Source organism: Xyrauchen texanus, chromosome 8, assembly GCF_025860055.1.
Source record: "Xyrauchen texanus isolate HMW12.3.18 chromosome 8, RBS_HiC_50CHRs, whole genome shotgun sequence".
NCBI lineage: Eukaryota > Metazoa > Chordata > Actinopteri > Cypriniformes > Catostomidae > Xyrauchen > Xyrauchen texanus.
The window spans coordinates 32,801,414-32,867,886 of NC_068283.1; the positions used below are offsets into that span (position 1 = coordinate 32,801,414).

The following is a 66,473-nucleotide window of genomic DNA, read 5'->3' on the forward strand; positions in this document are numbered from 1 at the left end:
TACAATTTTATTGTAGTAAACTCCACACACATAGTTCATTCCAATAAAGGATTGTTTAGTGTAAAACATGCTGAAGATTAGCGGATAGGTAGTCAATTCATTAAGCGACAAGCCGTTTCCTCACAAAAGCGGGTTATTCAGCACACTGAAGCATTTCCTTCATAGACACCCAGAAAATAAATAATATCGGTCTCTTGGCTCCTCTCCAGTGAATGTCTATGGGACCACTGCGATGCTAAATGTAGGTTAGCTTTGTAGAAGGGCTCTGCGGGAAGTCCCACTTCTGCCCAGAAGGACACACCTACCAACTGAAGTTATTATAAAGCAGTGTAGAGCATTTTTACATAAGCCTTAAACTTCTTCTTTGGGTCCGTCTTCTGATTTTTAAAACTTATTCTTCCGAAAATGTAAGTCAGGCACTCGTTTGTTTTGCTAAACTATATTTATATAGTCATAACTTCATGTATTAATTATATGCACTTTTGGACAGCTTAATTTCTTTGTCATGGAAGGTGCCGTGGTCTTAGTGACCAAATCATAGTCCGTTTAACGAGCATATAATCGTGATCGTCATAATATCAGATAAATAAAAAAAACAAAAAAACAATAGTGCGACTTGATCACACGATGATACTATTATATCGTTGTACTAACGCTTCATTCGTCATGCGATATTTTCGTTTTTATCACCTTTGAAATACATCTTAATTTTAATGCAATTATTTTATTTCCGTATTAATATACCATCTCGAACGGACCCGCACCTTAAACTGACGTCACAGAATGCGGACGGTCTGATCGATTTTAACTTGATGACAAATCGTGCAGTAGCTTTAGACGGTGCATTTGGTGATTTTGTGTTTGCGATAAACCCCCCTTTTATGAAAGATTTATAGTAAAGTTTTAAAGAGCGCACGACTTGGCACCATCTGTTACCTGGAATCATTCATTTGCACTTCACCTACTTTTATTTTGGCTGACCTACTAATGGCCAGGCTTTACTGAGTACTGTGTAATGTTACAGTGGGATATGTAGAGATTGTAAATAATGTGAAACATGCATTGTGTGTGTGTGTGTGTGTGTGCGCGCGTGCAGATTTCACTATACAGTATTTGTGAGTGCCAAAGTTTTTTTAAATTCTCACTAAAAACCCACTACTAAGGGCATTTTAGGTGGTCCTCACTATTAAAAAAAAAGGTTCATAAATCAGCCAAATCATGTTTAGCATTAAATCTATTGATGTGCACATGTTTCTGTGAGGGTTAGGTTTAGGGTTGGGGTGAGGGTTAGTGAACAGAAAATATCATTAGTCTGCTATGAAATCAATGGAAGTCTATGAGATGTCCTCACTTATATAGTGAAACAAACCTGTGTGTGTGAAGAGTTTTGATTGACATGGATCTTTCCTGTTTTAAATTCCAAATACTCATTTAGACATGATAAAATCAAGGATTTATCTTCTAATTTGATCCACAATCTGATAAAACATATGAAATGTGCATGTCGCCTAGGTCCTAGTTATGTCCTAGCCCTATGTCATCATACATTTGCTTTAAGAGATAATGTTAACAAGCTGAGGTGTGCATGCTCATAAAACCTAACCATGCTGACTTTTGTCCTCCTAGACCTCCCTTAAAAGCTACTTTTATATTGTTGTCCATTCATTCATTAATATAAACTGATATAGGAAGCTAAAGCATTAAATAATATTCTGGGTTCAATACAATTGAAGCTTTTATGGTATAATGTTGATTACCAAAAAAACAAAAAAACATTATTTTTCCTTGTCCTTCCTTTTCTTAAAAAAAAAAAAAAAGAAGCAAACATCTGGGTTACCGTGATGCAATTACAATGTAAGTGAATGGGACCAATCCGTAAACGTTTCAATAGGCTCTGTTTCAAAAGTATAGACCCAGGACACAAACAATATGCATGTTAACATGATTTTAGTGTGATAAAATTGCTTACTAGTCTTTTCTGTGTGAAGTTATAGCTTTGCTGCCATGATGACCTTATGCCATAAACCCTAAAACCACAGTTAAAACAACAATTTAAACAACTTAATAGCTCAAATAATACACAGAAGAATGTATGTAAGTGCTTTAATAAAATTATAAGCTTCACATTTCTGCCTTTTAAACCCTCCAAAATGTGTCCCCATTCACTTCCATTTTAAGTGCCACACCGTAACCTCAATTTTTGCTTTTTTTTTTTTTTTAAAGAAAAGGAGGTACGAGTCAATTTTTTTTTATATAGTAATCAACATTATGCCACACATGCTTGAAACCTGGAATATTCCTTTAAAATGTATAACATCACAGAATAAATGGAAGCTGTCATAAACATTATCCCACAGGTATATCACTATATTTTTGCGTTTGATTCCCCCATAGCATTAGGAATCAAAGCTGATTATCTTGGCAACCAACATGTTTGATAGTGTATCTAGAGTATGTGTGAGTAAGCAAGGGTGTTCATGTAAAGACGATCCTAGAACATGCTTTATTATGCAACGTGTTTGATTTGAACTGTTTTTAGTGTGCTAGTTGCAAGTTAGTTGCTCTAACCTTTGCTTGATCACTAACTTGTACATATTTCCAAATTCAAGTATGTTAAGGAACCCCACAGGAAGGAATATGAATGCTGATGAACTGATCGGTGCATCAATAATTAGGATCCCACCCCACCACTACATCCATGTCTTGGATCAGAACACCAACATCGCACGGGTGGAGATCGGCCCCCTAACATACATACGCCAGGACAATGAGAGGTAACTTGGAAACTCTTGTTTTTTTAGTTTGCTATTTAATTAACACATCTTGATTCTTGTCTTGCGATTAGGAACTAACAAAGATCAGACTTTCATGTGTGACCATAGAAGTGTCTGTTGAGGGTGGGGTTGGGGATTGGCAGGGGTGGTAGTGGGTTTTAAATGTTAATACTGTGTATATATGTTTTGCTTTTCTTTGTTTGATGTGTGAATCAATAATTTATTTTTTAATCACAACAATGATCAAACTTGATTTTGTCAGCTCAAAGAATGTGTACTGATATTATGTGATTGTTAAATATGCTTATATCTCTTAATTGTTCACCCCTCTTTTTCTCTACCAGGGTTCTCTTTGCCCCAGTGCGCATGATCATGGTGCCACCCCAGCAGTACTGTGTTGTGCTCAACCCTGTTTCTCGTGACGATGAAGGCCGGGTTCAGTTTGATGCATCTGGTCAAGCCAAGCTACGACATGCTGACCTTGAGATCCGTCTGACTCAGGATCCGTTCCCTCTCTACCCTGGAGAAGAGATTCAAAAAGTATGTAGTATGTTGAAAGTAAAACAATTTAAGTTAAAAGTAAGTTCCTCATGCTGCCTTTTTAAAGGGATAGTTCACCCAAAAATTCTCTCATAATTTACTCACCCTCATGGCATCCCAGATGTGTATGACTTTCTTTCTTCTGCACAACACAAACGAAGATTTGTAGAAGAATATTTCAGCTCTGTAGGTCCTCACAATGCAAGTGAATGGTGGCCAAATATTTGAAGCTCCAATGTCCACATAAATGGAGCATAAAAGTAATCCATATTGGTTTAATCCATATTTTCAGAAGTGATATGATAGGTGTGGTAGAGAAACGGATCAATATTTAAGTAATTTTTTATCATAAATGATCCTCCCTGCCCAGTAGGGGCCGATATGCATGAAGAATGTGAATCACCAAAAACAGGAGAAAGTTAAAGTGAAGGAAAAAGGTCTTAAATATTGATCTGTTTCTCACCCACACCTTTCATATCGCTTCTGAAGATATAGATTTAACAACCAGAGTCATCTAGAGTACTTTTATGTTGCCCTTATGTGGATTTTGGAGCTTAAAAATGTTGGCACCCATTTACTTGCATTGTACGGACCCACAGAGCTGAAATATTCTTTTAAGAATCACAACTTGAGTTCAGCACATGAGAGAAAGTGAGTTTTGTGTGAACTAACACTTTGTGAAATATGTTTCTTTTCAATTTGTGGCTAAAGGTCTCTGACTTGTGGGGAGTGTCAACACATTGTGGTTTCTTTAAGACATCTCACAGCCTTTTGATTTTTTTCCCATCAGCTCACATAGCACTTACATAATGTTAAGCACAATTTTGCAGTGGTTGCACTTTCAATAATATTCATTATAAATATTAGAGATGGGTCACAATGGTCAGTCGACAACTTTATCTAGATTTTTTTTCATTCTTGTTTTTTTAGTTTGGGCCAAGAAACATGTCTTTGTCTGTTCCGCCGCATCTCATGTTGTTTTATGAGTGTGCCGCCACTTTATGAAGATGTAAATGTATAAATTGTTGTAACTTTAAAAAAAAAATGCATTTCAAGATCCCTGCATTTTGTTTAAATCCATCTAGCCGTTTTTTATATAAAAACGTGTCCCATCGGGGTCTGGGGAAACCATTCTAGTTGTACTTGGCTTGTTTAAGACTGATTTGTCGACTAGTCATTCAGGCAACCTGCTGACTAACCAATTTTGGAAATATGTAGGTTTGCACATCCTAATAATGATTATCAACTTCTATGTTCTTATTACACATTAAGTCTCTCTCTCTTTCTCTCACAGGACGTGACTCCGCTGCAGATTGTGTACCCCGATACAGCCCTACGTCTGCAGGCCCTGCTGGACTTTGAAATGGAAGCAGGAGAAAAGAGAGTTGCAGGAGACGAGTGGCTCTTTGAGGGTCCAGGTACCACTCCAAAACAACCACAATCCATTTCCCCTGCTTAAAGCAAATGGCAGTATAAAATTATGATAACTATGAAAGGGAAATACAAAATTTCCTATGGGCAAACTGTAAAGAGAAGAATGATCTTTGTTGTTTTTTCAGTTTCACACATAGGATGTGTGAAAGCCAAACAAATAATAAAAAGAGAAGTTGCCCCTTCACATGTTTTGCATAGTATTATTGCTATGAACTTGTTAACCAGTTATGAAAGGGGAAGTTGTTATTAGGCATAGTTCTTGGTTATTATGACATAACTAAATTATGCAAAAGGCATACTTATGGGTTACATATTCAAATTAAGATGGGAAAAATGTAGATAACAGAGACTGTTCATCTAAAAGCATAATGCATTGCATCCAGCATACTGGATCATCTGTATGTTCATTATAACATGCCATCTTATGTTAAAACACGTGTTAGACCTCTAACCTGGTGAGCTTCATATGTCTGGCAGGAACGTACATTCCCAGGAAGGAGGTGGCAGTGCTTGAAATTATAATTGCCACGGTGATCAGAGAGAATCAGGCCATTCGCCTCAGAGCTCGTAAAGAGGGTCTGGACCGAAGTGGCGTCCGCAGAGTTACTGGTGCGATAGATACAGACTCACATCTACTCATGCACATACACATTAGCAACACACACACTTACACACTGACTTACACGCAAACTTCTATATCTGTTATTGACACACAAATGTGAATAGTTGGTGCACACTCTGAAACACATGGCAGAAAATTGTGTGTATGTGTGCCTATCAGGTGAGGAGTGGCAGGTGAGTAAGGTGGGAGCTTACCTGCCTGGAGCTCATGAAGAGGTCGTGGACATTGTCAATGCTTTCATCCTCACAGACAAGGTACCCTCCCTCCCTCAATCTTCCTGCCTGTCCCTTTCTCTCTCTGTATCCTGCTCCATTTTCTCTTTAGCTCCCAGCCATATTTCCTGTACCAGATAATCTCAATTTGTTATTCCCTAAAGGGATAGCTCACCCTAAAATGAAAATTCTTCTGCTAGTTTTTCATGTTCCACGAAAGAAAGAAAACAAGTAATACCGGTTTGGAATAACAAGAGGGTAATGATGATGTGCTTACATTTTTTTGGTGAACAATCCCTTTAAGTGGACAAGCAACAAGGGATCGGTGGTTAAGTGGTTCAGTGGAAAGGTTAATATGTTAATTATGGGTGCAAGTTCTTGATGAATGGCATCATAGCTTAAGGGAACACTTTGAATGCAAGCTTAATCATGAAAGTCTTTTTGTGATTTCTTAGAAAGCCTTGCACGTGCGAGCTATTCGGCCATTCCGTGACGCCGGGGGCCAGGACCGCCACACTGGGGAAGAGTGGCTGGTGACCGTGGCAGACAGAGAAGCCCATATACCCTCTGTTTCAGAGGAGGTTGTCGGGGTGGTCGATGTGACGACTCTAAACAGCAGGCAGTACTGTGTGATTCTGGACCCTGTTGGGGCTGATGGAAAACCTCAGCTTGGACAGAAAAGAGTGGTGAAGGTGAATGAATGAATCCTTTTCTGACTTAAAATACTGGACAGTTGTAATCCATAATTTTGAGCATGAGGGTGCTGAAACCCCTTTTTTAGGCTGAATGCTACTAAAATAGATGCAGATTAACCTCCAATTTTCATTAAAACATTATTCTGTTTAGCAAATTTAGATTAATAGTTGGCCTCTTGTGTACAGTATGCTGTGTAGTAAAATACAGTGAGCACGTGTTTCATGTCAAAGCTGATACTGTTAGGTGTATTTTAGCATATACTGTATGGAATGCTGTTTTATTAAATAATCAGCATCCAGGACGGAAACTATTTCTTTTATAATTCTTCCCGAAACAACTGTATTTTTAGAGCACCTTGTACATACGTTTAGTTTCCTAACTAAAGACCCAATGCAATTTATGCATTTTTCTGAAGTAAAAAATTTACACTTAAAATTTTAATTTTGAAATTCAAATTGGACCTGCGTTGTCCATGGCAAACTCTTTACCCTAACGATTTCTCTCTCTCCTCCTCTTACAGGGCGAGCGTTCGTTTTTCCTCAGGCCTGGTGAACATTTGGAGAAAGGCATTCAGGATGTGTACGTGCTGTCTGAAGAGGAGGGGCTTGTGTTACGTGCCGTGGAGGCCTTCGTTGACACTGAGGGGGTACCTGACATGCATTATATATTTCTTCATCATTTAATTACATAAATTAAGTAATAATTAAATAGTAAATTAACCGAATGAGCAGGTGTACGGTTGTGGCATATGCAGGTTCATTGTGCTGCGCATTATGCTCTTCTCATCCATTAGGAACGAGAAGAGAGCTCCGATTCATACAAATAGTATGCAAACAAAATGCAAAGTGTGGAGGAGAGAAAGAAAGAGGTTGAGAATGACAAAAGGTTGAGTGCAGACAAATTATTTTTTAGGGTAAAGTGGAAGGGTGGAGACTAATTCAATGAACAGATTATGAAACAAAAGAAGACAAATAGAGAGTGGGTGGACTGTATTTACCTGGGTGTACACAGAGATGACCTGTTCTGCAGGATGCTGGCTTTGGCTGTTTGTACCCGTGGCTTATTATGACCCATCCCCAGAAACAAGCACTACAGAAATGTTTGCATTTATCTTTTAGATCACCCACTCATCCTTACTGTTTTGGGCTTGTATTTAGGTGCTTTTAAAGCAGTTGGACAGTTATTTGACACTTTAACTTTTGGATTAAATTAATCATGGCTGATTGTAAATAGTGAATTTCTACAATGGAATCTTTAACTAAAAAACTGAGTTTGAATGATGCTGCATCCACACCACTAGGTGTGTCTGGATGTCAAAGATGACACTAGCACCTTTAATCATTCACATCGACTTTTCACTCAATTTGCTATGTTAATAATATAATTTGTAATGTACAATATGAAAATGAAAATAAATAATTTGAAGAAAAAAAAAAGAATTGAAAAATGCAAAATAGAAGCATTTTCACATGTGATTTCAGACATTTGTACCCCACTGAATATAATGCGTGTAAACAGCAAGCTGAATGTGCAGGGAATATAGTCTTGCACAATTTAAATGAGTCTGTCTGAAGGTTTCATCTCTCCCTTCATTGACTCATTGCCTTATTCCCATTCCTGTTAAAAATACTTTATTTCCCATCCCCATTATTTTATATTTTCTTTTAATAAATATGATTTTAATACTTTGCATACCATTGGTTTTGTCTTGCATTGAACCTTGCCTTACACCCACACACACAGTCTCAAAGTATGCCTTGTGTGCTGCATGTCTGTCCCACCCTACACTAATGTTTGCCATTGTTACTCCTCCCTGCTTCTTCATTCTTTCTCCACACCACTTCAGCAAGAAGAGGAAGATGAGGAAGAAGAAAGCCGCACCAAAAAGCGAGGGATCCAGCGTCGTCCTGGTGATCGCTGGATGCTGCGTGGGCCGATCGAATACGTGCCACCTGTCACTGTGGATGTGTTGCTTAGACAACAGGCTATCCCGCTGGATGAGAATGAAGGAATTTACGTCCGTGACATCAAAACTGGAAAGGCAAGATCTTCAAGATTGCTCAAGCAAATTCATTCTTTACATTTATAAAGATTTTCTGGATTTAAATTGAGTTTTTAAACCTTCTCAATAATAGTTATATGGGGATATTGTTTTATGTAGACTATGGAGTTCAGTTTCAGTTGATTCTTATATTTCTGTTTAGTACATTCAACAAAGGTATATAACCCAGCAAGCGGAGTCAAAAATAACCCAGCATGTATTCTGTCCTATAGGTTATTTGGGACTGGGTTCCCAAATAACCCTGCAATGGTCATTTTTAATCCAGCATTTTTAGTGTATGCAACTGATTTTCTTACCTAATAATTTAGCATATGGAATATTGCCCCTTAATAGAAAAGCTCATTTCTGCACATGGAATATTTGGCCATTTTGAGATTATCGGATAATGCTAATGCCAACTTTCCCTGTTAAAAGTAGTGGTAGTTTACCTTGTGTCCATTCTAACAGCCTTGTCAATGTTTTTTAGTAAATTTAGTTAAAATATAAATTGCGTAAAAAAACAAAACAATGCCATTAAATTCTTCAATTCTGACTTTGTTCATGTGTGATTCTCAGGTGCGTGCTGTGATTGGCCAGACCTACATGCTAACGCAGGATGAGGAGTTGTGGGAAAAGGAGCTTCCAAAAAATGTGGAGTCTCTTCTAAGTCAAGCCCGTGACCCACTGGCTGACCGCTCCGAGCGATCAATGAGCTTTGGGCAAGCTGAGAGAGATAAAACCAGAGTGGTGTCCTTTCGTGTCCCACACAATGCTACCGTGCAGGTGTACGACTACAGAGAGAAAAAGGCCAGGTAATGCTAGATGCTTGCTTGGGTTACCGTTATATATAAAGTTAAGAAACATCTTAATCAATGGTACTAAAAGACCAATTGAAATGGCTTTATCAGTCTTCTTTCCTATGTTGATACATTACCTATTCAGGGTTGCCAACTCTCACGCATCTGGCGTGACACTCATGCATTCAGCCTCACCGTGAGATTGAGGCTGAATGCGTGAGTGTCACGCCAGATGCGAGAGTTGGCAACCCTGCCTATTGTATCAGGAAGGGACATATTGAAGGGCTTTTTTTTTTATTTCAAAAGCAATAGCCTATAGTTTGATTTGTAATCTAATTAATTACGTGATACGCTGATTAGTTAATAAAATTATTTGCATATATATTTGCTGAAAAATGCTCAAATACTTTCAATATATAATTATTTCTATTTAAATAATTCTAAATATAATATATATATATTATGAATATAATAACTCAGACAATTAAAATGAATTACATTATTGTGGCAGATGAGTAAGGCATTGATAAGACAATACAAAAGTGGCTTTAGAAGGAAATATATTGTTTATTTCCATATTATTGAACACAAGCCTATCATTGGCCCACAGTCCACAGCAATCTATTTTGCAATTGACTTCATCAATCTGTCTGAGATAGACTTAGTATGAGATCTTTTTTTTATTTAAAATATGCACATTTCAGACAGACGCTTTTAGAGCGCTTTGGTTGCGTCAACACAGCGTTTTTAGGTCGGTATGCCAAGTTAAACATAGTTCCCTTCATTCTGAATTGCGCTGTGTTTGAATGCAAGAACATGCTCTCATCTTGTGCAATTGCTAGTGTCCAGCATTCCTGAGTGTGGTTTTGTTGTCTGTACAGCTGTGCATTGCCTGTCCACCTTATTTTCCAAGGTGGAATAAGCAAGTGGATGCATTTCCGGCAAGTGTGGCAGAGTTCGGATGTCATTGTCCGCAATGTAAATAACTAGAAGGATATAAAGTCCAGAAGTTAGTGGTGTGGGTTTATATCACACAACCACAGGATGTACAGCAAAATAATACCCTAAGTTTATATATATATTTTTTTTACATCAGCATTTATACTTAAAGAGTAAGTAGATCATTCACTTGTTGCTGTGTGCTGTATTGAAGAGACAATATTAAAATCTGCTTCTTACTTTACCAAGAGCATGTCAATGCAGTATTTTCATGTAAAACTCCATTCACATTAATCTGCTAAACCTCAGATGATGCCTTTATTATTTCCAAAGTGAAAATTAATTAGCCATGCTGATCTGTGTGTCTGATTACTATACACTGCTAAGAAAGAGAGAGTGCTTTCTGACAAGAACAGAGAGAAAAATGTGTTTATTTTTTATTTTTATTTTAAATTTTGTCTGCCAATTTGGAATTCCCAATGTGCTTTTAAGTCCTCATGGTCGCGTAGTGATTCAACTCAATCTGGGTGGTGGAGGACGAATCCCAGTTGCCTTCGCGTCTGAGGCCGTCAACCCGTGAATCTTATCATGTGGCTTGCCACGGAGATACGTGTGGAGTCTTCATGCCATCCACCTCGGCATCCACGCTCAACTCATCACACGCCCCACCAAGAACGAACCACATTATAGTGACCACAAGGAGGTTACCCCATGTGACTCTAACCTACCTAGCAACCGGGCCAATTTGGTTGCTTAGGAGACATAGCTGGAGTCACTCAGCACACCCTGGAATTCGAACTAGTGAACTCCAGGGGTGGTAGCCCAGAAGTTATTTAAATTACAAACAATGCTAAAAGATTTGGAAATGGAACATAAAAGTACACAAGCTCAAAGACCAGGCTTAATGCAAGAAATTGAAAAAGTAAGAGAAGAAATCACAGAGATACATAATGTAATAATTCCTATTTCTTGGAATGAGGAGATTTTCTCCCCTATTCCAAAGAAAGGAAAATACAAGCTAGAATGTGGTTCTTATAGGCCTATTTTGGTCCTGAATGTTGATTTTACAAGTTATATACAGTAATACTTACTAGGAGAATAGAAAAAATACTTCCTGAATTAGTTTATAATGATCAGACCGTGTTAATTTGGCAAAGACAAATGCAGGACAATGTCAGATGCACATTACATATAATGAAACACGTTAAAGCAATGATTGTGAGTCTGGACGCTGAAAAAGCCTTCGATCCCATCAGGTGGTCATACATATATAGAGTCTTAGAACAATTTGGTTTCCATAAAAACACTCTTAAAGCCATACAGTTATTATATTTGCATCCACAATCAAGAATTAAAGTGAATGGTGGTCTATATAATTTTTTTTAACTTGGAAAGAGGCACAAGACAGGGGTGCCCTCTTTCTCTCCTTCTTTTTGCACTTTATATTGAACCCCTGAGTCAATGGATACGCCAAAGTCACGATATTAGGGGGTAGAGATGGGTGAGGAAGTACAAAGTAGCATTATTCGCAGATAATGTTTTGATATATCTTAGAGACCCTACAATATCATTTTATAAACCTGATGTCAACACTAGATACATTTGGTACTTTATCAGGATACAAACTAAATGTGCAATGCACCTGCCAAAAGATACTAGTATGTTGTTGGATGTAAATTATAGACCCCTAAATAGCAAACTACGAGGAGTTATTCGGAGGTGGATTGTTATCCATTTTTTAAATTTAGGGGGGAGAGTAGACATTATTAAAATAAAAATGCTCCCTAGGCTCTTCTACTTATTCCAGTCACTCCCAGTAAAGTTCTCATAAAAACAATGTAGAGACTGGGACAAATTGATTATAAAATTATCTGGCAAGGCAAAAAAAACACAGAGTTCGCTATAGATGCTTCAGATACCTAAAGAAAAGGGGCATCTGGGCCCTCCTATCTCTTAAAGATTTTTGTATAGCTGCCCAATTAAGACCCATAGTTTACTGGTATAATCCAGGGTATAAAGCTAGATTGAATGTTCACTTTTTTCTGAAGTACCGACTCAAGAAGTAATTGCAGATTAAAATGTATTAAGAATTTATATAAGTACAGGATATCCATGGATTACTACTACTTTAGAAATGTGGGCAACAGTAATTAAAATGTGCAAATTAAAAGACGTTCTAAAAATATTGAGGCAATTTTCATTTTATTTTATATGTTTATTTAACAGGGACAATACACTATGCATTGTTACACACAGACAACCCATGCCGTGTACATAGGGCATATAGCATAAATGTCATTTGCATCCCTCGTCCCTGGTTAGGCTTTTACATAAAATCAAAACAAAAACACAAAGATCACAAGAAACAAAACATATACAAATACACATATGTGTATAACTATGATAACTATGTGTGTGTATATGTTGTACCTAAACAATCAAACAATGGCATATTGACATACCTAAGTACATAAGTAACTTTATACAAAGTCAGAACATTTTAAATGGAAATTATCCCACATGCAGAAAGAAAATGTCAACTTAACCAACCTGAATAAACCTAAGATGTTCACATCGCTGAAAATATTTCAGCCATCTTTTTAGTATTGTAGAGAAAACTGTGAGTTCTGATTGCAGCTTTAAATCTACAGGCATAGTGTTCCATAGATGTGAACCTTTCACTGAAAAGGGTGATTGACCCACAGCAGTTCTGCATCTCCAAACTCTACAATTCCCACTTACTGCCCCTCTGGTCTTTGCCCCATCACTCCTGTATTTTTGTATCAACTGACAGATTACATCAGGGGCATGGCCATATATACACTTAAATACTGTTTTTATAAATGAGAAGACTATCAAAACTTATTAAATCATAATTTTGAACAATTTGTCAATGATGCCATTTCATTGGCTTCTGATCCATTACTTTTAAAGTATGTTTGTATAATGACATTACAGGTTTAACAACTGATTGAGAAGCCCAACCACAAATTATTGCACAATAGGTCATATGTGATAATATCATAGTATGCATAAACATTTGAGCTGCTTTAAGAGATATACATGGTCTTATCATATGAAAACAGTTCAAATTTGTCTTAGACATTTTTTTAATAGGAGCATCAAACTTAATGATACATATGATATGGATTTTACTCTAACTATGTTGGACGAAGCCTTTAAGAATTGGATTAAGAAAGGAGTTACATCACATTATTCTATCACATTATATATATATATTAAGTTGGGTTCAATAGGTATTACTCTTATAGGATATAAATTAAATTTATAGGAAGTCATCTTTACTTGAATGTATCCACATTTTTTACTGCATTTTTGATATATATATATATATATATATATAAAAATGTCAGCCCTAGTTTTTTCACTTTGTGTTTTTTCACCTAGTTTTTTTTATTACTCTGCTTATGTAAAGTAGGCAATGATTACAGTTATGAGTTTAAAAACTTTATATAAAATTATATTTCTATAAAATTTAAGTTATTGATCAAATGGAATTTCCTGATTTGCACATTGTAAGTCACACTTTACTTACATTTCTTTGCTATTTTCTCTCTCTCTCCCTGCTTCTCTCACAGGGTGGTGTTTGGACCTGAAATGGTGATGCTGGGTCCTGATGAGCAGTTTACAGTTCTGTCTCTTTCTGGAGACAAACCCAAACGTCCTAATGTCATCAAAACCATTTGTCTCCTGCTTGGCCCTGATTTTTGCACTGACATCATCACCATAGAGACAGCCGATCATGCCCGCTTGCAGCTTCAGCTCTCTTACAACTGGTATGATGTGTGTGTGTATATACGCCCTATTTAGGAGTGTCTATTGTGTAAAAATAAAGTGGAACAGTATCAGCAAGTTCCACTAATAATACATGAGATTTAACATAAATTTATAAAAACGCTTGCATTAATTCTTCTAAGTTTCACATTTCTGTTCAAACCCTCAAAACATTGTAAGTGTCACACTGTAAATGTAGTATTGTCCCAAATTGAACACTTTAAGTTTTTTTACTATACGGAAGCATTTGCCGTTTAACAGCTGATGGAAGTGACGTTTCAAACCCAAGCTTTGTGTTGCCGCTAGCTTTAGCGCTATCCAACCTCGGTTCAACACTTGTATATCAATAATATACATATTCACACAGCATGGTATGATGGTGAAGCATTTAACTCACTTTTGTAAGTTGCTGTCTTCACAGAAGTTTCACTAGTTGTCATATTCTCCATTATTTACAATTGTTTTGCCAAATCACCAATCGCTGTCTGTAACTCCACCTCTTCCGCTATGTACGGCAAGCTGCGTGTGCTGAGTGCACAAAGTGTCCAACATTCCACACTCAGTTTTGTTGGTTGAAAGAGTGCATCATTCGGGTACTCTTCTTTTTGTTGCATTTTCACTGTAAACATTAGCACAACAGCACTACTTACACTTCAAAATGACATAAAATAATGCAAAAGTGTGCGGTTTTGAATGCACCTTAGAATACAAAATATTCTTAAAGGAATGTTCCGGGTTCAATACAAGTTATGGTCACTCGACAGCATTTGTGGCATGTTGTTGATTACCACTAAAATTAATTTCGACTGGTCCCTCCTTTTCTTTAAAAAAAATAAATAATTGAGGTTCCAGTGAGAAACTTACAATAGAGTGAATGTGGAAAATTTTTGAAAGTGGAAGTGCTCATTGTTTCAAAATTATAGCTACAAGTCATAAAGGATCACCGGCACTGATCAGCCACAACATTAAAACCACCTGCTGGCACCAACAATCATGCCACAGTCAAAATCACTGAGATAATTTTTTTCCCCATTCTGATGGTTTATGTGAAAATTAACTGAGGCTCCTGACCCATATCTGCACTGCACTGCTGCCATACAATTGGCGATTGGATGATTTTTGTTGCCAGATGGGCTGGTTTGAGTATTTCTGTAACTGCTGATCTCCTGGGATTGTTCACACAACAGTCTCTAGAATTTACTCAGAATGGTGCCAAAAACTAAAAACATCCAGTGAGCGGCAATTCTGAAGATTTAAATGCATTGTTGATGAGAGAAATCAACAGAAAATGGCCAAACTGGTTCAAACGGAGTCTACGGTAACTCGGATAACTGCTCTGTACAATTGTGGTAAGAAGAATATCATATCAGAATGCAATTCTGAGATGCAGGTTGCCGATGTTTTGGGGGCATATGGGGACCTACACAATACTAGGTGGTTTTAATGTTGTGGGTGATCAGTGTACATGTAAACATGATTTTATTGTAATAAAATCGCATACTAAACTTTTTTTGTGTAAAATTATAGCCAGTTTTACAACTTGGTTACCATGTTGGGTAATGTCAACAAACCCTAAAATGACATGTAAAAATTATGATTTAAACAACTTTACAGCTCAAATAATACACAAGTTATAACAGAAGAATTAATGTAAGAGCTTTTATAAAATTGTAAGCGTCACATTTCTGCATTTAAACCCTCCAAAAATTACCCCCATTCACTTCCATTGTAAGTGCCTCACTGTAACCTCGATTTTTGATTTTTTTTTTTTTAAAGAAAAGGAGGGATAAGTCGAAATTAATTGTGGTAATCAACATTATGCCACAACTGCTGTCAATTGAGCTTAACTTGTATTGAGCCCGGAACATTCCTTTAACTTATTTCTTAAGTTAGAAAATAAGAAGAAAATGGTATTTATGAAGAATTAACTTTTTAAGAATGTTCCTTGAATCTGGCCCCTGGACTAGACTTCACTCTCTCTCCGTTTCAGGCACTTTGACATCAAACGACCTGCTGAAGAGGCCAAAGCTGCTGCTCTGTTCTCAGTGCCAGACTTTGTGGGTGATGCATGCAAGGCCATCGCTTCCAAAATCAGAGGAGCTGTTGCCTCAGTCCAGTTTGATGACTTCCACAAGGTACATGACACAACTTTTTGTTTTACTTTTACTTAAGTGTTCTGATACTTGTTTCTTACAGGTTTATTGATGAACTTTGACCATGATTACAAGTGTGGGAATGAGTCATTGTGGTTTGTTCAAATGTGATTGGCACAGAAAAAATGCTTTTAAAATTCTGCAAAACAAAACGCATGAAAACGTATTGTATAAAAAAATGAAGGTTGATATTGCAGCAGTCTCACAAAGCTGTAAATTAATGATATCTGACGAAACCGCATATGAACGCAAAGTGTTTCAAACTGTTGCAAATGGTGACTAGATTTTAAGTTATTGTCGCGATTATTTATAATTTTTTGTCGCATTTGTGTCCATTTTAGTCACAGTCTGGAGTAGAGGTTGACCGATAGTGGATTTTGCTGATACCGATAACCAAGATGGTGGAATAGGCCAAAAACCGATTAATTGGCTGATAGTTTTTAAAACTGATTCATAGAATTAGAAAAAACATTTCTAAGTCTTTCCTTACCATGATGGGCTACAAGGCTACAAGACTCCAAAATGATTAAAATCCCAGCAGTTTATTGCGCAACCAAAATCCCAACAATATCCAGAAAAATTAAGATTTTGTGCATAACGCGGGACTTTTAACTATAAACAAGCCTGGAATACACTTACTTGTTTTGAAATGATGGAGACTTGGCTCTGTTACAATCCTCTATATTTAAGTATTCACCAAATTACGTTTTTTATAGCCTAAATTCACTAGATTAAAACTATTGCCAACTATCGGCATGGAGTTTTGCAGATGACTGATAGATTCAAAAAGCAACTTTTGGCACGGATTAATCGGTAAAACCGTTATATCGGTCTACCTCTAATCTGGAGCAATGAGATAATAATTCCTGTACTTTAAAAATGAAATAATTTCCCCATAGATGTTCACTAGAAGAAAACATGACCTACCTGAAAATGCAGGACCGGCAGTACTGTTGCAAAAGACACTGCTGTTTGACTGCTTTGCCATTAATTCTGCTTTATAGTGGTTCCATAAAAAGCATGGAAAGGTTGTAGCCTCTACTTCTGTGTTACGGTGCTGTGACAGTTAGAATGTGAAACCAAAAGTGAAACCATATGGTTTTACATTTGAAAGTAGTGCATATCCTTTCTTAACGACACACATGGCAGAATGTGATGATATAAAAAATGTTTATCTTAGACAACACGAAGCTCTCAAGATTGTTTTAAACACAAGTACACAGTTTCAAGTCTTATCCAAGTATGAAAACATGACTAGAAAAACATGACAAATATGCAATGTAAGTGTGGCCTTTAATATGCCCCTAAACATGTGTGCCTATCTCTCTAAAAGAACTCCAACAGGATCATCTGTTCAGCTGTCTTTGGTTTTGATGAGAAGATGGCGATGGGGTCCAGCATGCGTTTCGCACAGAATGGGTTAATTATCAGCAGCGTGGACATTCAGTCTGTGGAGCCGGTGGACCAGCGGACCCGTGACGCCCTGCAAAAGAGTGTGCAACTAGCCATTGAAATCACTACCAATTCACAGGAGGCTACGGCACGGTAGGAAATAGGGATGCACCGATCGATCAGCCACCCATCGCGATCAGCCGATCTTTGTCTTAAAGGGTCATGAAACACAACATGTTTTTCTAGATGTGAACATATTTGTATGTTGCATATTTTGTAAGACAACGATATTAATAATTAAGTTTAATTTCAAGGGGATAGTGGTTAATTTTGGGATTTTTTTTCTTCCTGGTTTGAAATCACCATTGAGAAAAATGTCACACGGATGTGACGTGCATGTGTTAGATTTACACTAGATGTATGTCATTGGTTTCTCTCAATATTATTCATGAGATGAGTGCTTTCTCAGCCCGTCAGAGGAGTTGATCATGAAAATGACATTGTGTGATCTGTAGCAAAAACATAAACCGCAGAGGGGCTAAGCAAGGTGATAGAGTTTGATGACTTATCAATAAATGGTTCAAAGATACTTGCATTGAGTTTTACTGAAGAAGATTCCAAGAGCAAACATTGATGAATTCCAAGACACGAGAATGTGTTTGTATGATGTAAACAATATCAAATAATAAATGGCATTTAGAACAAACAATACATGCTCCAAACTCACCTCCTCCATCCAGTGTGCACATACCAGCACAGGTGTTTTAATCCCAAATTGTGATTGACACGCATTGCCCCTTCCAGTCACATGATACTTGACATTTAAAGAGACATGAAACAATTAGCCTTAACATGGCTCCTACATGATCCAATATAGGGATGCACACTTCGTGATTGGCCGATCTTCATCTTAAATCCTTGAGCATGCCTAAAATCAGTTAATTGGTTCAGTATCGGCCGATCACATTGTTAAAATTATGGTGAGTTTTCGGTCTCAGATTTCCTGATTTGTGCACCACTAGTATGAAGACAACATTTCATCTAAATTGTTCATCCAAAAATGAAAATTCTGTCATTTACTCACACTCATTTTTTTCCAAACCCATAAAGAGAAATTACACACAAAAGGAGACATTTTGACAAATCTTTATGCTTTTTTACCCATACATCAACAGATCATAGTGACCATGTCTGTCAAGACCAAAAAAACACCATAAAAAGTAGTTCATATGATTCAAGTCTCCTAAAGCCATACTATAAATTTGTATAAGGAACATGCATACATTTTATGATGTTATTCGCTTATAATTTTACCATACACTGAAGCTCTGATATCTCATTAGTGATTGTGTTCAGATGAAACAATTATGGACTGACAAAGCAAAACTCCTTTCATGTTTCACCATGTATTTGTCCCTGGTACCCTTTTAAACTCATACTCTTTCTCTCAGACATGAGGCAGAGCGTCTGGAGCAGGTGGCTCGGGGCCATCTGGAGAGGCAGAAGATCACAGATCAAGCTGAAGCTGAGAAGGCGAGAAAGGAGCTGCTGGAGCTGGAGGCCCAGAGGTGAGTTCACTGCAAAGGCTAATGCCAAAGCACAGTGCAAAGCAAGCATCAAACCTCAACCTCAAGCATCAGTCCCGTTCACACCGCCAGTGACATTGTTGCTTGATAACGCTAGTCCATGGACTGTATGTCCCTAGTAGCCATTCCTTCTACATTTGTTCTAATGCAGGGGTACTCACACTTCTATGGAATGAGATTAACTTTTTAATAATGTTATTATAGTAAGATCTACCTTGCAAAATGTTGATACAAAAATTTCAGTAGTTGGTACCAATACCAGTGAATTTGTATGATTCTTGATACCAATTTCGGTACTACAATAAAAACGAATACTAAGTTCTAGGGCTGTCGATTTAACACTTTAATTTTGTGTGATTTAATAATTTTTAAAAACTTGTTAAAAAAATGTACTCAATTAATCATACCCCCTGATGCGTATGCAAATTCTGTAATAAAAGTATGAATTGTCCTACCATACAAGCAATTCAAGCTTGACACACATCTGTTTTTACGAGCCATGTCAAAAGGTGGCAGCACTCCTTAACAAACTTCACAATCTGTGCAGCAACAGAATGAGAACCGTTTACTTCCTAGAAATGCGGCGTTTATGATGCTGAATAACTGTGAGATGCTCCAAATGCATCTGCCTGAGGCACACACATATATAGAGCGACAAAAAAATAGCCCAGACGAAAAGCAAGAAATCCACTTTAACTTCTCCGTCTTGTCTGCAGTCAATTATAGTATCTCACAGGAGATGGATGACTTGAGCTTCACTGACATCACTCTCATTGGTTGTCGCTCCTGAATATCGCTCATCATTTGCATATTTTTTTTTCTCTCTTCAATTTGGAATTCCCAATGCGCTCTAGGTCCCCGCAGTGGCATAGTGACTCGCCTTATTCCAGGTGGCAGAGGACGAATCTTAGTTGCCTCCGCGTCTGAGACAGTCAATCTGTCATCTTATCATGCGGCTGGTTGAGCGCGTTACCACGGAGACCTAGCACGTGTGGAGGCTTCATGCTATTCTCCACAGCATCCACGCACAACACACCATGCGTGACACTACCCACCCTAGCAACCAGGCCAGTTGGTTGCTTAGGAAGCCTAACTGGAGTCACTCAGCATGCCCTGGATTTGAGCTTGCTACTCCAGGTATGGTAGTCAGCGTCTTTACTTGCTGAGCTACCCAGGCCCACATTTGCATAAATTTAAACTTTATTCAAACTTGTCTTTTCTCTCGCCACATCCACATCTTGTCACCAGACATTTCTGTCGCTTGTTATGCCGGAAGTTGCTTTACTTGCTTAGGAAATAAATAAGATCATGTCTCTTTGTCGCTGGTGGTGTGAACGGGGCTTTATACCTTTGATAAACCCGACAATGAGGGAGTCCAGACTTACCCTGGTTTTGCACTATATTAAACATCTTCTGCACATTTAATATTTTGGGGTCAATAATCTGAAAATCAATAATTGTGTGTTTGAATGTGTTTGTCTATCTCAGTGCTGCAGTGGAGAGCACAGGAGCAGCAAAGGCTGAGGCACTATCCAGAGCTGAAGCAGCTCGTATACAGGGAGAGGCGGCTGTCGATGAGGCCAAACTCAAAGCGGAGGCTCAGAAAATAGAGGCTGTATGTCATCCATTCCAGTTTGATATGCTAGTTGTCATCTTTACCCACTTCTTCCATGTTTTTTAACATTGTGCTTTCTAGCTGTAGTCAGTCCTAAGACCAGTCTTCAGGCCCATTTACACCAAATGCGAAACATAAATGTGAAACAAATCAACAATTGACTCATTATCCTTCCACCTGTTTTGTGTGTCAGGATGCTGAGCTGGCCCGCTTGGCTAAGGCACGTGAGCAGGAGCTGTCCTTTAAGAAGGATATGGACCGATTGGAGGTGGAGAAACAACAGAAGCTGGTAGAGATTGAAAGCTTGCGCTTTAGTAAGCTGGTGGAGAGTCTGGGCACTGAAACCCTGAAGGAAATGGCTCGAGCCGGCCCTGAGCTACAGGTAAATTTGGTCCTCATGTCAGCCTCTGAAAGCTATTTGGATATCACTGGGGATTCAAGCCAGATCCTCTTTAAACCTGGAATTAGCATTAACATTTTTGTTAAATATGTTCATATTTGTCCCTGGCCACCTCCAAATGTAGTTTTGATTATCTCATCACAATGCATCTTGGGTGCATTTACACCTGGCTTTTGATCAAATGCGATTCGATTGTGATGTAATTATAAAAAATTAATGTAATGTAAAGGGGGCCTAAGTTAACTCACAAGAGCATTAGGATAGCAAATGATCATTATTCTTTGGAAATATCAAATCAACAACAGAAGAATTGTTTTACTTCTGATGTGTAAACAGATTCTGCCATTGCTATACACTGATCACAACATTAAAACCACCTGCCTAATATTGTGTAGGTCCCCCTCATGCCACCAAAACAGCGTCAACTCGCATCTCAGAATAGTATTCTGATACGATATTCTTCTTACCACAATTGTTAGCTGAGTTACCATAAACATTGTCAGTTCTTACCAGTCGGGCCATTCTGTTGTATGTGAATATCCCAGGAGCTCAGCAGTTACAGAAATACTCAAACCAGCCCGTCTGGCACCAACAATCATGCCATGGTCCAAATCACTGAGATCACTTTTCCCCATTCTGATGGTTGATGTGAACATTAACTGAAGCTCCTGACCCGTATCTGCTTGATTTATGCAATACACTGCTGCCAAACGATTGGCTGATTAGATAATCGCATGGCTGATTGTTGGTGCCAGATGGGATTTTCACGCACAACAGTCTCTAAAATTTACTCCGAATGGTGGCAAAAACAAAAAACATCCAGTGAGCGGCATTTCTGCAGATGTTGATGAGAGAGGTCAACAGAGAATGGCCAGACTGGTTAGAACTGACAAAGTTGACGGTAACTCAGATAATTCAGATATATGTTTTTGTACCTACCGTACACAATATTAGGCAAGTGGGTTTAATGTTGTGGCTGATCGGTGTAGTTTATCAGTAGGATAAAATAACAAATAACAATTTATCTCACATACTGTATCCCGTTCCTTCATTTAGGTGAAGCTCCTGCAGTCTTTGGGTCTGAAGTCTACTCTAATCACAGATGGATCCTCCCCAATTAATCTCTTTTCTACTGCCAATGGCCTCCTGGGGGCTCTACAGGGCAAAGAAGAACAAAATGAATAAATCAATTTAAAAAAGAGGAGAGCAGTTGAGAGGCCTTATACTACATGATATGCATAAATGAAACTGTTGTTACACTCCACAGAATCACTCCCATTACCTATTACAATAAAGCCATGAAAATGCAGCATAGCAGCACCCTGCTGGCTTGTGTGGGTCATGTCATGTGAGTCAATCCTTGCAACATTTTAATTGGTTACTTTTTTTAGTTACTAACACCTGTGCGTTCTCAAAAAACTTTGTGTTAAAGTGAATGGGTCAAATATATTGAGATTGAAGGGATTGAAGTGCATTTTTTTTTAGAGTGCCTAGATTTTAGTTGAACCCAAAGTGCTTTCCTGAATATGTTTTTCTTTACTATGCCATTTTCAACAACTAAATGCCTTAAGTGTCTAAAAATGCCAGCTCAAATATCAAATAAAACTTTGTTCCCAACTTTAAACTGTTCATCCTTTTGATTTGTGTCTGAGCAGCAGTAGCTAGTGGGTGAAAGGTGGTAATGATTCTAGGGGCCCAAATGTCCAGAGGGGTCCACAACAAATTCAAAAGTGTATTTTTTGAATAGGCAAAGGGCCCAAGTAATATACAATCAGGGGACCCAGAATTCCTTGCTATGGCCCTGAAACGAATAACCATTTTCCTTTAAATATGAACATTCCAAGTTTAATACAAGTAAGCTCAATCAACATTCATTTGTGGCATAATGTTGATTACCAAAAAAATACATTTCAACTCGTCTCTCCTTTAAAAAAAAATCACAGAGCTCTAAAAAAAAAAAAGTAGCCATTTGGATTTAAATAAGTAGATCCTTGAAAGCATATGACTGGATCATTATTGCACTTATTAATATTTTTCAGCTGGCAACAATTATTTTAACCCTAACTGATTCAGTGTGTAGTTTCTCATTTCTCTTTTTATTTCTTTTTTTTCCAACAGTCTGTTTTAATAAAATTATTCAACACTCTGATTCAACAATTAATTTACGTCATCACAAACATGGTCTTTTAAAAAAAATATAGGTGTGTGTATATAGATGTTATATTGATGTATTCGAAAATGGACAAGATTAAATATCATTCTTCTGTTCATTTTGAAATAAAATATACTGTAATATTTGTATTAGATATAATTGTATTATTTTCTGATTAATAGTTTTTATTGATTCATACAATTAACAAAGAAAAGAAAAACATATTCACAGAATCAACATTTAACCCCCAATATTACCCCTCTTAATCCCCAAACCAACCCTGACCCTCAATAAACATCCCCGTGTATATACACATGAGTATACACACACAAATAGAACTCTGAATCTTCAACCAAAATTCCTGGATCTTAACACACCACCAAAACACATGGGTTGTGTCTCCATCTTCTGATATGCATCGCCAGCAGGTGGCCTATACAATCTAGAGGGGCTCCAATAGAATTGCATCTCCATATACAGACTTGAGTATACCAAATTTAAATCTTTCTCCCATAATCCCTTGAGAGAAGTTGAAGCTCCGTCCCCCAGACACTGAATTAGCAGGGAGTAAAACACTGATGCCTCATGACCTTTTCCAAAAGCAGTAATCACCACTTCCAGAGTGCTTTAGAGCAGGTGGCGCAGCTATAAATACCTATAGATTTGAGATCTGGGAATTCCAAAATGTTGAACCAAATTTTCAAAAGATTTCACCCTCCACTCACATACAGGTCACCGAGTGTAATACCCCCCTCACAATCCACTCTGACCAGCAGAAAGGGGAATTATTAATACATTATTTAGGGTTCAGACATAATCTTGAGGCAACATTTAAATAAATGTCAGAATTAAACACTTTGGACACTTTTGTCCATACAGAGTGCAAATGCAAGATAACAGGGTGTAAATTAACTTCTCTGATTAGTTTATAGAAAGGCTTTGCAATGGTTAAATAGAGGCAAGAACTTCCTGTTCAATACAAAATCAGGGAGGGGCTTTTTCAAGTGGAAGCGACCAAAGAGCCAAATGTCTGAGATCAAATGCATAATAATGAAACAAAATCTTGGTTATGCCTAGCCCACCTTTGTCAATCGGCCTATGTAACTTAGAAAAATGCAATATTGGATGCTTGCCATTCCAAATGAAGGACTTCGCTGTGCTATCAAATTGCTTAAAATAAGAGAGGGGACATCTACAGGGAGAGATTGTAGCAGGAACTTTGGAATACAATTCATTTTAATAACATTAACTTTCCCAATCATAGATAAATGTAATGAAGCCCACCTGCCCACATTGCTTGAAAACCTTTTTATTAAAGTGTCAAAATGAACTCTAAATCACACAAATTTGCTGTGAATAAAATACTCAAATATTGAATGCCCTGCTTGGGCAACTGGAAGAGGCCTGGCTGAAAAGCTGTTACTGGGCAATACGCTGTCAGAGCCAAAGCTTCGGATTTAGACCATTTGACTCTGTATCCCGAGAACTTAGAAAAGGAATTAATAATTCTACGAAGGCAAGGCATAGATCTAATGGGGTCAGAGACGAATAATGAAATATCATCTGAATAAAGCAAAAGCCTATGCTCCACAACTCCCGCCACCACTTCTGTAAATTTATCTTCCCTTCTTATCGCTTCTGCTAATGGTTCCAGGGTAAGACAGAACAATAATGGGGAAAGAGGGCAACCCTGCCGGTAAATCCAGAGTAAAATCATCTGAAATAAATAAATAAATTTGTTTGTTCCACCACTACCGGGTGTCTATAAAGTAGGCCTAACTTAATCCATCCAATAAAAGTATTCCATACTTTTCCAAAATCTTAAAAAGATAATCCATTTCTACCATATCAAACGCATTTTTAGCATCAAGTGAGATGGCAGTGACCAGAGTCTGATCAATTGACACTGACCACATGATATTGATGAAACGCCTGATGTTATCAGAAGCCCAAATAAACCCCACCTGATCTATATGTATAAAAGATGTCTTAACTTTACTTAATCGGTTAGCCAGAATTCTTGACAATATTTTAACATCTAGCTGGATCAGGGAAATTGGAAGCTTCTAATTTCTTAAAACAATGTCAGAACCCACTGAGCAAGCGACGTCTGTGGACATACAAAACAGGTTGATATCTCGTCCGTCCGTCCAGGCCATGATCTGAACGTCCATTGACAGCCAGAATTAGTCGATTAATGACACTGATAAATTATGTCCCATCAGGCCATAATCTATAGGTCCACTGACAGCCAGAACTAGTTCAGAACAGACGTTCATACTGGCTATAATCTGGACGTCCGTTGACATCCAGAATTAGTCGATGAATGACGTGAAAAAGATGTCCAATCTGGCCACAATCTATAGGTCCACTGACAGCCAGAACTAGTTCAGAACAGACGTTCATACTGGCTATAATCTGGACGTCCGTTGACGTCCAGAATTAGTCGATGAATGACGTGAAAAAGATGTCCAATCTGGCCACAATCTAAACGTCCGTTAACATCCAGATTTAGTCAATAAATGACAGAAAATATGTTAAAGCCACAATCGAAACGTCATTTATTTATTATTATTAAATGCTTGTAGAAGAAAACTACATCAAGTTTGCAAGTACAACAAAAAATATAACAAACATCGTCATTGTCATAACATTACAACTATATGTAACCGGGTGGTAAATACCCCTTAAAGTTTGTTTTTCGCCTTGTATGTTTAAAACTGTTATTTGATATGTTGAGTGAATTATGGAGACAGGAAAGGCAGCGGTTACCTGTATTTCCCTGGAGTTGTCAACAGGTGGCGCTATGTGTGTTGCGTACGAGATTATGCGCATGCATTCTCACCTCGGTCATTGTTTTGATAGACATGCAACGAGTAGTGTGAGAGAGACGCTCACTCTCTGGGAACGGGTAAATATAATGTTATGTGGTAATAATCTTGATAAATACCATTTGTGGATGTATACTTTGTTGTGTAAATATGGATATATTATCATATTTGAGAAGTTATGTCGTGTGTAATGTCCGCGATGATATGACGTCACACCATGCGGTGCAGGCCTGTTCATTTGACATTAAGAAATGCTATGCACTTTTTTCAAATGTTCATTGTGCTTTTCATGTGATTTGTATTTAATGTGATTATTTACACAGTGTACAACAGTATGTTGAGCATTTCAACCCTCGTGAGGTGAATGTGATGTTCTGTAGGAGCTGATTGTTACGTGAGTGTTATTTTCTCTAATTTCTTTCAAGTGATATGTAAGTGGGAAATATAAAAATGTACTTATGTTGTTTTGTTTGTACAGTATTCTCACTGCCGTATTGTACCTTATAGTATTGTGCCGTATTGTATTGTTTTGGAATCGTGTTGCATATTATTTTTTGTCTTTGATTGGATTAGGCTCTTCACCAATCAGCTGATTGAACTTCTATTCAATATGAAGGGAAGGGCAAAAAGATAAAATTTGAATTGAAGACAATAAATTGTTTTCAGCAATAAAAGGTGAGCTTCATATTATGGTCATTAAAAAAAAAAGTGTGTATATATGTATGTGTGTGTGGAATGCTTAATATCAGGCTTGATGTAATTTGACTTGATTTTTGATTTGATAACTAGGCATTTCATAAACTAGACATAATCATTTCATTGATTTGAGTACTCAAATTTTCATCTATGTATACTATGTATCTCTGCTGCAAGCTAGACCACAACAGTGGCGTTTGTATATTTATTTTACATGTGGATTTTTTGCTTTGATTGTAGCTGCTGTCATGAAATGGGACCCAGCTGCTACAGAGGCCCAAATAAAGTCTGCTGCATCTGATCATCTGAAACATGCCCCGGGAGAGTCAGGGGTGGTGGCTGTAAATGAATATATTGTGGACCTTATAGCAGCCACATTTTGTTAATTGTTTACTGTTTTAACAAAATTTTATAGCACTTTTATTTATAACTTTACTGTTCAGGTTTTAAGTTGTATTGTGTTAATTTATACTTGACTGTTCAGGTTTTAAGTTGTATTGTGTTAATTTATACTTGACTGTTCAGGTTTTAAGTTGTATTGTGTTAATTTATACTTGACTGTTCAGGTTTTAAGTTGTATTGTGTTAATTTATACTTGACTGTTCAGGTTTTAAGTTGTATTGTGTTAATTTATACTTGACTGTTCAGGTTTTAAGTTGTATTGTGTTAATTTATACTTGACTGTTCAGGTTTTAAGTTGTATTGTGTTAATTTATACTTTACTGTTCTGGTTTTAAGCTTGGGTAAAATTTGTAATAAAAATATATTTTCAGATTTAAATAATTTATTTCTTGGAGTGATCAGTTTGTTTTACAGGAAAATGTTAAGCAGTTTATTACAAATATATTATAAGATATAAAAATGCAAGACTATATACACTAGGCTACACTTTTATTCAATTGAATATTCAATATTATCAATATTCTTTACAATCTAATTTAGGTCTATGGTCTGCGTGTCTGCAGTTTCATGACACGACAACCATTAACAATGAGTAACTGGGTTTTTCTCAGTGAGAACGAACTCACTGCCACTGTTTTAAAGTAAAAACATTTTAAAGTTGGATCCTGGCAAATATGCACAGATGGGATTTCCATGTCAGTATGGGTCTTTAACAGTCTTCTTTGACATTTCTACTACAGAAAACGCGTCTAATACAACTTTTATTCTGGCTGCCTTTAGATGTCTTAACAATTACGTCTGTAGCACGTCTTTAATTGACGTCTATACAATGTCCAGAAAAGACGTATAAAAAACTTTCATTCTGGCTCCTGTGAGGACGTCTTCTGGATGTCTAACAATTACGTCTTTTAGACGTGGTCTAGACGACTTTTTGCTCGCTGGGAAGACGTATCCCGTGGTCGTGGAAAAGATGTTACTGTGTTTCATAAGGGGCAAATTATTGGCCTGCATCAAGCAACGAAAACAACTAAGGAGATTGCTGAAATCACTGAAATTGGGTTAAGAACTGTCCAACGCATAATTAAAACCTGGAAGTATAGTGGTGAACCGTCAGCTTCGCGGAAGAAACTTGAATGATCGTGATCGGAGACCACTAAAACGCTTGAAGTCACATCGTAAAATAATTGACAGTAGAACTTACGGCTATGTTTAATAGTGAAAGTAAGAGCATTTCCACATGCACAATGCGACGAGAACTTACAGGATTGGGACTAAACAGCTGTGTGGCCACAAGAAAGCCACTTGTTAGTGATACTAATCAGAAAAAAAAAATTCAATTTCCTAGGGAACATAAAGATTGGACTGTGGAGCAATGGAAATAAGTCATGTGGTCTGATGAGTCCAGATTTACCCAGTTCCAAAGTGATGGGCACATCAGTGTAAGAAGGGAAGAGCATGAAGCGATGTACCCGTCATGCATAGCGCCCAATTTACAAGCATCTGGAATTTTGGCCAGGCAGTGTAGAATCATCATGGCACCGCCCAGTGTTTGCTCAGGAAAACTGTTTATACCTACTTGAAAGGGGGCGACACAAGCATGTGATTTCAGTGTTTGGCACTGCCACCTGAAGGCAGACGCATTGCTATAGTTTTAATCCAGGTGATATAAAGCATGGGAAATGGGTCAAAAGCTAAAAGTAGTTTTAGTTCCATCGATTTTTCACTTGTTAATTATGGGTTTCTAATAAGTAATAATGTACTTTGTCAAAATATTAATATCTCATACAATGGCAGGTTTAAAGGTGCTGTAAGTGATTTATTTTTTCATGGAAAAGTTGACATGTCCTTCTCCCTTAAAGATATGAATGAAATAAATTCCTGAGATATCTCACCGGTCTCTGTGACAGATGCAGATTTTGTAAACAGCAAACAAATATGTGTCCGCAGACCGCGGGCATTGCTACTTTTCACTTGTCAATCATTTTGCTCCTTTTCATTTGAAGCGGATCATTGAGGCTATGATTCATAATGTTTGTCAGTTGAGGGCGCTATTGTGCCACTGTTGAATTTGAGCCACAGGAGCAAACAATGCTGCTCTTTTGCTCGGTTTTGGTCTAATATTATCTTTGGTGAGCGGGGTTTTGTAATGAGGGGGCGTGGCTAATTCAACGGCTCAGTCACTTGAAAGCGTCAGAACGCTAAAATCACCAATGATTTGGCTAATGGCGTTCTGAAATAGGCCTACTACGTAAATAAAATATTGCAAAATTTGCGTTTATCACAGTTGGGCTTTAGAATAATTTGCGGGTGAAGATTACTGCAGAACTGGATCTCATCATAAGGAGACAGCTGAATGAAAAAAGTTAATAACGGTGCTGCCTCACTTCTCACTCATCGCGTAAAATGTGTGCCTGTCAAACCCTTCTGAGCTCCAGAGCAACCCAAACACGAGAGAGAGACCTTTAATATACCTTTATTTATAATTACACTTTACAGATTTCCCTAATTTGTGTTCTAACTGTAAATGGAATCCTTTAAACAAATAAACACACACACACATATATATTTATGCCCACACAAATACATATTTACACAAACATAACATCACAATAATTAGTTAATTAATAAATAAATACACATTTACAATTCCTAATAAAACCTTTTTGACAATTACAGTTACCCTTCATAAATTTAAAATCAACTCATTTTCATAATCCACTGTGCACAAAGCATCGTTCGAAGCCGAAGCTTCAATAAATCTGTCCAAATTATTTGTCAGTTTAAAATATGCAAACTCTGCCCTAATCCTAACGGCTATAAAAGCCTTTAAAACCATCTCAGGGTTTACTATACCCTCTCCTTTCAATTTCCTTCTCCCACTACAAAATTGCTTAAAAAGTTTTTTTCCTATCTGATGCAACATATTTGGGTCCAAAAATGAACAGCTCTTTATTAAAGGCTAACCCCAATTCTCTAACCCACCCCTCTAAGATCTGAAACAATTCTCTTAACCAAAGAAAATTTAAAACTGTAAGGCAGGGTGCCAATGTGTTTGTATTCAAAGGCAAAGAGCAAATGTATGATCTTTGAGAAAATCAATAAATTATCTTTGTCACAATTAGCAACTCTTCCTGAGGCACCACACCCCACTGAGCGAAGACTGCAAATTCACACCTCATCGTTGCCCTTCCACATCTGTCCCATTCTCTCCCCTCTCCTCCTCACCCATTCCCCTTCAGCTCAGAATCACCTAAGATCTGTATGTAACAAAAGTCAATATCTGATGTATACAAATAATGTAACTAGTGTAACATGTTTGGTATAATTTAAAATGTCTCAGTGCGTCTGGTATAGTGGTCTTTTTCCCAGGTTTGTAAAACTTAATGACAGCAAAGTTATAAGGTCTTTGCCAAATGCTGTATAATTCTGGAGGTCTGTCCCCATCCCTGCCTGTATGTTAATGAGGTATGTCCCCAGGACTACCAAACCTAACCACTCCCAAAATTCCCTTGTTCATGGTTTGGGTATTTAAGGAGATGCGACACATCGCTCAGGGTTCTCTGTAGTCAGACAATCCCACACAGTTTACTGTTTGTAATTTATATCAGGTGATTGCAATTCGAAATTCTTAGGTTTTGATAAAATGTCTAACCTTGACTTATCACTGTCTAATTGGAATTGATGAATTGATTATGTTACCTGGTCAATAAATTGTCAACATTTGATTTGATTCTGACTGACTCTGACATTGTGTTTCCCAAACAGATTAAACGATTCGTATGTTACCGCAAGTCTGCGTCAGATTAGTGACGACTAATATTTGGCATCAATTCAAGTGTACTTGGTTTGCAAAGACAAAAAGGGAATTTCCGTTTAGAACAGCAAATGCTGCTTGACCAATCTAAATTCGGGTGTGTCTTACCTCTGTTTTGATTTGATGTTTCTCCAGATAAGTGTACGTGGGAAACCACGCATGGCCAATCCAAAGCTATTATAAGAGAAGTTATGTTGGTCAACTTACATCTGCAAAGTGGCCGTGACCTCTACTGAAGAAAACGTTAAGTTACATTCAAGTGTATGCAATTCAACGGGGCTATACTAAAGTATATTTGATTGTGTGAGCGTGAACGATCTCAGGTATATAGCAATTACCTCTGTTTGATGATCCAATACTGGCCGCTTGTGATCGTGAGACCCGCGGTGTAGAGAAAAACACGCGAGGACCTCAAAGCGACATCGTTTCTTAATCTAAACGGGTAAAATATAATTAAAGGAGTTAAAAGAAAAATCAAACATTCGCTCACTTTTAATGATGCTCAGATATCATTAAAAACCTTTTTCATTTATGGAGTCAGATGAAATAATGAGGTAATACATAAGAGAAAATGTATTTCATTTAATCTTGTTGTGTTGCGTAACAAGAAAGACAGTAACGCGCAGAGACCTTCACCCGTATTATTGGAGACTGCCATTGGACCGATAAACGGGCTTACAAAACCAAATTATCTATTGACACTTCAGTACCACAAAAAGGACATTCTTTCCCTACAGGGGGGTCAATGTGTGCCACATGTCTGTTTGTAGCTACCACCCAGTGAACAGCCCTCCATTGGAGATCCGCAGAACGTTTCTCTATAAGAAGTTTGTACAGTGGAGGAGTCTGGCCCGAACAAATCTGACCACTTTGACTCCTTGCAATCTTTGAGTACATTGCAGTGAGATACTTTCACACAAATGGTGTATAGTGCTTTTTTTTTAAACATTCTCAAAACTATCCAACTCAAGAGTCCTGAAGTTCAGGAGTGAACCTTCCTCAGGCTCTACCACTACCGCTGCTGAAATCTCTACTTGGGGTAAACTTTTATGACTCCCTGTGTTCTGTTCAGATATTTCATTTTCCAGCCTTGTCTGAAGACAGAAGGTAAAGCTGAAACTATTCCCTCCATTATTCTCTTCATACCCTTATAGACTTGATACCTATCAAGTTGCACATGTCCTATGGACTTTACCAATTAGCATCATTCTTTAGGTCAGCAATTTTTGTATACCCCCCTCTTGCCAATACAGATTGTATACTTCTGGGCTCTAGTGCCCATGCTTGTATCAACGGGTTATTAAAAGAGGTTCATTTTCTGTCCAAAGTCCAAGATTTGAGAGGTTACTATTAACTTTAAGAACTGAAATCCATGCTCTCAAAATTGCTTTACAGAACGGGGAAACATCCCTCAAGTGCATTAGTTAGTCAGTTTAATCAAAAACAATTGCACATCATATTTTAAAACATAAATGTTTCTCAACAAAGCATGAGCTGTGTTAGCCCAGCACGGTTCCGAATACAGCAATCTCTGTGCTGCTTGAAGTCTAAAAGTCTTTATTCTGTTTTTAATGTCCAAAAGTCCTTGTCCTCCATTTGAATAAACAGGAAGAATACAGCAGATTGTGTCCAATGGTGTCCAGCCCAGAAAAAATCAATTAACTTTCTTTGTAGTTCTTTAACAACACTATCTGGGGGTTCCAGAACATTCATTTTATGCCTTATTGCAGAAGCAGCCAGATTGTTCGTGAGTCATAACCAATACCCTACCCCTATAAGCTGAGGTGGCACCCACGACCATCAAGACAACTGGTCACACAATTTCTCCACCACACCCTCCCAGTTTTTCTGCCTATATTGCTCCATTCCTAAAAGCACTCCCAACATCTTCAAACCCTCTCTTCCTCCTTTAACTCCAGCACTGGAGGGGGCCCTCCCCTGCCAATCTCAGCATAGGCAGAGAGAGTGATTGGCCTATTTTCAAAATCAACTAGAATCCCCTGCAATTTCTTCCTCAGTTGGTAAAGGTTAAATTGCCACAGAGTACAACTGTCCTTATAATGGACAGCCTTGCCTTACGTATACCTCTATGAATTGACACAAGGTATCTTAGCCCACCTCCAACCTATAATAATGCAGATGTGCCAGTGTATAAAAGTTTAAAGAGATACAATTCTCACCAAAACCTAAATCTTCATAGTCACTTTTTTGTTCTTGCAATAATGTAAGTCATGTAATAATTTAAGATTAAAATGCCAATAATAACTAGAACATTGTGACTTTTTTAAACTAACTTTTTTACACAAATGATGATCAGTAAAACCATATTGGAGTCATATTGAGCTTTTTTGAGAACAGAATTGCAACACCTCCACCAAAGTTAAAGTCATGACTTCGAAAGATCTTACCCTCCCACCACATTCTCCATTCTATTTCATTGCTTAAATCACTATGGGTTTCTTGCAAAAAATAAAATTGATATCTTTATTTTGAATTAATTCATACAAAACAGGCCCTATTTTTATAATTCCTTCCACCTTTAATCTTAATGCACTCCATGAAAAAAGAAAGAAAAGGAAGACATAGAAGAAAAAAAGACATAAAAGAGCAGAAAGAAAGAAACACCCTTAGTGACCTCACCATTACTTAGAATATTTTTCATCCATTTCATTCCTCTGAATAGTTTCAGTCTAAATCTTGTCCTTTGGCGTAATTCATCAAATCCCACACACTTCTGTAATTCTGGACTTCAAATGTCTTTCCAAATGTCTGGTCAAGAAATCATTAATTTCCTTCACCGTATATAACTGATCATCTCCACTGGGATGTAATGTCAGACATTTCTGAAAAACAGTCATCCTCACCCAACTCATCCATTCCATCATCTTTATCTGCAACTTCAGCAATAACCTCATCATCACCAATTTCGACTTCACACCGAACAGCATTTACCTCAGCTTCATTCTTCTTATTCACCTCAACTCTCTCACTACCACACTTTTTTCCAACCATTTCTTCACATCTGCTTACATCCTGATTATTCTGTTTTTCTTTCTGTTCTAAAACAACTCCCTTCTTTTCAGTTTCAATTAATTTCTTTCCTACAACATTTTTATCGGCATTCTCTTTTGACACACTTGACCCCGCAGTTTCATGATCCTTTTCATTATTTGCATTGTTCATTTTATGGGGCGCGCATTTTGATTTTGTGTCCTATGTCACCACATTCAAAACATTTAAAACTTCCAGTACTTGCATAAAGCACATAGGATTTGCCATCGTAAATGACTCGAAAAGAAATATCAAGAGTCGATGAATCCAAAAACATAACCACTTGACGTCTAAGAGTGTGTTCACACTTGGCAGGTTTGGTTTGATTAAAATGTACTCTGGTGCGATTGCTCTGTTTGAATTGAAGTGTGAATGCTGCCATCCGAATCTTGGCGTGTACCAAACCCACTATTCAGTCGGTCTCGGTCTGCTTCCAAACAAACTCTGGTGCGGCTCGATCGATGAGTGAATGCAACATGGACCAAAGACGTCTAAACGGACCAAAAACAGGAAGTAATTTGCCTAATACTGACCTCAAGCATGCCTGGTTCTTCTCATCATAGGAGCTTTGTTGCCTATTATAGTTCGGTACAGGGGTCGGAACCGCTGTCAGCTGTCCTTGCATCATATCTTCGTTTGTGTGTGCAATGGAGGAATTCCTGGCTTTTTTTGGACTCCTTTACACATTTTATTAGCTCTTCGTTTGTTCTCAACTGATAAAAATATCACCATATACATATATAAATCCAACTAGCACATTTAGCTCTGCAGCTAGCATTGTTTTGGATGTTCTGCAAGTTCCATCATCTGCAAAATATATGTCATAAGAGCTGTCCAATCAGGTTGTGACTTTTTCCTGATGCCTTTTGTTTCGTGTCTGTTGGTTCGGTGTTAAAAATGGCAGTGTGAACACTTAGCGAACCAGGACTAAATGTATCATTTTCTTTTTTGGTCCAGATCAAGAGGACCAAGAGAACCGAACTACAAGTGTGCACACACCCTAAAAGACGTAACATGTTTGAGCGACTCACTTTTACACCCTTGTGGAACCATTTTAATTCCAATGACAATTTTCCCAAATCTCAACAATTCCTTTTCAATAGCATGATTAGGAATGAACGGAGGAACATTAGAGATTGTAATTCGAATCGATTGAGATACCAACAGAGAAATGACAGTAAAACGCCCAAACAATCGACTGGTTAAACTCTGTTCCTTTAGAAAGATCACAACGGCCTTATTCATACTTGAAGCTGAGACAATGTTTTCATACCCCACCTGTTCTCCTATTGCCACAAGTACATCCTCTACTGAGACGCCGGAGTGAGAGAGAGGAGTCACACCCATTTGGATGAGACACTCTTAATAAACACTCTTAAATATGACAAACTTAAATATGCAAACCACACTCTTAATTAAATTGAAGACTCAATTAATGATAATCAGTTCTGGGAAAAATAAACAACACAACCAGGGCATAGCCATACAAAATGGAGAATTATGGAAAGTTATTTTAAAAACGTGGTCAAAGTCAATTAGAATCTACAATGAAAAAAATAACCAAAACCCTTTAGACTATCAAATTAGCAGAGAAGAATTGACGGATGCACTTAAGAAACTAAAACCCAGAAAGACGTGTGGTTTAGACAACATTAGGACGGAAATACTGAAGCACATCCCAGCAGTAATGCAAGAGTCCTTGTTAAAACTGTTCAATCTGGTTCTGCAAACTAGCTATTTTCTTGATACCTGGAGTATAGACTTAATACACCCATTATATAGAGTGAAGACATATTTGACCCCAATAACTACCGAGGCATTTATGTAAACAGTAATCTGGGGAAGACTTTCTATTGTATCCTGAACGCCCAGATATAGGCCTTCCTTACCAAGCACAATGTCTTGAGTAAGAGTCAGATTGGATTCCTACCAAACCACCACACCACTGACCACATTCACACGCTACACACGATAGTCAACCGGAACGTTCATCAAGTCAAGTAATTTTTATTTGTATAGCACCTTTCACAACACACATCGTTTCACAGCAGCTTTACAGAAAACATGCATTAACAGAAAATAAAACTGTAATATCTATACTGTCTGAGTCATCATTGTGTTGTTTGATAAAATTAAATTGTGAATTGTGTATAGAAATTAAATAACTAAATAATAATTGTATTTATAACCTCAGTGAGTATGCTGAAGGCGACTGTGGCAAGGAACACAAAACTCCATAAGATGTTGATTAATGGAGAAAAATAACATTGGGAGAAACCAGACTCACTGTGGGAGCCAGTTCCCCTCTGGCTAACATCATGAATATAATGACAATATTACTTATGTATAGTTAAAGTCATTGTTTAAAATTATTAAACTAATAACTGTTAAGGGTCAGTGTTTAAACAAAGATTTTGTATGAACTTTAAGATTAATGACCAATGTCTTTGAAGTCCATCCTGGATTAACTGCAGAAGTTCACACAGATGCAATTGTCCTTGTTAATTGGCAGATGAAGGCTTTTGTTTGTTAATTAATTGATAGTCTGTGTATTCCATTTTAAGAGTGAAGTCCAACATTAGAATGAGGTGATGCAGGCAGAGATCAGTTAGGTGCATCACAGTTCAAGCGGCCAGTCATTTTGGTGAGGTCTATCCTAAGTCCAAGGTTCAGGCAATGGCATATCAAGTATCCCATGTCTTATGGTTGGAGTTCATCAAAAAAGCAAAGGCAAAATGTATGCATGTTTTGTTGATTTAAAAAAAGTATGATCTTCCAGAAAAAAAGTCAGATTACAGGAAACCAGATACACATTCACTCTGGGAAACACTTCAATAGAAAACACCCGACACTACGACTATCAATCAGTGCTTCAGGGGGTTTTGGTTTGGCAGTGAATGCACTAAAAGAGAAAGCTAGAAGAACATTCTATAATTTTAAGGGCAAATTTATCCAAATAGACATTCCTGTAACAATTTGTTGTAAAATCTTTGATAGTATTATTATGCCTATTGCTCTCTATGGATGCAAGGTTTGGGGTCCACACTGTCTGGCAGATTACTTGAGATGGGACAAAACCCCCATAGAATCACTCTGAAATTCACAAACCCACTAACAAACACCAGTTTCAAACCAGCACTGCTGAACTAAACCAAATGAGAATAAACCAAATCATAAAAGAAGATGGATCCTCTTAGTGATCACAGTCTGGCCATAGAAAAAGGCAGACACAGACAAACATGGCTTCCAAAGGAAGAACGAGTCTGTGCTCACTGTGACACTGGTGAGGTCGAGACAGAGACACGATTTCTCCTTCACTGCGAGAAATGTACAGAGGTGAGAGAGAAATACTTGAAAGGCAAAAGAGTTGAGACAAACTGTCAAACCTCATGCCACAGTTGTCCAGTTCAGCAGAAACAGATCAAGTACAGGTGTTATGGGGACATTCCCGAGAGTCTCCTGTATTTCACACCCATCTCCGCCCCTCCCGTTAAGTTATTTCTCCCGGTAAACTCCCGTCATTTGTATGGGCCAAACCTCGTTATACGAATAATCTCATCAATATATTATTCCAAGGTTGTCCAGTTGCCAGATCTTGTATGAAACGCATCCTACTCACACAATCAAGCCATCATACCAATTTCAACCCATTTGTGACCTCAACCTGGCAACCTACAATCCAGTTGCGCAGTTGATATCTGCGCAGGTAGTAAACGCGGGAAGTTGAATCAAGCGTCACTGGTAGATGGGAAGAGAAAGTGGTGCTCCAGCGAAAAAAACAAAATATACATGTAAATTTAACAATAGCTGGAAGGAAGAATTTAGTTTCATATCTCGATGCCATATCGACAATGGCCACGCCTTTTGCAAAGTATGTTGCATTGATTGTAATATTGGACACGGTGGGAAAAATGAAGTTACTCACCACATTAAATCACAACAAGGGCCTTTCTGAGTGGAGTTTGCAAGTTCTCCCCGTGTTTGCGAGGGTTTCTTCCGGGTGCTCCGGTTTCCCCCACAAGTGAATTGAGTTAAGTGAATTGAGTTAAGTGAATTGGACACTCTAAATTGCCCCATATAGGCCTATGTGTGTGAGTGAGAGTCCCCCAGCCTTTGAGGGTTGCGTCAGGAAGGGTAAAACTTGTGCCAAATCAAAGATACATGCGGACCCTACACCTACGTGGGACAAACGCTAGGAAAGAAAGAAAGAAAGAGAGAGCATATTGTTATTATCGTTTTAATTACATTTTATTCATTACCTGGCACCTTATTTTAATTCTATTTTTATCGTTATTTTTACTGTTTTATTATTATTATTTGCCTTGTCCTTATCTGTTTTGTGTATTAATGCTTTTGTCAATATTGCATGTAAACACAATCATGCTAATAAAGTACTTGAAATAGAAGAGAGAGAGAGAGAGAGAGAGAGAGAGAGAGAGAGAGAGAGAGAGAGAGAGAGAGAGTCGGGAGCGCGCACAGGTTCTCACGCATTGAGGCGGAACAGACTCAGAAACAAGAAACGCTGTGGAACATCTGCATACAGATCACTGCACGTTTATGTATTGATATAGGTTTGCGTTGTATTTGAGGGTAAAGCAAGACTTTTTACATCTTAATTGTGTAACATCCTATGCGGAATGTCCACCGTTTAATTGAATTCAAAATGAAAAAGATATTTGCTGTCGTCTTCCAGTAGAAATAAGGTGGGTTCACTTTCAATCTTGCGTGTTGTTGTAGATTAATAGGAAAATGTTGGTCCTCGCGCATCAGCCGAACAATCGTGTGTCGGGTGCTGTGGGTGTGTCACTTTTGTTGCTGCTGTATTCTCTGTGTGTGTGCGTCTCAGTGTGCACCGTATAACCATTATTCTTGTTAAATGATTGCCATTTGGCACTCGTACAGAGGATGCGTGGGTGCGTGTCCCTTGCCGTGTGTCTCTGTTATGTTATAAAAAGGAAAAGTAATTTATTAGAGACTGATTGATAATGATATTGATTTGAGACTGATTGATTGTACTATTGATTTGAGCCTTATGTTAAACGTTGTATGGTGCACGAGACTATTGAAGTGTTCATTAAGCATGTTTTAAATGTTTCTGTCATAAATCATAAACTCAAAATTATCAGAGGTGTTTAAGTTACAGATATGGGTGTGCCATTTGATGCTCTTTGTTTTTTTCACACATTGATTTTTACTACTGATGCTGAGTTATCTGATGTTCATGTGCATTTTCAAACGAAGCATATTATCATATTGACTTGAATTACCCCCATCCCTCAATGAAACAGTCTTTAAACATGTGAACTAATTAATTTATATTAAAAGGGTGTTTATAATAATACCAGTTTTCATACAGTGCGTCAAAAGGATTTTCATGGATTTACAAGAAGTTTCCATGTTATCGATATATGTCATTGTATAATAATGTAAAAGCAATGTAAAAGATAATGTTAATGTTCATTCTAGTTTATATTTCCTAAGAAAGCTTGCTTTTATTAAATGCGATTTACAGTATACTAACTACAGTGGCAGTCCTGGAGCAACATGAGGTTAGACAAACACAAAGCGAAATTAGGATTAAAAATAGTATCATTTACAAAACAAGTAGTGTCTTAAAGAATCTAACATCCATCTAGATGTGTATATGATCAATTCAGGGGAGGATGAGGACAGCAGGAGCCAAACAATGGTTATGGTGGCTTTATCCTGTCCTGTGTTTATTTCTGTCCCTGCAATGTCTCGGGACCAATTCCTAAATAAAATCCAGCCAGGTGGACAGGGGCAGATTGACATGACAATGTTGCAAAGTCCAAAAACCTGCCACTGGTTACAGCTCACTTTGAAAAGAGGAAGCCCTTTTTAGGTAAAGAAGGGAGTGAATGAGTAGATGGAGTTCAGTGAGCTATTGTTAATGTTTACATCATTCTCTCCGAATGCTTTCATACCATATCAGCTTACAAGAAAGTGTTCTTAAGCAGGTAGAAAAGAATTCAAGTTGAGTTTTAAGATAAAACTTAAGTACCAATAAAAACAGATACAGTACATTGCATCAGCAATACTAGGTAATTGTCAAGTGTTTTGACAATTTTAATATTTGAAAGAGTGTAACCATTTAGTAAGGTTTCCATAATGTTTTAACGTAACATAATTTGCAAATGACATTTGTTCAGCGATGTATGTGTGCCAAGGCATTATAAAATGTAGATTATGTCTCTAATGTTTTCGTTTATTTTTACTCAACAGTTCTCAGCGATTTAGAAGCCAAAAGTTTTTAAGGACACAAAAGTGTGATTTTGAGCACACAAAAGTTGTGAATCTCTGGAATTCAGCATCTTGGGCATGGCTTTGAACACTGATGCCAGCATTCCCACTGCTGCCACTGGTGCAGAAGAAGAAGAGCAGCAACAACCAGAGCAAGGGCCCAATCAACAACCAAGCACAGAGTCAGACCACACCCTAAACTCCTCTCAGCCAGTTAAGAATGAGCAACAAGATCCACCCCCCGCCACAACACCTACTCGTGCCTTAGACCCTGTCCCACCACAGGAAGTCCCACCTAGAGATCACCTGACAGTCATCGATGAGAATATGGAAACAAGTAAAAAACTAAAAACCTATTTAAAAGTTTTGTTTTTTGTACCTTTCATATTCTGCCTCATATTTAGGTCCACTCAGAATCTGCACCTAAAGAAAGCTCTGCAGATTTCTTCAGAATTTGAAAGACCATGAATTCGAATTTATTCACAAAGTTCTACACATCCCTAGTACACCCCTCACATTTTTGTAAATATTTGATTATATCTTTTCGTGTGACAACACTGAATAAATGACACTTTGCTACAATGTAAAGTAGTGAGTGTACAGCTTGTATAACAGTGTAAATTTGCTGTCCACTCAAAATAACTCAACACACAGCCATTAATGTCTAAACCTCTGGCAACAACCCCTAAGTGAAAATGTCCAAATTGGGCCCAAAGTGTTAATATTTTGTGTGGCCACCATACTTTTCCAGCACTGCTTTAACCCCCTTGGGCATGGAGTTCACCAGAGCGTCACAGGTTGACACTGGAGTCCTCTTCCACTCCTCCATGATGACATCACGGAGCTGGTGGATGTTAGAGACCTTGTGCTCCTCCACCTTCCGTTTGAGGATGCCCTACAGATGCTCAATATGGTTTAGGTCTGGAGACATGCTTTGCCAGTCCATCACCTTCACCCTCAGCTTCTTTAGCAAGGCGGTGGTTGTCTTGGAGGTGTGTTTGGGGTCGTTATTATGCTGGAATACTGCCCTGCGGCCCAGTCTCCGAAGGGAGGGGACATGCTCTGCTTCAGTATGTCACAGTACATGATGGCATTCATGGTTCCCTCAATGAACTGTAGCTCCCCAGTGCTGGTAGCACTCATGTAGCCCCAGACCATGACACTCCCACCACCATGCTTGACTGTTGGCAAGACACACTTGTCTTTGTATTCCTCACCTGGTTTCCACCACACACGCTTGACACCATCTGAACCAAATAGGTTTACCTTGGTCTCATCAATCTAATTGGTTTCAGTAATCCATGTCCTTAGTCTGCTTGTCTTCAGCAAACTGTTTGCGGGCTTTCTTGTGCATCATCTTTAGAAGAGGCTTCCTTCTGGGACGACAGCCATGCAGACCAATGTGATTCAGTGTGCGGCGTATGGTCTGAGCACTGACAGGCTGACCCCCCACACCTTCAACCTCTGCAGCAATGCTGGCAGCACTCATACGTCTATTTCCCAAAGACAACCTCTGGATATGACCCTGAGCATGTGCACTCAACTTCTTTGGTCGACCATGGCGAGGCCTGTTCTGAGTGAAACCTGTCCTGTTAAACCGCTGTATGGTCTTGGCCACCATGCTGCAGCTCAGTGTCAGGGTCTTGGCATATATATATATATATATATATATATATATATATATATATATATATATGCACCAGTGCTCTTTTAAAAGTTGACTAAATTAACTTTTATTACATACATATATTTAAAACTTACAGGGGCAATTCCCTTGAACAGCTGCGCCACATTTGCGTGTGTGAAAACCTGCGACCACCAACAATTCACCCACAATCTAGTTTAAGCAGGCGCAATCAGCACTAAAATTGCGCTCTGTGTTGATTATTTAAATGTAGTCACTGTCATTACTTTTTGCTCAGACACACCCCTTTCTAAGTAAATGAGTCTTATAGATTGCGCTTCATCAGAGACTATTTTGCAATGATGGGCCACTTCTATTAAAATGAGTGGGAGATATTGGAATGGCCACTAGTCAATGGATTTATAAAGGAATTTCCACCCTACAGGTAAAAGAGCCAATCACCTTTTAGACATAGTCATCGGCTGTCAATCAACTTAAGAACGCGCATAATCATTAAATATACAAGATAGGAAAATTCAGGTTTTTAAGTGTAATCTGGGGTAAAAAAGCACAATTTATCATACTAGTGTTGTCATATTTTTAACAAATTAGCAAAGAATGTAGAAGAGCGTTATAACCTGCCATATATCCATATGCAAGGTGTAATCAAGAATACACCGGATGGGGTGGCTGTGGCTCAGGCAGTAGAGCGGGTCGGCTTCCAATCGCAAGGTTGGTGGTTCGATTCCTGGCCCACATGACTCCATATGCCGAAGTGTCCTTGGGCAAGACACTGAACCCCAAGTTGCTCCCAATGGCAGGCTAGCACCTTGCATGGCAGCTCTGTCGCAATTGGTGTTTGAATGTGAGTGTGAATGGGTGATTGGGACACAGTGTAAAGTGCTTTGGTAACCTCTAAGGTTAAAAAAAGTGCTATATAAGTGCAGACCATTTACCATACATTTGGCATGTTAAAGAGATGATTCAGGTGTCTGTGGCAAAATTAAATTTGAGTGCCCAATACGCATAAAACTCTGAACCTCCAACCAAAATTTTGGGATCTTAACACGCCACGAAAAAGCATGGGTTGTGTCTCCATCTTCTGATTGACATCACCAGCAGGTGGGTGTGTCTTTAAGACCAAGCCTATACAATCTAGAGAGGGTCCAATAGAATCTTGAATTGCATAAGGTGAACCCTTGGTGCACACTTGATGTTTTTTAGAATACTTGCCCACTCTCCCCCCTCGAATACCAAATTTAAATCTTTCTCCCATAATCTCTTGAGAGAAGTTGAGAGTCCGTCCCCTAGACTTGGAATTAGCAGGAAGTAATACACTGATGCCTCATGACCTTTTCCAAAAGCAGTAATCACCTCTTCCAGAGTATCTGCTGGTTTAGGGGGATGTATGCTTCTCCCAAAAATAGTACAGAGCAGGTGGCGCAGCTGTAAATGCCTAAAGATCTGAGACCTGTGAATCCCAAAATGTTGAACCAAATTCTAAAAAGATCTCAACACTCCACTCTCATACAGGTCGCCAAGTGTAGTAACCCCCCCTCATAATCCACTCTGACCCGCAGAAAGGGGAATTATTGAAACATAATTTAGGGTTCAGCCATATGCTTGAGGCAACATTTAAATAAATGTCCGAATTAAACACTGGACCCTTTTGTCCATACCGAGTGCAAATGCGAAACGGGTAACTTCTCCAGATTAGTTTGATAGAAAGGCTTTGCAATGGCCAAATAGGGGAAATAACTTATTGTTCAATACAAAACCAGGGAGGGGCTCTCTCAGGTGAAAGCGACCAATGAGCCTGTGACAGGGCGGAGGGCGGGGCCAGGTCATGATTCTACACACCCGGCCCCTTATCAGTTTAATCAAGCCTCTGAGAGGGATAAAGGCTGACTGCGGATGGTGGTGCGGTAGAGAGTGAGCGTTTATGGGCAGCTGTCTGTCCTATGTGTGTGTTTGTGTCTTTTTGGTTAAGTTTGTCATTAAATATTATTCATATTGTCAAGCCGGTTCTCGCCTCCTCCTTTCCATAACTAACGTTACACTGGTGCCGAAACCCAGGATGGAGGAGGGATATGCCGTAGTGGATTTCTCCATCCACCCCAACGGAGCAGCCGTGGCCATCTGCTGGGGGACGGAGGAGCCCAGCCGCCTGGAAGCGGAGGAGTGAGGGGAGAAGTGGTTCCTAGTCAGGGCTGCTGCCAGGGGTGGGGGGAGACCCCTACCAGCCTCTAAACGAGGCGGGGTTAAGAGAGGACCACCAACCACGAGCGGGAAGGGGCTCCCGGCCGACTGCCTGGAGCGGGAGAACCGCTGCCAGGGGCGGGGGACACCCCTTCTTTTCCACGAGAACGTTGCAGGGCGTTCCGTCCCGCGAGTAAGTGTTTTTTTTTCTCTCTCTCTCCCACTGCCATTCCGCGTTGGCCTTTTCCCTCTCTTTTAAATTTTACAGTGTATTTTTTGTTGGGGGTACTGCACTGTTACAGGGAGTACCCCCTATTCTAATCATTATTGTTTCCCTCCTCCTGTCCCCTCCCATATTCAGGAAGGCGGGTGGGGTGTAAGGCATGCCCTCCCCCAGGGAAAAGGGGGGTGTACGTCATGCCGGGGGCTCCCCCTGGGGTTAAGTGTGTCATTAAATATTATTTATATTGTCAAGCCAGTTTTCGCATCCTCCTTTCCATAACTCCCGTTACAGAGCCAAATGTCTGAGACCGAATGCATAATTATAAATCAAAATGTTGGGTAGGCCTAGCCCACATTTGTCAATCAGCCTTTGCAACTTACTGAAATGTAATCTGGGACGCTTACCATTCCAAATGAAGGATGCTTCTCTATGCTATCAAATTGCTAGAAATAAGAGAGGGGGGCATCTATAGGGAGAAACTGTAGCAGGGAGTTGAATTTTGGAATACAGAAAATTGCTCTCGTTAAGGTATTTCATGGGGTCTTCAATTATCACTTAAGTCACACTGTGATGTACAAACCATCCCTTCATTTTTTTAATTAATTTTTTTTTAATTGCAAATTAACAAAAGATTAACACATACAAGGGAGTGAGACACATATACAATACAGAAGAGAGAAAAAGCACAAAAACAAAACAAAAACAACGAAATACAAAACAGCCCAACACAGTCATCGATAAAGTGGTGTATGTAGACAGATGAGATCCTTTCTGTGACGCAAGTATAGATAGGGGCAGTCCGGTAGTATCAGTATATTTTTAGTGAGGGTATTAATCACCCCAACAATCACAACAACAACAGTAATATATTAATATTAGTGGTGATAGTATCAATGATAATATTTATAATGATAATTCATGACAATAATAGGAGCATTAGCTCTAGCAATCTATAATAATAATAGTGACAATAGTACTAATAACAATACATTTAGGTCAGTCAATAATGTCACCGTACCTGCTCTAAACTCTAGGTCAGGGGGCTGATCCACAACTGCCAGTGAGCACAACCCACAGACAACTCCATCCCCCTCCCCACACAGACACCGACACATCTCCTCTATTCAATAATCCGATTCCCCCTCACCGCCGCCAGCGACACCCAAACCCCGTAGTTAAGCTTCTAGGCTCCATTGAGGTGTCCTCTAAAAAAAAAAAAAAAGTATGCCGGGGCACCATAACAGGCACCTCCAAACCAAGCTCCCTTAGTCTGTTTGTGACCTGACATAACCAAATGTTATGGGTGGTTGGCCCTCTTACCCCCTTTTTTTTTTCTTTTTTTTTTCCTTCTTTTCCTTTTTTTTTCCCCCTCCCTTCTTTTTTTCCCCTTTCCCCTTTTCCCTCTTTTTTTTTCTTTCCCCCTTTTTTTTTTCCCTTCCATGGCTTTGAGCAAGGTGTGCACTAGTTAGCTCCCCAGCCAGAGACACCACATCCAACCCAGGTATCAAATCAATGATTCTTTAACACGAGGGAGGGATCTGGCCAGAGGCAGTGAAAGGGAAGGGCCAGTCAGTCCAATCACTGATTCTGTAATGATTATGCCAACAGGATATGCCAGTTGCACCCACCAACAGCACCTAGAACAGACGCCCGACCCAGACCATTTATATTTTTAACAAAATTTTATACATATTTATACGTAATATTTTCTGAATTGTCATTTATATAGAAAGAGAGAGGAAGGGAAGACTAATCATTCTATAATAATAATAATAATAATAGTATCAATATCATCATCCCTACTACCACCAACTTTAATAAAAAAAAATAAAAAATAGCAATAGTATGCAGATTTTAAATAAAATAAAAGTACAGCTTATCGAACATTATACATATACATGTATACATACATACATATACACACACACACACACATACCTACATATACATACACACACACACATACCTACATATACATACACACGATACATACATCTACACACATATACAAATATACATACACACACATACATACAAATAGATACATATACATATATATATAAAGGGCATCTATACTGAATAATTGTAGTACTGTACAGTAATGATATTACTGTAATATCATCAGTAGTGTGGTTGGGAGAATGCGTTGGTCCGGTTCCAGGTTATTGATTTATATGAAGATGAGTTAGGAATGGTTTCCAGATATCAAGAAATGTAGATATAATATTCTTGTTAGTGTATGTTAGTTTTTCTAATGTGATGTACTCTATTAGAAGATTATTCCAGTGATTGATATGTATACAGTTTTTGGACTTCCAGTTTTGCAAAATTACTTTCTTGGCGATAGTTAGAGAGATGAGGAGGGGTTTTTGTATTTGATTGGGAGATTATCAACTTCCATGCAGTTATTAAGTAAACAGAGTGACGGAGATGGAGGGATTCCACAACCCATGATAACGGAGAGTTTTGTGGTCACTGATATCCAAAATGAGTGAACTGATTGACAGGTCCATAGGGCATGAAAATAGTCATCTGTGCTCCCCAGTGTGCACTGTGAACAAATGTCTGTGTCCCTCAAGCCCATTATAAACATCTTTCTTTCGGTGATGTGAATCCTTGAACTGTATGAGCTGGAGGTTAGTATTATTAGTCATCGAGAATGTGTTGTTACAGATTTCCTTCCAGAGGTCGGTGTTGGGGGAGAAGGCTAAGTCTTTTTCCCATTTATTCATGGGTATTATAATTGTTGTATCATTATTTAATATAAGTTTATGTAGTTTGGATATTAGTTTGTTGGTAATAGTGATTTTCAATAAATCTTCCATTAACTGAGAGGGATGAAGTGGGTTATTAATTATGTTAATCTTGGATTTAACTATGGATTTAATTTATTGATATTGTAGAAACTGTTCTCCCCCAAGACCGTACCTCTGGACTAATATTTTAAATGATACGAATTGGTTGTTTTCAAATAAGTGATGGAGATGAGTGATTCCTTTTTGTTTCCAAGATGGAAAATTGATCGGTTTATTGCATAATTGAAAATCAGGGTTGAACCAAATGGGGGTGTATCTACATGATGTTAGTGGTGAATTATTAATTTTGTTTACTTTCCACCAGGCTGTCAGAGTTGATGCAATTGTAATATTATAAAAATAGAGCATTTTCTTAATTGATTTTTGTAGAAAGGCAAGGTCTGAAACTGAAGTATCTTTGCAATGGTTTTGTTCTAATTCCATCCATGAATTATTATGATTATTTTTATGAATCCATTTATATAAATATTGTAGCTGGTTTGCTAAAAAGTAATATTGAAAATTTGGAGATTCTAGGCCGCCATGTTTTATGCCATTAAAACATGGCCATTCATTTCGCCATTAATGAATCCAGTGATTTGAACCATTTATCGGTGGGTGTTGTTGGAAGCATTGAGAACAGATAGTTGACTTGTGGTAAAGTTTTCATTTTAACTGTAGCAATGCGACCGATAAGTGATAGTGGTAGGTTAGTCCAGCGTTTTAAATCATCTCCAATTTTTTTTAAAAGTGGGGTATAGTTGAGATTAAACAACTCAACTCAAACCATCCCTTCTGTCCTTGAGAGAAAAATTAGTGCTCAGTGCCTTTTTTCTCAATTTCCCTGACTTTTAATCTTAGACCAGGTGTCAGACTGACATACAACGTGATTTATAGCCTCACTCTACTTTCCCTACTTCATCATCCCAGCTTTCATCCCCTCCCCCACTCTCTGTTTTTCTCAAGAAGTAGATGAGTCGGATCCTTTTACCTCTTACTAATAAAAACTGAATCTGAGATTTAGGTACTGCAATGAACATGGAAGAACAGAGGCCATAGACACAGACAGACATAAAAGGGATAATCAGAAGCATTATGCCCATTGCCACCTCAGATTTTGAGCCCAGTGGATTATGAATGCAACTTCTACAAAAGTATTGGTACCTTTTGTAATTAAGTTTAAAAGTTTAGTTAATAAGGTTAAAAACAGATAAAAAAAAATAGATTCATGATGCCAATGGATGTAATGAATGTTTGTTGTAACTGATGTAGTCCTATGAATTACTGTATTAACCAGTCAACAATGTCTCATTTTCTAACATATCAGTTACCCTGTCTCTTTTTCTCACTCTCTCTCTCACTCACTCACTCTCTCTCTCTCTCTCTCTCTCTCTCTCTCTCTCTCTCTCTCTCTCTCTCACCATCAAATCAGGTAATGGCATTTGCTCTGCTCCTGTCGACAGTTGTCCGCAAGCTTCCTCTCCTTCTCGCCAGCAGCATGCCAAGCCTAACCACGGGAATGTTAATGGACGTGCTAGGCTGAACAGTCGCTCTGGGTCAGTGAGTCACGCTGGGTCACCTCGACCATCGCTCACCAGAAAGCCCAGCGCAGCCACTGATGCAGGAGCAGATGGCTCCAAACCTAACGATTATCTAATATGGGCTATTCTGGCCTGCCTCTGCCCTGTCTGGCCAATCAACATTGTCGGCTTGACCTTCTCAGTGATGGTGTGTGTGCTTGTGTGTGTTGGGGTGGGCATCGGGATACAATTTCTGTTGAGTAAGGAGGGATTGAGATTTCACTTGTATATGTGTCTAGCTGATGTATCCTTTGTTTATGCAAGGTATAGTGCCAATGTTTTTGAACATTAAAACTACTGAGTGTTCACACATACAGTTATTTTATCATTAAAGGTTGCAGAGTGGCTGTATTGTTGTTCGTAGTAGTTCCTACCTAACGGGCTGTACAACTGGCCACAGTATTTGAAAATCTTGTCACAAATGGGATGTATTAAAAACAAACATGTCATTCCATTTTGATAACGAATCAGTTTTCTTACTGCAAAAAAAACAAAACAAAACATTTAAGTGGAAATTGTTTGTTTATTAACTGCACTTATGATAAATCATATCTTGAACAAGATTAACAAATGTTAATGCATGAATCAAATTTAGAATTTAGAATGCCAACAATGCCAAGAGTACAATTGTACTTAAATTTCTTGCATCACTGGCATGCCTATGTCACATTGACAATGATACATTTCCATCATGATGTTGCGAAAACAGGATTAGAATGGAATGACAGAGCAAGTGACTATTATTAAGTCACCACCTCATTACAGGTGTTCCACTAGCACAGTTCTCGGTCCTGCATACGGTTAGCTAACCGTGCTGAGAAAGGCAGCCCGGGAACGATTTGTAATCATAGCATCTCATTCTGTGCTCAAGTGGAAATGTTCATCCTGTTCAGTCACTGCAAATCACTGTTTATGTGAATGCCCATTTATGCTTTTCATTACTCTTTTTATTCTGTATCAAGGTTTATCTCCATCTCTTGTTCTCTATTTCATTTAACCTCTCCTTTTCCTCTCAGTCTCGTAACAGTCAACAGCAGGGGAATGTGGACGGTGCCCGCCGTCTTGGGCGGAATGCAAAGATCCTGTCAATCGTGTCATTGGTGGGTGGGATTATCATCATTATTGTTACCATTGTCATCAACTGGGGTGGTGAGTATCCTTCCCTTGAGTCCAGAGCATGTGAAATTTAATGCAAGGCTATTTTTGGTCAGTGTCAGATTGAAGGTTAAGTTTACTGTGAGGATTTGAAGTAGATCTGATTACAAGTGAATATGGTGAGATAATCAAAAGCAAGAGATTTCAATATGAACATGTTTCATTAAATTCTTCCAGACCAAATTATCTGAGCTATGTTTTACATATTGCATTAATTATATATCTATATTCTCTTACTCTATGAAATCAATTGTCTCATTTGTTTCTATATTTATTTAAATATTTACTTCTATTAAAACAAAATATATAATTTTAGGAGAAACATCTGAGACAACATTGATATTTGATGAGAAACATTAATGAGAACTCTATTAAAATTCCTGAGGTTAAAGTGCAACCTCTTAGTGTAACATTTTCATCTGTGAAATTATATAAATGAGGTTGAGATTCTGAATCCTGTTTCAACACTAGCTAGATAATAGAGGTAACCTGCTTTAAACAACATTTTTAAAGTATTGCATGTTGAAAGTCTATTTTGAGATCTAATTTCTTGTCAGTTCTGGATTTAAAATAAATGTGAAAGTTTGGTAGACCTCCCGTAGAGTGTTTTGTTGTATGTTGTAGGCTTTAGCGTTTAGTCTTTAGAGAATGTGTGCCTTTTTAGCATTTTAATCGTTATATTCCAACATGTTCTTGGACGCAAGTGCTTTGTTTCAAACAAGTTCACTATACTTCAACACCTCTCCTTCTCTTTCAGTAATTCTTAAGACCTGACGGTCATCATGATCAAGCAGAATTCACAACTTACCTTCACAATTAACAACCAATCCATGATGACCATTTTGTTCGTCCATGTGTCATTTGTTACTATACATTACCTGAGCTCCTGAATGCTTTTTCAGTTGTTTTATAATCAGTCTCAAGACTCTGAAGCTGGACATTACCTTTATCTTCTATCGTGCCAGAACTATCAGAACAAGATGGACTATTTGAATGCTTGGGATCCCGACTGAAGAGGAAAGGCGTGCATGTGCGTTTTTCTTTTCTTTTCTTTACACTGACTCATCATTGTAGATGATGTGAGTGAGGAGACCACAAGAATGATCTAATATAATTAGTTACATTCCCTTTGAGGATTAGGAGGAAAAGAATAAAAGGGAATGAAGGAGATGGACAGGGTACAATTAAAAAAAAACTTACAAGAAAGTACAAGATCAGATTAGTACCCCTGTGTTCTTAAAGGTATAAATCCATAAAGAAGTGTGTTGATTAAATTGTAAATGATTAAATAATGACTATTGCACTAAAACACTGCAGATGGCTTTGGTATTGAAATTCATCCATAAATTAGACTGGTTACCTGACCCGTTTCAAACAGAGTTTAGTGCCTGTTTCCGCTCTCAGTTGTGATATAGGGATAAGATGTTAGGGAGGCAGGCTGTCTATCTATCTATCTATCTATCTATCTGTCTGTCTGTCTGTCTGTCTGTCTGTCTGTCTGTCTGAGGGTCAATATCTATCTATCTATCTATCTGTCTGTCTGTCTATCTATCTATCTGTCTGTCTGTCTGTCTGTCTATCTGTCTGTCTGTCTGTCTATCTATCTATCTATCTATCTATCTATCTATCTATCTATCTATCTATCTATCTATCTATCTATCTATCTATCTATCTATCTATCTATCTATCTGTCTGTCTGTCTGTCTGTCTGTCTGTCTGTCTGAGGGTCAATATCTATCTATCTATCTATCTATCTGTCTGTCTGTCTATCTATCTATCTATCTATCTATCTATCTATCTATCTATCTATCTATCTGTCTGTCTGTCTGTCTGTCTGTCTGTCTGTCTGTCTGTCTGTCTGTCTGTCTGTCTGTCTGTCTATCTATCTATCTATCTATCTATCTATCTATCTGTCTGTCTGTCTGTCTGTCTGTCTGTCTGTCTGTCTGTCTGTCTGTCTGTCTGTCTGTCTGAGGGTCAATATCTATCTATCTATCTATCTATCTATCTATCTATCTATCTATCTATCTATCTATCTATCTATCTTCTTGCTTAATGTTCACATACAAATATTGCGCACATATTGAACTGTAGGTTAACACACCAATAAGCAAAAATGCTGTGTATTAGAAACTCCTACAGAGAGAGGCACGGAGAGAGAGATGAAAACAAAGTGGGAGGGGCCGAAGCTAAGCCGCAGTCCTTTGTTTTACACAGATCAAGGGATGGAGAGAGAAATGATAGGGCAGGAGGGTGGCTGGCTTCTGATGAAAAGATACCCTAGAGATGGGGAGACAGAGGGAATGCAGTAGTTTTGAGAGGCATCTGAGCTGGTAATGATTGGCTGAATGAGGAAGCCAATATTGTATTGCTTGCAAGCATGGCCTCCCATTGTCTTCACAGCTACAGTATCCTTAGCAAGTTTCTTTAAGACTACTTATTTAAAATGATGTAATAGCAGTATGTGACCACATTTGCGTGTAAAATGTTGATCAGACTGTTTTGACTATCAATCATGTTTTAAACCGTAATGTTTGTAGTCAGCTACATATTCAGCGAAAACAACAGGACATTTTAACGATGATGAATCGTTTTACACAGCCAAAACTGTTTGTTTGCTTAGCAGAACGATTCCATGAATCATTCCTAGTCAGGCTGCACTGACTGTGCCAAAATTCAGACTCTGCAAAGAGTCCATAGGAAAGCTCTTTTCCAGCTTATGTGGGTATGTGTGTGACAGAGACAGTAAATGAGAATACGAATGTGTCTTTTTGTCAGACTGATCTCATGGAAGTATTAATATTATTATTATTTTTTGCTAAATTATATTACGTGGTCCCTTACAGATATTGCAGCAGATCTGAGGTGAAATGTTGGTGTTAAATTTCCTACCAAACAGACACATTTGTTAAGGTCAATGCTCTATAGAGTTTTAGAACAACAAAACTGACCTCCCTACCCGAAACCTTCAACCTAAACCACACAAATAGTACCATAAAAAGCAAACGTGAGAATAAAAACAATAGCTGAAAAAAAAAACATGTAATTTTGTGGTGCTTTAATGACACTTTCGGCTTACATGTGGACTTGCTTGCTCTTCAGGACTCGTACCACAGTCCTTTACATAGGGCCTTTGCATCAGCTGGGCTACTGTGCGATTTGAGGATGAAGTGTAGTTTGTAATGTAATGCAAACATTAAAATGTATCTATCGCCTTACAAGTCATGCTATAGTAAAAGTGTTTAGATGTCATAAGAGAGCACTGTGTGAGGAACAGAACAAAAAGTAAGTGTTTATGAACTCGTTTTACTCACAATTTGTTGGAAAGGAAATAAAAGTTGTTGTTTTAGCACCTCTATTGTACATTTCCCCAGGAAACTGCTGCAGTACTGTACATATAACGAGCCACATAAAAAATATTTTACAAAAATGCAGGTGTAGTATTGTTGTTCTATGAGAACAGGTTGCTTTTTGTGGAAAGCACATATGGCATTTTATTTATTTTATATTTAAATGTTTTTCCCTATTTCTCTTATTTTCATGCCTTCATGTTGCTTGCATGTGGGAGGTTTCTCAGTTTTACTGATGTACAGCTTTTTACTCATCGATTTAGGTGTTCTGCAACTATCTGAAGTCAAGTATGCTTTTTTTTTTTTTTAAAGTTAAAACCTTTGGTCTGTAGCACTTTGTAAATGTTCAGTATCTAAAGCAACTAATTCAGTATGATGTTAAGCACGCTAACTCAGGTTGGGCAGTAAGACGCCCCCATTTTTGGGCTTGTAGTGGGTTTGGCTTGTGTGAAAGCGAGGGGTTAAAATGGTCTTTTTGACAAATTTCAGTTATGCTCACTCCACGACCCCAACCCCAACAATCAAACGTGAATGACTGTAGCATGCACATTTTATCAGCTTTGATACAAACTGTGTGCAGTCAATGAATGCCAGCTTGACTTTTTGTTCTATTGAATTGTTCTGCTCAGCTATTTATATTTAACCTGCTTACACTGCTGAAATGGATGATTGTTTATACATATAATATATGTACATGCACACACACATATATAACTACATGTATATATGTGTATGTACAAATTTGTACTTCTCCTACTGCATCTGCTTATCTCTTCGATGGACATGAACAGTGTTCATGAGTTTGAAATGCAAATCTTGACTGTTTACACTACAGTGCTTTCACACATTTTTATCACATTTAAGTCTTTTATTGGTATGTATTTTGAAACTGGTCTTCTTAGCATACACTATGTACAAGATGGGAAATCGACATTGTTTTGTATATTCCGTATTCTGCACAATATAATTCTATAAAATAATATTTCAAAGACTCCAGCCGAATCCAGTTCTACACACCTTTTTGTGTTTATAAAATATACCCTCACACAAATCCAATACCATTTTGGTGAAAGCACCTGTGCTAGTCAATACTTTTCTTCTGTGAACTCAATTGTCTTCTTGAGATTTGATATAAGAAGCATTATGATAACTCTTCTTCCTAATGTAATCCTGATTTTATGCAGATCTGCCTGTGCATGCCTTAATGAATTGCTTTGGAGCAACAATATGTGATGTACAGTACACTCTATCTGAAGCGAGGCATTTGATAGATCTCACATTATTGATCCTTATTCTGCTCTGTATTGATTATGCATTACTGTGACCAGTAAATAAATGGTCTCACATTATGCCACTCCTGTGTGTTTGTACTCTGTGAATTTAAACACTGATTTGTGCAAGCATCTCATATCGTTATACATCTCATCTCACTGACGCAGTGAGATCCTCCCTTATTGGAAATTCTTTCCCACTCTTTGCTGTTTTCTTGCTCCCTCTACCGCATATGTCTCCAGGACTTTACAGTTTCCAGGGCAACGGTTGTTAGGCAAGGAGGACAGTGAGGGACTGGGGGATGCAGCAGGAAAGGGAGAAAGAGAACGTGTGCTCAGACTTCACTGGTGTATTTAAAATATCTATCTCATTTGAATTTTATAGTGGCATGAATTATTAAAAGGTTCTGGGGGAGTGGAGTCAGCGAAACAAAAAGTGTGAGTCAGGGTAATGGGAGCTGCTACGACAGACTGGTTTTGGAAGTGGAGGTCTTGAAATGGAGAGAAAAGGGATGTTTTTGTGACAGGAGGGAGATGAGGGGAAGGGGTGGGGCTGATCAAATACTTGTTCTCTGAAAAAAAAGAATGGCTACACAGATGAAAAAACACAGACAAAAATAATGTATATATAATAATGTATACAATAATATATTATTGTGTCTATATTTTCTTTACCGACATTTAGAATATTTTCTTCCTGGCAATATGTCCCTACCAACTTTCAAACCAAACCTACGCCCTTGACCATCAGGTTAGGTTATTCTACAAGATCAGGTTATACTACACATGAAACCTGCATCATGATCCAGTTAGACAGGTAGGGAGGTTGGGACATGGGCAGCAGCTTTAAAACCAAAGGCAATAAAGATGCTTTGAAATCAGATTGACAAAAATATTTCTGCAACATTTACAACTTCATTGTTTTTGAAGATGTATCTTGTTCAGCTATCAGTCATAACACAGCTGCTGTTCAGGATACATTTAATTTGGCGACATCTGAAAACCTCCCTTTAGGGACATACTCAGATAAATAAATAAAGTAAAAATGCAGTTTTGCAGCAGGTGCACGTTATGTTTTTATTTTAATGTTTGAATGAGGCACCACACTGAAGAAACAAATTATTTAAATGTATGTGGTGTGATTTACTTTAACTGTAAAAAGCTGGAACCAGAAGGCAGTTCAGTGGAGTCTGATCAGTGTTGGGTTTAATCTGATTGCAAAGTAAATGAAACTATGTTCTAAAGCCAATTTTTGTATTGTCTTATGCTTTACTCATCTGGTACAATCATGTAATGCATTTCATTATTTGAATTATATTTATAATATATATTGAAATATAATAATTTAACCATTATATAGTAATTCATTGTTATTTGGGGGGCGTTCCCTGCAAATAATTATATATACGATTAATTATGATTGATCTTATAAATTAATCAGCATGTCATATAATAAATTCACTTAAATTTTTATTGATTGACAGCCCTATTTGTAATTAGATTACAGTTACTGACTCAATTAATTTAATAACTTTTTTTCTCCACAATATGGAATGCCCAATTCCCAGTGCACTCTAAATCCTTGTGGTGGTGTAGTGACATGCTTTAATCCGGGTAGCGGAGGACGAATCTCAATTGGCTCTGCGTCTGAGATGCACATCTTATCATGTGGCTTGTTGAGCGTGTTACCGCTGAGACATAATGCGTGTGGAGGATTCATGCTATTCTCCGCTGCATCCACGCACAACTCACATGCCCCACCGAGAGCGAACCACATTATACCAACCAAGAGGATGTTACCCCATGTGACTCTAACCTCCCTAGCAACCGGGCCAATCTGGTTGCTTAGGGGACCTGTCTGGAGTCACTCAGCACACCCTGGATTTGAACTCGCGATTCCAGGTGTGGTAGGCTGCATCTTTACTCGCTGAGCAACCCAGGTCCCTGAATTGAATGACTTTTAAGTACATTGCTAGGGTTACACATATTTATAATATTATTTATGAAGAATACATTTAAAACATAAATTACATTAATATGTACATCTGTTTCCATTTATGTGATAGCTGAAGGGTGTGTCCTCTAACAATTCTTTAAACAAGGAGAATAAATAGTACAGACTTTATTTTGAATTTGTTGTGTGGAAAAGAAAGTTACTTAAAAGTAATTAGTAATGTGATTAGTTTTCATATTAAGGTATCAGTAATCAGACTAGAATTTTAAATAAGTAATTAGTTATAAGTAATTGATTACTTAAGTGGGTCTGATGACAGCTCTCATTTTCAGTGAGAAAGTTGGATGGATGTGATAGCAATGACGGTGACATTTTATTATGACGCATCTTCCATAAATATCTTTCCAACATCTTATTCTATTCTATTCATACGTTGTTTAATCTGTCATTAATGGAATAGATGTGAAAAAAAACTCAACATTTTCTGTTTTACCCTAAACCTACATATATTGGCAAAATTGATCCCTGCTGTTAACAGATGATTAAATGAGAAATAATGCTTTAAATGTACCATTTTAATTAGATAAATGCCTCATTCATATGATCTAGTTCCTACTACACCTCTAAAAAGTGGATGGACAGAAAAGAGAGAAAACAATTAAGGTGGAAATGCCACAGAGAAGAAAACAACAGAGACCAGAAGTAGTGGAGACAGTTGAGACAGAGAGCACACTTAATTTTGTAGGATTTAATAAGCCTGTACATTATAATCAAATCACATGATTGCTAAGTGGAAGAGGATGTATCTCTGTCTGATTGGCAAGCTTTAGGTCTCTTGTTTGACTGTGATGTTAGTAGAAGCTGAGAACTTGACCCTTCTGAACTCTGTTTTAAACGGTTAGTGTCTACTGCGACTCAAGGTTTTGCTAAACTGTTGTTGGCACTCGAACTAGAGTGTGTCTGATTCCATGACTTTCAAACCTTAAAAAGACTGCAGTAGAGTCACATGTCATTGTGAAGTTCTTAAACTCTGGAATAAAGACAGAAATGGCAGAGACCTAATATGTCTGCTCTCGCATGCCAGATTGGACAACACTCAGATATGAACAAATTTGATAAGGCCTGTACTTAATTTGAGCTTAATTAAGACCTGGGAGGAAAAGGTGTAACTCCAAGCAGCAAATAAGTCAAGCCATAAAATGGATGGAAACCTCAGTATGTCTGATACAAATGAAGGCTGCATGTAATACATGTATTTACATTTACATTTATTCATTTGGCAGACGCTTTTATCCAAAGCGACTAACAAAAGAGGAAAACATAAGCGAATCATTTTAAGGAGACATTTGTACGAAAAGTGCCATACTACAAAGTTTCACTATCATCAGAATAGCATTCAAAACAGATTTAAATGCAAATATAAATTTTTTTAGTGACTGTTAAGTGCTCATGGAAAAGATGTGTTTTTAGCCATTTTTTGAAGACAGAGAGTGAGTCAGCTTCATGGATGGAGTTGGGCTCAAGGTCATTCCACCAACATGGTATGATGAAACTGAGAGTCCGGGAAAGTGTTTTGGTGCCTCTTTGTGTTGGTACAACAAGGCGACATTCCTTAGCCAACCGTAGGCTTCTGACGGGAGTGTAGATCTGCATAAATGTTTTTAGGTATGCTGGAGCAGACCCAGTGACTGTTTTGTATGCCAGCATCAGAGCCTTGCATTTGATATGTCAACCGGCAGCCAGTGGAGAGAGATAAAGAGTGGTGTAACAATAGGTCTTAGTCTGAAATTTGATGCTCGAGGCCTTCAGTCAGTGTTTCAAGAGCTATACTGTTCTTATAAATGTTTGTTTTGTGATTTATTTTGTGCTGTAATCATGCATTGTAGAAATGTATGTATACAAGCCAAATTGAATAATTTGTCACTATCACTCTGGGTAATCCATATGCATGTCTGCGCAAGCTGGGGGTTGGTAAGAGGTATTTTATGCTGAAGTTATTTATTATGTTTTTAATATTTATCGTATTACACATGAAACATGAATTTTTATTTTATTTTAATGGGATTTTGGAGGATTTTGATCCAGCATGGTATGTGCTGTACTGCCTTAGTGCCTTACATGCAGTACATGCATACAGTATTGCCTCCCTATGGTCCTCAAATCATGCATCTTTATTGCTCCTAGATGTCTCTAGATGGAGCATTCACTTTTCTCAAACTATAGTTTAGGTCTTTAGGACATCTACTTTGTGCATGACATGAGTAATTTTTCCACATTTTTTTACAGGCAGATTGTTTCTCTTCTGAACTTTATCACAATTCCAGTGGGTCAGAGGTTTACATACACTAAGTTAATTGTGCATTTAAGCAGCTTGGAAAATTCCAGAAAATTATGTCAAGCCTTTAGACAATTAGCCAATTATCTTCTGATAGGAGGTGTACTGAATTTGAGGTGTACCTGAGGATGTATTTTAAGGCCTACCATCAAACTCAGTGCCTCTTTGCTTGATATCATGGGAAAATCAAAATAAATCAGCCAAGACCTCAGAAAAACAATTGTCGACATCCACAAGTCTGGTTCATCGTTGGGAGAAATTTCCATCATACCGCCTAGGAAAGAGATGCATTCTTTCTCCTAGAGTTGAACGTAGTTTGGTGCAAAAAGTGCAAATCAATCCCAGAACAACAGCAGAGGACCTTGTGAAGATGCTGGAGGAAACAGACAGGGGTAGAAAGAGCACTGAAAAATCATACTCAAGTAGAAGTTAAGAGTAAAAGAGGAGCTCATTTAAAAGTACTCATGAGTAGTGAGTATTGAATACTGAGTTGCAAAACTTATGCCCTATTATAATGAATACTGTATGTCAACTTTTAAAATACATCACTTATCTATGATAAACACTACATTAATCTGATTCCAAAAAAGAAAAGGGAGATATGATAACAGAAATTAAATTTATTTCAATACACTGATCGCCATTTTAAATCGTAATGTATGAAACAATTACATTAAAATCAGTTTATGTGTATATAGGGTCTAAATGTCCCTTAATGCCGACAGAGCATTATTGTTGTGTATAAAACATGTTCTAACAATGCAAAGAATGCAAAAAAATGCTAAATAAGCAGGATCACTTGGCACGTCATGTCCTGCACAATAGAGGAGGCAGAGCAGGAATGGGAAAAGTTATTTTGTACAGGGGCAACATCACGCTTAAAAAGGAATAATTCAAGTTCATAGTTCTCTCATCATTTACTCACCCTCATGCTGCCCTGGATATGCATGACTTTCTTCTGCAGAACACAAATTAAGATTTTTAGAAGAATATCTCTATTTTGGTCCATACAATGAAAGTGAATCAGTGCTAAAATATTGAAGCTCCACAAATCACATAAATCAGCTTGAAAGTAGTCTAATCCATGTGCTCCAGTGGTTTAATCCATGTCTTCAGGAGCAATATGATAGATGTGGTGATAAACAGATCAATATTTAATTCATTTTTTACTATTTATTCTCCTCCCTGCTCAGTCAATCTCCACTTTAACTTTCACTTTCTTCTTGTGTTTTTGGTGATTCACTTTCTTCATGCATATCACCACCTACTGGGCAGAGAGAAGAATTTATAGACTTAAATATTGATCTTTTTCTCACCAACACCTGTCATATCAATTCTGAAGACATGGATTAAACCACTGGAGTTGTATAGATAACGTTTATGCTGCTTTTATGTGCATTTGGAGCATCAAAATTTTGGCATCCATTCACTTGTATTGTATGGACTTACAGAGCTGAAATATTTTTCAAAAAATCTTAATTTGTGTTCTGAAGAAAAAAAGTCATACACATCTGGAATGGCATCAGGGTGCGTAAATGATGAGAGAATTTTCAATTTTGTGTGAAATATTTCTTTAAGTAGCACATGGGGGGCTTGCCATCTGAAGAACACCATCCCAAGTGTCAAGCATGGGGGTGGCAGCATCATGTTGTGGCGGTGCTTTACTGCAGGAGGGACTGAGGAAGGAACATTATGTGGATATATTGAAGCAACATCTCAAGACATAAGCCAGGAAGTTAAAGCCCAGTTGCAAATGGGTCTTCCAAATGGACAATAACACCAAGCATACCTTCAAATTTGTGGCAAAATGGCTGAAGGACAACAAAGTGAAGGTATTGGAGTGGTCATCACAAAGCCCTGACATAATCAGTCAGAACTGAAAAAGTGTGTGGGAGCAAGGATGGCAACAAACTTGACTCAGTTACACCAGTTCTGTCTAGAGGAATGGGCCAAAATTCCAGCAAACATTTGACCCAAGTTAAACAATGTAAAGTCAATGATACCAAATGCTAAAAAAGTGTATGTAAAAAGAAATAATTGCGCAATGGATACGACACATGCCTTTGGTGTGAGAGACCCGGGTTTGAATCCACAGTGAGACACCATTGTGTCCCTGAGCAAGACACTTAACCCCTAGTTGTTCCAGAGGTGTGTGACCTCTGACATATATAACAATTGTAAGTCGCTTTGGATAAAAGCATCAGCTAAATGAATAAATGTAATTCTAACTACTATTTTTCTGACTTTTCACATTCTTAAACTAGTGATCCTAACTGACCTAAGACAGGGAATGTTTTCTATGATTAAATGTCATGAATTGTAAAAACAGAGTTTAAATGTATTTGGCTAGGGTGTATGTAAACTTCTGACTTCAGCTGTACATCTCAAAACATAAGTATTTAATAATTACAATACTAATGTTCCCTCAGAGATATTCTGTAAATCTGACATGCATTAGATTAGCCTGCTATTGGAAAACTAACACCAAAGTGATTTGATACTGGACTTACTTGGGCCTGCAGACTGGAGACTTCACTAAACGGTAGGTCTCATCTCAAGAGGTTGTCTGTTTGTCCATCAGTACAGGAGGTGGCGCTAGTGCGCTGGCTCAGTGTGCGAACTCACAGAGAACAAGAACATTAGCCAGTGTACTGTGTTGTTGTACTCGTGTGTTTTATCGAAACGGATTTGGTTTCCTTGCAAACTTTGGTAAAAATGTCAAAACTGGATATTTTACATTCTAAATTGGTGAAGCGTATGTCAGCTGTCATTCGGGATATTTTAGAGGAGGTGGGAGCGACGGTGAATGATTATCAGGAGGAAACAGCCCGCGTGCGAACAGAAAACGCAAAGCTCAAACAACAGCTAAAAAATGTGTTGAGCCGGACAGAGACACATCTCAACGGTAAAGTCCTACTTAAAGACCTGTACTGTCTATTGGTGTTTTAGGCGATATTTGAGTTTATTTTCCCAACCAGAGAAGAACTGAGACAGAAGTGCACGGTTACTTTGAATTGTAGGCTTCCTGTTTCACTGCACTGGTCTATCCAACAATTAAAAGCATTCAGCAATATCTTAATTCTGACATAGCTGGTTAAATTCACCTTCAAATCATTGTAGAAAGAGTAGAGCACCGTATTTTCAGAAAAATGAATGGTGAACGAGAGGACAGTTGCTTCAGTGATGGAGAGGCCCATTAAAAGAGTAAAATAGGTACTCTGCCCACTTATCCAGTTTTCAAACATTTTATTTTATAGCTTTTACCATAAATAATACTAAGACGTGTTAGTTATTAAGCTATGTTTTCAATTATGTACATTTACGAAATTAAACAATTAGTTGCCTGCCATTATTTATACGTAGATTTGTATTTGATGTTTTAGCAAGTCATGGGAATATTTTAACATATTTATAGGAACATTTTGCATTTGATTATGTGCTTATTAGTTTTATAATATATTAATATTTTTTGCTAGATGATGATAAATTATTTTGGTAACAGGGTTACAAGAAAACAACAACATATAACTCAGAATCGACCTCTTAAAGTGGACAGACAACATTTTCTGAAGCCAGTATAAGCATTAGCACCTCTTTCCATGAACTTTTTTTATTTACATTTTTTTTGTGAAAAATAAAACATTTGACGTCCCTTTTGAGATTTTTAAGATTCAATTGCCAGATATTGCCTAGATATTTAGTCCAAAGTTAGTCAAAACTGGGTATAAAGGAATAGTTCACCCAAAAATGAAAATGATCTCATGTACTCACACATGCCATCCCAGATGTGTATGACTTTCTTTCTTCAGCTGAACACAAATGAAGATTAAAAAAAAAAAGATCTCCGCTCTGTAGGTCCTCACATGCAAGTGAATGGTGGACAGAACTTTGAATATATAGAATATAAATTAATCTCCCTGCCTTTTTTGTGGTGATTAGCAAATAATGTGTATCACCAAAGACAAAATAGATGAATATGAAGTGAAAGCTTAAATGCTGTTCTGTTTCTCACCCACACCTATTATATTCCTTCAGAAGACATGGATTAAACCACTGGGGTCATATGGATTACTTTTATGCTGCCTTTATGTGCTTTTCAGAGCTTCGAAGTTCTGGTCAGAATTCACTTGCATTGAATGGACAAACAGAGCCGAGATATTCTTCTAAAAATCTTCAATTGTGTTCTGCAGAAGAAAGTCATTCACATCGGGGATGGCACGAGGGTGAGTAAATTATGGCAGAGTTGTAAATTTTTTTGTGAACTATCCCTTTAAAATGTTCTGTTAATTTCCATTTCACATTTACTATATGACATGGAGCACTGTTCCAAACAGCTACTTTTGAATGGAATAAATTTAAAGGAATAGTGTGTTCTTCTATTCCTTTAAGCCATTGCAAAAAAAATTATGAACCATCCTTGGTGGCGAATAGACTAACAAGATTTTTAAGAGATGATATACTTGTATAGAATACAAAATGCATGCATGTTAATTAAACAGGAATGCACACTGAGTATAACCACTCTCAACTTCTTTTAACACCACAAATACTAGGGATGATACTAATAATTATTATTTGTAGTTACATCAATGTCTGTAATTCATAATATCTTATTTTCTTCATCCAGTACAAGTCCACCATGTCTCTCAGGATAGTCCTGATGAAGTCTCACCCACAGAGTTCCCAGCATGTGGGTTTGGGTCCCAGATGGACTCAGAAGACCAAGAGCCTCAGCAAACAGAGACCTATAGCCAGAGCCAAGATACATCTAGCGAAGAGAAGCCATGCTTGCAAGATCTGATTTCAGTCTGCAAGACAGAGGCAGAGGAAATGGAATTAATGACCCTGCCCATTGAGGGAACGGAGAAAATTAAGATGGAGCCAGAAGACACTATCGTCACAATAACATCAGTAACTACTAAGTGCAATGACTCCGAAACCAATCACCAGCTAAGAACAGCCTATAACGCTTCAACCACGTCGAGGAAAACACGAGGAAGGCAGTTGTATTTTGCACGACACCCCAAACCTAAGAAGGTTGCAGCAAAAAGGGCAAAAGATGATGGGTATTATACATGTAACATATGTGGAAGGCATTTAAAGGACTTGGAAAAGCTGCAGTTGCACATGAAGATGCATGAAAAATCTTACAGCTGTCATTTGTGTGGCAGGGACTTTTTAAAGTTTGACTATCTTCGGATGCACATGCGCACACACACAGGAGAGCGACCTTACCGTTGCAAGTGGTGCTCAAAGACCTTTAGTCAGAGTGGCAACACAAGAAGACATGAGCGTACATGCCAGAGGTCCACTAAAGTAAAAACAGTGCAAACAATAGAAGAGGCTTCCCTTTTCCAGATAATAGACAAGATTGACACTGGTTCCAACACTCTTTGACTGAAGAGTTTTTAATACTTTTTCATGACCTTTCCAGTCATTTGTGATTACTGGATAAGGATTCTCAATAATCATGTCTGGGGAGGATTTCCAATTATGTTAGCTACTGATCCTTGGGATTATTAGCTTTAATTGAGTATGTACATTAGTGTACAAATGTATCCAGTTAGCCAAAAAAATAGAATCGCATGCAGCTCAATGGACCATTCTGCTTTTCCCATTACCCTTACCATAGGGCCATCCGATAGCGATCATGGGGCCCGATTGCACTGTTCTAATGACAACCCTGCCTTATCATTTGAAGACCATTTTGTGGTAATAATGCGTATTTACTACAGACATTTTTCAACTTGAGCGTACAATTTACAGCTAAATGGCTTAAGGTGAAATGTGCTGATTTAACCCTGAGAGACCCAAGCATAGATGTTCTTGACATATTATTTTTATCCACTCTTAAATATGTTTTTAGGTAGCCAATGATTATAAAAAAAAAACATAACGTTTATGCATATTTTGCATTGGAGAGTAATATGGAGAAACTCTGGGCATTTAGGGTTGCAAGATTTCACTACTGATCTTTAATGCAGAAACTAAGTTAAACTTTTCAGTTCACAATTAAACACACAAATGTAAATGATGTTTTTGTATTACAACTTGTAAAGGTAAACTCATAAACAGTTAATAACTTTAAATCTATAAAACAGTATTCTTTGCAAAAGATCATCTGAATATACTTAAATCTTTAAGTTAAAATTTTCCTGTTAAATTTTCAATTAAAAATGACTATTGTGTGACCATTTACATATGAAGCACAACCATGCAGCAGATGTTGTAAATCCATCTGGGAAATATGGGGCAGTGGTGGCTCAGTGGTTGATGACCAGAATGTTGGGGGTTCAAGCCCCAGCACCACCATGATGCCACTGGTGGGCCCTTGAGCAAGGCACTTAACTCCAGGTTGCTCTGGGGGGATTGTCCCTGTAATAAGTGCACTGTAAGTCGCTTTGGATAAAAGCGTCTGCCAAATGCATAAATGTAAATGCCCCACATTATCTTGCCGAATGCTGGGGGGTGGGACGTTGCAGCACATCTTTTTCTCTTTGGGAGCTGATGACCTCTCTTCAGCTTTGGATGTTCTCCCTCTCTTTGCAGTATTGATCTGAATGAGGGAGGTGCTGTGCCTGGAAGTGCAAGGCTTTACAATCATGTCTGTACAGCAACCAAGCATTGACTACTCCAAGTATGATAGTGTGCCAGAAGATATACAAGTACCAACGTCTGGACCTGATGTTCAGCTTGTACTTGGCTGTGAAGGAAACAAGTAAATCAATGCCACCCATGCACTGGTTGTACACCCTCACAACAGAAGGTCTGCTGACTTCAAGATAAGACTTTGTGCATTTGTCACAATGCTTAATCTTCTCTACTGGTTGTGGTACCAGTGAAACCTGGCAGATTTCTTCATGCTACGTGCTGAATCACATCTTTCATCTGAAGAACTGTTCTCACTTTCCTCTTTTTCCTCACTTTGCCTTTCTTCCTGTCCTCCTTCCTCACTTTCATTAGTAAGATTCTGTTTCCTTACATCATTTTCAGTACTTTCTTCAACAATATCACTGTCCTCTTATTCAATTTCAAAATCACTTATATCTCCGTTAACAATTGCCTCCAAAAAAATCAATTGCCTCCAAAAAAAAAATCATCTGCCTCCTTTTGTCAATGGCATTCTGAAAGATCTAGAAAATACCCTTCTCTTACCAACTGTATGCAATGTAATATATGTAGTACAATTTAAATAAAAAAAATTAATTAATGAGACAATGCGAAAACAGAAAAGAGCTGAAAATAATTTGGAAAACTTAACATATGATTTACTGTAGGCCTATATGTTCCGTTCTGTGAGAAATATAGAAAAAAGTTTGACCACTAATCCCCAGCATTGCATTATTGCTACACTTAAAAAAAAAAAAAGGGGTCTCAGATTTAAGTAAGTTGATAATTTCAGTGCTTATAAGCTTTTCTCAATCACTAAAACATGTTTTTTACAGGAATTAAGAAAAAAAAATATTGTATGTAAAATACTTGAAAAATGGCTTAATTTGTTTTAGAAGTGTTCAACTTTGTCAGCAAGCTGGACCCTTTTTGTTAGGACTTAAGTTGTCGGAGTTAATAAGCAAATTTTACCCGCCAAAACCAATGTAGTGAGAAAGCTCTGAGTGTCAGCTACTGTTCTGTGTAGTTTTTTTACCAGTATTTAATGAAAATGAGGTATTATTTGATTGATTTGTAAAAACTTTGCAATTCTGCTATGCTGGGTCTCTGAGGGTTAAAGGTGCACTCAGTAATTTTGGTGTTTATGTCATCTTGTACTTACACTGACAGCTAGA

At 37.9% G+C, this 66,473-nt stretch overlaps 3 protein-coding genes and 1 long non-coding RNA gene across 6 annotated transcripts; all 4 read left to right on the forward strand.

Moving 5' to 3' along the window:
• Positions 1–290: 290 nt before the first annotated feature.
• On the forward strand, positions 291–23,035 carry LOC127647702 (major vault protein-like). The gene is made up of 17 exons (XM_052132124.1): positions 291–407; positions 2,610–2,774; positions 3,119–3,314; positions 4,609–4,732; positions 5,226–5,357; positions 5,530–5,624; positions 6,038–6,274; positions 6,799–6,924; positions 8,125–8,319; positions 8,896–9,131; positions 13,655–13,852; positions 15,841–15,985; positions 17,337–17,548; positions 18,847–18,963; positions 20,470–20,596; positions 20,790–20,978; positions 22,053–23,035. Exons 2-17 carry the CDS (start codon positions 2,611–2,613, stop codon positions 22,179–22,181), a joined length of 2,622 nt encoding a protein of 873 aa, XP_051988084.1. The 5' UTR covers positions 291–407; position 2,610; the 3' UTR covers positions 22,182–23,035.
• Positions 23,036–25,341: 2,306 nt separating this feature from the next.
• Positions 25,342–27,441, forward strand: LOC127648262 (uncharacterized). 2 transcript variants are annotated; one of them, XR_007971150.1, is made up of 5 exons: positions 25,342–26,059; positions 26,303–26,373; positions 26,553–26,654; positions 26,916–27,118; positions 27,242–27,441. It is a non-coding gene; the product is annotated as an uncharacterized LOC127648262 (long non-coding RNA). The 2 variants fall into 2 exon arrangements; XR_007971149.1 differs by having other exon boundaries at positions 25,346–26,059; positions 27,283–27,441.
• Positions 27,442–38,449: 11,008 nt separating this feature from the next.
• Positions 38,450–54,475, forward strand: LOC127648007 (trafficking regulator of GLUT4 1-like). The gene is made up of 5 exons (XM_052132563.1): positions 38,450–38,645; positions 40,186–40,540; positions 48,477–48,772; positions 49,641–49,773; positions 50,537–54,475. The coding sequence occupies exons 2-5, from the start codon at positions 40,282–40,284 to the stop codon at positions 50,551–50,553; spliced, it is 705 nt and encodes a 234-aa protein (XP_051988523.1). The 5' UTR covers positions 38,450–38,645; positions 40,186–40,281; the 3' UTR covers positions 50,554–54,475.
• A 6,853-nt stretch (positions 54,476–61,328) lies between these two features.
• zgc:66443 (uncharacterized protein LOC406856 homolog) lies at positions 61,329–66,466 on the forward strand. 2 transcript variants are annotated; one of them, XM_052132309.1, is made up of 3 exons: positions 61,329–61,594; positions 62,790–62,912; positions 63,317–66,466. In XM_052132309.1, the coding sequence occupies exons 1-3, from the start codon at positions 61,405–61,407 to the stop codon at positions 64,084–64,086; spliced, it is 1,083 nt and encodes a 360-aa protein (XP_051988269.1). In that variant the 5' UTR covers positions 61,329–61,404; the 3' UTR covers positions 64,087–66,466. The 2 variants fall into 2 exon arrangements, with proteins under 2 accessions (XP_051988269.1, XP_051988270.1); XM_052132310.1 differs by lacking the exon at positions 62,790–62,912.
• The last annotated feature ends 7 nt before the right edge of the window (positions 66,467–66,473 follow it).

What these genes read in the sequence shown, in the direction of transcription:
- LOC127647702 (XM_052132124.1), top strand. Translation starts at nt 2,611, where the DNA reads ATGTTAAGGAACCCCACAGGAAGGAATATGAATGCTGATGAACTGATC. An exon ending in GACAGAAAAGAGTGGTGAAG is followed by an intron (nt 6,275 to 6,798) that starts GTGAATGAATGA and finishes CTCCTCTTACAG; the next exon opens with GGCGAGCGTTCGTTTTTCCT. An exon ending in GTGACATCAAAACTGGAAAG is followed by an intron (nt 8,320 to 8,895) that starts GCAAGATCTTCA and finishes TGTGATTCTCAG; the next exon opens with GTGCGTGCTGTGATTGGCCA.
- LOC127648007 (XM_052132563.1), top strand. Translation starts at nt 40,282, where the DNA reads ATGGCTTTGAACACTGATGCCAGCATTCCCACTGCTGCCACTGGTGCA. An exon ending in CGATGAGAATATGGAAACAA is followed by an intron (nt 40,541 to 48,476) that starts GTAAAAAACTAA and finishes CCATCAAATCAG; the next exon opens with GTAATGGCATTTGCTCTGCT. An exon ending in GCTTGACCTTCTCAGTGATG is followed by an intron (nt 48,773 to 49,640) that starts GTGTGTGTGCTT and finishes TTTTCCTCTCAG; the next exon opens with TCTCGTAACAGTCAACAGCA.
- zgc:66443 (XM_052132309.1), top strand. Translation starts at nt 61,405, where the DNA reads ATGTCAAAACTGGATATTTTACATTCTAAATTGGTGAAGCGTATGTCA. An exon ending in GACAGAGACACATCTCAACG is followed by an intron (nt 61,595 to 62,789) that starts GTAAAGTCCTAC and finishes TGTGCTTTTCAG; the next exon opens with AGCTTCGAAGTTCTGGTCAG. An exon ending in ACATCGGGGATGGCACGAGG is followed by an intron (nt 62,913 to 63,316) that starts GTGAGTAAATTA and finishes TTCTTCATCCAG; the next exon opens with TACAAGTCCACCATGTCTCT.